Source organism: Vanellus vanellus, assembly GCF_965231255.1.
Source record: "Vanellus vanellus genome assembly, chromosome: 2".
NCBI classification, from domain to species: Eukaryota; Metazoa; Chordata; class Aves; order Charadriiformes; family Charadriidae; genus Vanellus; species Vanellus vanellus.
The window spans coordinates 142,252,592-142,324,680 of record NC_138906.1 but is presented as its reverse complement, the minus strand read 5'-3'; the positions used below and the strand labels follow the sequence as shown (position 1 = coordinate 142,324,680).

Genomic DNA, 72,089 nt, shown 5'->3' with positions numbered 1-72,089 from the left:
GCCACTGGGCAGAAGGACAGATGCTCCCCCTACCTCTCTTCGAAGAGAGAGGCAGGAGAGAGAGAGAGAGAGACTTACAAATTTAGAAGGAACTAAACTACTTTAATGAAATATTAATAATAAAATAAAAAGGAAAAAATGAAATATATACAAAACTGTATCAAGCTCCCAGGATGACAGTCATGTCACTGGCTGGCACTGGGAAAGTCCAAGACTGGACTTGGTGACGGACAGGAACTGGATTCTGGATCTGAATTCGGGATCAGGATCAAAGGCAGACAAACAGACAGAGTCCTCCTTGGGTGCCAGACACTGAAGAAAGAGGGCTGACCCTTCCCTTTGATCCTTCAGCTTTTAAACTGAGTGTGAGGCAGATGGGGTGGAATACCCGGTGGTCTGTCCTGTCTGCTCCTCCCTGCAGGTGGGACCCCTCTGTGCTTTTCCGCTTCCGACCCTCCAACAGGGCAAAACCAAAGTTTGCTGTAACACCCAAGGGCAGCTATAAGTATAAGCAAGAGCCTCTCTGTGTACCATGCCTTGTCATCAACTATTTATAAACATAGGTCTTGCAACTCTGAGAGTGAACTGTGTCTGTGCAATATGCTGTTAATTTCAGTAGTTAGAAGAGGCCTAGCTAAAAAGTTGCTGAGCAGAATTGGTCCTGTTTTACCTCAAACCAGGACAATCTGCATTCTCTTTAGTGAACCCAACTTGCTAATTTTTCAAATTTAACATGATAGCCAGTGCTATCTGTTTGAATATATGAAGCACTCCCTAAAGTAAAGTGGCAGGTAAATAGAACAAATTCTAATGACCATTAAAATCAACATCAAAGCAACCAGAAGTTGTCTTTGTTCCTTAAAATTTGGCTTAGTTTTGTCACTGCTGCTGGTATTATTTGATGGAAAAAATGGCATTACCCTCCACTTATTACAATAAATTATTTTTGTTATTTTAGATAAACTTACCTGAAATGTGGTACATGAATCATGCCATGAGACTAGATAAATCATGACTGTTGCACCAGAAAGTTTATTTAAATTTCTTTCTGCTTTGTAGGCTAAACCAAATCAAATAATAAAATTTGATATGCTGTGATTCCATATGGATGATCTGCAAATATAAATAGGTTTATGGTCAAGGATAATGGCAGTGTTAGGAAAAAGTTACTTTAACTTGTATTCTACAACACTTTAATATTTTTTTTAAATACTAGTCTGTTTGCAGACTGTTTGGTAGAGTGCACTTATGCCTTTGGAAGCACATACTCAATTTCTTCTGATATTCCCCATCCTTGCAATGTTCCTGAAGCACTAATTCTATGTGATGTCTGTGAAAGACCCAAAAGTCCTTAGAAATACTTCAGACATCAAGTCAAAATGTAGTTAATTTTTCTGAATAAAAATCACTATTTACTTTCTTCATGAAATTGTAAAGCACAGTCTTTGATTTAGGTAAGAGTATGGGTCTTCCCCCCCACCCCCCTGCCTTCAGAGTACCTGAGACAAAACATGTTATTTAAATCAGCTCTCTTCATCATAACGATTGGCTGAAATAACTAAAGAAATTCTCTTTTACTTGTTCTTTGCAGAGTAGAGTGTGAACCTTTGGTTGTCTGCTCCTCTTGTTTAGATGTAGCTCAGAAAACTGCTTTAAATCAAGCCATCCAGCAGCTTGGAGGCCTTGTTGTGAATGAATGGACAAAAGAGTGTACTCACCTTGTAATGGTATCAGTAAAAGTTACTGTTAAGGTATGTTGAGCTTTTGTGTATTGGTGGTGTTGCTCTGCAGCATTCCCATAAATGCAAATTAAATTTTATACCTGCTCAAGATTTTCCTCTACAAAGCTGTGAAGTCAACTCTTCCTTTTCCAAGTTTAGAAAGAGGTGTGTGTTGATGGGAGGTTGTAGGGAAAGCAAATGAAAAAAGCCAATTTTGAAGACTATTACTGATTTTCATCAGTTGCCTGGTGCACTTTCATAACTTTGATCAAGACAAGCTAGGTTGTTAGAAGCAAAACAATTCTGTTTTTCAGTAGCAAAATTCAGTATTGTTCTGTTTGTTTGTGTGATGTTTTCCACATCTATGAGCTTAAAAATCTAATGTCAGTTGAAACATATGCTAGCGGAACTTTTTCCATACAGTAAATATATATTTTCTGTCTTTTCAGACTATATGTGCTTTGGTTTGTGGTCGACCAATTATAAAACCAGAGTTTTTTGTTGAATTAATCAAAGCTATTCAGTCCAGGCAACAGTTGCCAAATCGTGAAAAGTAAGTATTCTGTTGTCAGTGTTACAGAATTAAATTTATGGGAGTTACATTATCAAATAACTACACATTTATCTGATCAAATTTGACAGAATGCGTGATTCACAATAACTTTTATTTGTGGAAGAATGCTTAATACGACACACATTTTAATAATCGGGCAATTTTCTTGCTGTGATCCCTGGAGTTATAAAATGAAGTCTTGGAATTGACTATATACTTTGAGATGTTACTAGCTCTAAATACAACCTTGTTGCTTCAAGCATACCAACAAAACATTTAAACTCTTTTGGGAGTTGATACATTAAAATACAGAAAATTAAATTTTTATAAAAGAAAGTATAGTAAGCTTATTTCATTGTGTAGACATATTTTCCCAGTACACAGTTAGTTACTGAGTTTACAGTAAACTTTGGTCAAAACAAAGTTAGCCTCACCATTGAATTCCTTGAAATAGCAGGGGTTTTTAATTAGTCTTACTTCATCTCTTAACAGATAATGTGCATTGGTCTTCACTGTATGAGAATAAAGTGCTCATTGTTTTCATGGTTAAATTAACTTGAAAAAGGAATTCTTACTTTGGAATAAATAAGTACTGCAGAATAGCCCTTTTGGTTATTTTCTCTATGTAGAAAAGTGTAGAACAATCCCATTATTGTATGTAAGAATTTGATCTGAGCCTGTATTACTACTATTTTTACCTTGAAAAGGGAGACAGGAGACTTGTTTTGTTTGGTGGTTGTTTGTTGGTTGTGGTTTTTTTTTGTTTTGTTTTGTTTTTTTGTGTGAACATGATTTATGCAGGTGAGAAATTTCCAGTGGGTATTCTTAAAAGGTAAACTGCATGGGTACTTGGGGGTTTTTTATTGCTTCTATTCTTTGCATGCTTTGGAAGATACTGTGAAATGAAATACATCATGAATGGAAATTGTAAGAAGACTTGGCGTTTGAAAAATAAAATGTTGAACTTTTAATGTCAGTTAGCAGGGAGAAAAATCTGTGAAATTACTTTAAATGCATTCAAGACATTATGATTTTTTTGGATGTATTGTTTTAACCAAGTGGAGGCTGGACACCAGACATTTGAGCTGGGGGAAATAAGTGGTGAAGAACAGAAGTTACTGTTGGTTTTACACACGTATGGATATACACGCATGCATATGTGTTAGGACATAGCAATTTAATTTATTTTCCTTAGTGTGTCTGATGATAGCCATTGGTAGAATAGTTTGAAGAATGAGGGCGGAGGGGAAAAGAGCAGCTAAACAAACCTCAGTGGTGCACACATAGTGATGGAGGCAAAGCTGCAGAGGAGTCACAATAAGCTGCACTTGCTACATGATAAAATATATTTCACAGAATGTGACAGTACTTTGTTAGAACAATACAGGTGCCGATCTGGAGCAATTGGTAGCAAATTCTCTTTAATTTCTAGATGCTGTTTTACATTTGCAGGGGTTTATGTAATATGTCAAATGAATCATCTGTGAGTGGTTTAAAGCTCATTTGGCCTTCAGTTTCAGAAGAAGGGGAATCTTTGTGAATTGTAACTTTTCCTTCTATGTATACTTCTCCATTGTTTTGTAAGGATGTGAGAAAACTAAACAAACTATTTAGAGTCTTCTCTGAAATATTGGACCTAAGGTTTTCTGGCAGGTTTTTTTTGTTGGTTTTTTTTTTTTTTTTTAGTACAGGTAATACAAGCCATCAAAAGCTAGCCATTGGTTGTGCAATCTGAAATTTGCTTGGTCTAATGTTATCTAGCTGTAAGGCCACCGTTACTGTCTGTTACAGTAACAAGTAAACAGTGACTTGGGCTCTTGAAACCAGTGTGCACATTGTCCATTCCTTTAATATAGAATTGATAGTACAATTGAGGTGTGAAGTGCTCCCTAAAATAGAACCAGAGGGATATGTTTTCCTTTTTGAAATATTTTTGCTATTAAGACCCTTAGAGGAATTGAGCTGACTAAATGTTAGTGACACTGGAAGTATATCCATTATGTAGCTTTCAAAGAGGGAGTTTTACATCAAGCTAAATGAGACAGTTGGTGTAATACACAGATCTATATTTAAAATAATAACAGTATTTTACATAGGTGGTATCTTTAACATATAGCTTGTGGGAAGATACTGAAAATTTACTTAGCAGCTGTTTGCATTCAGTTTCCAAAAATACTTTCAACTCTCGCAGGGAATCTCTACATTGTGCATTGTAGCTAGAGCTGATCTGAGCTGGTACATCTATGAGACACTAAACAACTTGGGGCAATACTAGTTTGGGTATGAAATAAGAAAGGTATATTGATGTGGTGATACAGGGTGACACTTTTAATTAAAACTTTATTACTACTGTAAATCTGATCCCCCAAAAAACTTAGGGAAATACAATCTTGAAGTTCAAAAAAAAATAAAACTTCTTTTTGTTTATACTGAGACTTCACAGAATTGTAAATCTGCAGTTCGTGTATGAATGTGGGGGTTTTTACTTGAGGCATTTTATGGTGAAGTATATTACCCCAGTCCTCTCTGATAACCTATGCAAAGAAGAACAATGACTGCAGATTTCACTAATGGCTGCATAAGCGCAGCCCTGTATGAAATAAGTCCAGTGTAAATAGTGCAGGGCTTTGAAAAAGTAGGAAAGTAACTGAGCTTTTAGCAGAAACTCATCAAGAATCAAAATCCATTGAAAGATTCAAGACTGTAGAGGGACTTTTCTGGATAACGGTGTTAGTGTTGAAAGCTTATGGGGAGAGGGTACAAAGAGCACTTCAGGATCCAATGAAAAACACTGTGTTGCCTTTTGAGCTTAGATCAGCATTGCATAAAAGTTTCAAAGGAAAATCAAAGGTTTCTCTGAGGAGGAGATGATCTGTTGAAATTCCCTGCTGAAATTGAAAAACAGAGGTTTGAAATATATATTTATATAGAAACTATAGTCCAGTTCCAAAGTAATGGGGACTGCTGTTTCTCCCTTTTTACTTGTCCTTTGGTCTTTAAAGATTACTATGTCACCTGTATTTATCTTAGGTAATAACTGCCTCTACGGTACACAGTATCAGAAGTCTTCTGGCCTGATAACTAAAATCTATTTCTTACAATTAGTAGACTTCATCATATCTATTTCAATGCAACCATATTTTTGTAAACAGACTTGAACTGGTTGTTGAAACTTACCAAATACTAATTTTTCAAAACTTGTTGGTTTCAGGCTGGTTAATTTCCATTGTGTACGTAAAGCTTCAGGAATTGATTGTGAAGAACATAAAAGAACAACAATTATTTAAAATTATCTGTAATTACATAGTACACTTTAGCCTATCGTAATTGAGTTACATATTTGGATGTAGTAGAATGTGAATATTCATAGTGTATGAAGAATTTTTATATGTTTGTGGATGGTGCATTTTTTTCAGAAACAAAATATTTCAGCATTTCATGGAGTGTGTTTCTTGGTTAGAATCTGCTAATCTTTGCATAAGTTATGAAAAAGAAATGAAAAACATATCTATGTGTATATATGTATACATGTTGTGGTTATATGTAATTTATTGTGCTGTTAAACCATATTTTGGGAGTGTGTTTCAGCATCTTTTCTTTCCCGCATAGCAGTATGAGAAGGATGTATAATCAGCAGTCAGAATAAAGATAAATAGAATCATAGAATTGTCTAGGTTAGAAGGGGCCCTTAAGATCGAGTCCAACCATTAACCTAACACTGCCAAAACCACCACTAGCTCATGTCTCTCAGCATCACATCTACCTGTCTTTTAAATACCTTCAGGGATGGTGACTCAGACACTTCCCTGGGTAGCCTGTTCCAATGCTTGGTAACACTTTTAGTGAAAAAATTTTTCCTAATACGCAATCTAAATCTCCCTTGGTGTACCTCGAGGCCATTTCCTCTTGTCCTATTGCTTGTTACTTGGGAGAAGAGACTGACCTCCACCTCGCTACAACCTCCTTTCAGGTAGTTGTAGAGAGTGATAAGGTCTCCCCTCAGCTTCCTTTTCTCCAGGCTAAACAACCCCAGTTCCCTCAGCTGCTCCTCATGAGACTTGTGCTCTAGACCCCTCACCAGCTTTGTTGCCCTTCTCTGGACACGCTCCAGAATCTCAATGTCTTTCTTGTAGTGAGGGGCCCAAAACTGAACACAGTATTTGAGGTGGAGCCTTACCAGTGCTGAGTACAGGAGGACAATCACTTCCCTAGTCCTGCTTACCATACTGTTCCTGATCCATGCCAGGATGCTGTTGGCCTTCTTGGCCACCTGAGCAAGTAGTTCTATGATCAGAGTATGTGTATAAACTGCTGTTTGGGTACAGATATAGTATAGTACGGTTAAAATTGACCTATAGTTTTCCTTCTTTCTAGTATGTGGCTTTACCTTGCTCCATCAGAACTGGTTTAGTAGTGAATATGTGTCTCAGATCCTGTAAATACTATCCTGAAATTATGAGTTAGATGTGTATCTTGACTCTAGAGGCTTTTCATGATGTGAGTATGCCATCGTTAATTGGAGCTGAGACCACAGGCCGTGACAAAAATGAGAGCTTCAGGGTAGAATTTGACTTCTGCCTAATCTGTTCTGCAGCTGAACTCCTGGTCACTTTTCTTGTATTGGACAAAACAGCTGAGAATCTGCAGGGTGAATCGGTTCAGTTCTGTATCCCACCAGCAGGAAAAATGTACTTGTATGTTCTGTCATATTGATAGACTCTCATCTAGTGTGGTGGTACACAGTTTCTTGATCCAGTAGAAGAGGAGGAGTGTCTGTCTCCACCTGAAGGGTAGAGGAAGCAAGATGCCTAATTTTGTGTGGAGTTTTACTATTAGCTAGACTAAGTGCAGAATGAGATTGCAATCTCATTCGTCAGTATTGTTAGTGGAGAAAGTGGATATGTATGCAGCAGATGCTTAAAGTGGTCAGATTGTACATGTTCCTAAAATGTTGTCCTCTTAGTTACTGAGGTAGAAAGTCTTGGTCTTAGCTTAGATGTGGAGAAATTAGAGGCTCTGTTTCTTCTTAACAATCTCTTGAAAAAATATATATATAAATAGTTTTAACAGAGCAATGCAGACCTCAGAGCTTTACTCTAAAACAGAAAAGACTGTGATTCAGTACTGATAGGTAAATCTGAATTTTGTAACTTTATTTTTCTGTTCTCGTAGCTTTTATCCTCCAGTTGATGAGCCTTCCATTGGCACTGAAAAACTGGATTTATCTGAGCATCACGAAAGGAAAAAAATATTCAGTGGAAAAACTTTTTTGTTCCTAACTGCTAAGCAGGTAATCAAGTTTTACATTGCAAAAATGTTGCAGGGGTGGCTAAGCACAGATTCCGTGAATTCACACTCATTCTGGGGTTCATCAGGAAAGAAGGATTTCTGTGTATTTATCTTCTTATGATACAATGGCCTAAGCAAGATGAAATACAGGAGGACAAACAGAACACATCACATGCACACTAGTAAACCAGAGATAGGCCTTATGCTGATAGTTCATTACACTGATACTTCTAAACTGACCGTATTTTAAGATGTTTTTTTATTTGTGTTCTCTTTTTAGCACAAGAAACTGGGTCCAGCAGTTATTCTTGGAGGAGGGGAAGCAAAGCTGATGACAGAAGGAAGAAAAGAAACATCTTTACTTGTTTCTCCTGGAGTTTGTGTTGTTGATGTGGGGTTGACAAACTCTCAGATCCCAGGATCAGACTCCATGAGAAACTGGACTGATTCCATTCTGACTGTCTTGCAAAGGTGCAGCATTGGTCTGTTGTACAGCGGTAGGGTAATTTCAGAGTTGCTGCGGAGATTTAGTCATGGTGTTTCCATACATACTTAAGCAGTAGGATGCTTATAAAGAGGGCATTTTCTTCCTTGCTTTAAATATTTAGCATAGTAACTAAAATTTCTTGAAGCAGGAAAGAAAAGACTTGGCAGTTCTGTGAGGATTTGATAGGAGTTGTTTTGTTGGGGTTGGTTTTTTTTTTTTTTTTTTTGGAAGATCCAATTCTACAAAAATTCATTTGAAATTACAGATAGCAAGTGTGGTTTTTTCTATTATTTAAAACAAGTTAAACATTAATATATTCTCAGAATAGGAAATAGATCTTTTTTTTTTTCAGCAAATATACATATTTATTTCATGGAAAACAGATGAGATGGCACCTTGAGGTCATGTGGGTTCATTGCTGTCTAATTATTTGCATACAGTGTTTCTGAAGAGCAGCTTCTGTTTAATGAAAAAGTTTTTGTTTTGGTGTCAGCTTTTGTTTGAGAGGGCAAACTGCATATTTTATAGATGTTAGGATTTTCATGATGACATTTGATTAAAACAATGAAAGAAAACAAAATCCCAATCTTTAACCTAATACGTAAACCTAGTTCCCCTGATTTTTTTCTGCTAAAGAGAGAAAGCTGCACTGAAGCTCTTCTTGTAGCTGTAGTACAGAAGAGGTGTTTGTGTGCCTGACTGACTTGTAAGAAGTGCTCGAATCTTTCAAGTCACTTTTTCATGAACACACATTTTTGAATCAGAGGTAGAGACAGTTGGTTAAATGTCCAGAAATCAGGTAGGGAGACATGCATTGGCCAGTTCGCTGGGACTAGATAGCGGCTACAGCAGCAGGAAACATGGTAGTTCACATGTATAGGACGTAGGTATAATGATAATGGATAATTATACTGACTCCCTGTATTGTGAAAAATCATAGCGTACACTGATGTTTTTTGAAAGGAGAAATGGAACATTTTGTACCATTTGCCTATTCATCTTTGAATCTGTATTGAGAAATGTATTTTAATTTTTTGTCTTTATTTGTATATCAACAGCAAGAATCTCAGGGCTATTCCCGAGGCAGAAATTGGATTGGCTGTTATCTTCATGTCCACAGAAAAATACTGCAACCCTCAAAAGCAGCCTGGTAACAAAGGTAATTGGAAGAAGGGCAGCAATAAGTTATTGCATTAAAGAGGCAGTATTTCTTTTCATACAGGGCCATCAACTGCTAACGTTCAAGTTCTTTTGTTTTGCAAGACCACTAAAATAGAATGACACTGTATGAAAAGTGTATGCAAGTCTAAAGAGGTAATTATTTTTTAATGGTCTTGCAATAAACTGCAATGAAAATTATATGACTCTTAGATGTAAATAAAAAAGTAGTAGATCTAAAATTAGCATAAAAAGCAATCACATAGTACATTGATCTTTAAAGGAAAGGTACACTAAAACAATCTTCAGAAGTTCGCATTTTTAGTGGCCACTGAATTAATATGTATGTTGTGTCTGAATTCTATGCTATTCTGTCTTTTATGAAGAGACTGGGGTAACAGGGAGGTAAAAGATGAGTGTTAGAAATTGAGAGAATGAGAATGGAATTAATTTGTAAAGGCTTGAGTTGGGTTTGGTTTTTTTTCTCCACAAAAAGGAATTTGCTTTAGGAAAATTCAACCACCCCCCACCCAGTTCAAAACCAAACATAATCTTGATGCAAGAAGTAAAAACAATGAGACATGGTTGCCACATTTGCTAAAGTAATAGTTTGGGAGTGGACATTCCAAGTCTCATCTTGAAACTTAACTTGTATTTGCTAATACAGTAATAATAAAAATCTTCGAGAGAGAGTTTTTGTCATGCCTCTTCCAAAATTGTTAGTCTATATTTTCTTTCTATAAAATTGTTGGTTATGTGTATAGTTTTAGGTTCTATTCTGTTCTACAAAGTGTTGTATCGGGTAGCAAATTCTACAATTTAAAAAAAATCAAACAAAACCCCCATAAATTTGTCTTTACATATAGGAACATCACCTACTCAAAAATGTATTTTGAAGAGAGAAAGATACATATGCAGTACTGACAGAGTGCTGAAAAATATTTTGGTTGACTGGTATTCCTGTATGAGTTACTTGTATTTGTTCTGTTGTCTACCCAGTTAGTTTAGAAAACAGTACAAAATAAATTAATTCTCAGATTAAACTTAAAGATACTGACCCTGCAGACATCTGAATGAATCAGAAAGGATGATTCTTGTTTCCCATCTGAACGATTTAATTGGATAAAAATTAAGTTTTCTGATTGAATTGTGTAAACAAACTGTATATCGGGCTTTTAAAGGTAGCTATGTTCCCTCTTAGCAAATACATTTGTAAACAAATGCTATTGTTTGGGAATTACAAAGAAACTTCCATGTATGTGTTGCAAATCAAAGGGATTGTAAACAAGACTTCATCCTCTGATCTTGTCTCAGAACAACGAATAGCAACATAAACAAAATGTAGTTGCTGAAGGAGGAAACGTAGTTGTGTCTATTGGTTATTCCTCTATAGGTTACAGTGGTAGGAAAAATTAATGAATGAATTCATAAAGAATGGGTTGTCTGAAATGATAGCATTGTCATATTCTCAATCAGAATGAGATGCAGGAATAATGTAAAGGGCTGAGAGGAGAGTAGTAATTAAGAAAAAAACTGTGTCTAGCAGCACGGTGAGATTTATGTTAAAATAGTAAATGTTAGTATCTTTTGGTTTGGAGAAAACATAAGTATATGAAGACAAGGACAAGTGAAAGGGCAAACAATATAAAAGCAGTTGTATATGCTCTTCTTTCTGCTTTACAGGAAATAATGCAATTAACTAAATAGAGCAGCAAAGATGTTTTAAGGCTATCCCCTGACTATGGGGATTATGAGACATTGGTTGTCGAAGACATTTATTCTAAGGCTTTTTTATACCAAGTGTTGGTTCTGTATTAGTAGAAATAATATAATAATCATGTTAGAGATCATCATAAAGCAGTAAATGTGAGGAATTTTGTTCTCTAACAGTTTTGCATAAAATATGTATAGCATGATTTATTAATTGCATTATGTCCATATTAATATACGATTTCCTATTATGCTTCATTTTTATTTAAGCAAAATTCCACGACTTAATTCAGTGGAATATTTAACTAAAACTGAATCCCAGGATGTGTTTCTGTAGAACTGTTTCTCTGATATTTTTTTTAATTAAGAAATCTGCTTATTTTTTTATTAAAATTGCTTTAAGACCATTTTACAAAAACCTGACCTGATCAGTTACTGATGTGTGATAACACACACAGAGAATCACAGATATGATACTAACCTTTTAATTCTTCTCTTGTGTTGCTCTTGCAGCTGTAACTGAAAGTACTTCTGCATCAGCTGTTGCAGGGCGAGCCATTTCTCAGAGTTTGGCTGTGGATGAAACCATAATGCCAACTGCTGCAGATGACAGCACAGTATACGTAGCTGATACAGAAATGGAAGAGCAGACATGGTAAAGTATTCATGGAAATAGTTTCTAAGCTAATACTTGCAAATAGAGCACCCTTTTGTGGGAGAGGAACTGTATCATCGCCGTGAACAGAGATATATGGTGTTAGAAGTAGCACTTACTAAATTGCTGTCACTTGTTTGCAGTGACATAATTTCTGCTTTTTAGTGGTAGATAACAGAAAACATCACATGGGATTTATATGACTCTTGGATACAAATGTAGATACTGCATATCTGATTTGACTGTCTTAACTATTACAAATTTTCAAGCCATTTCCCAATTATAAAAATATATTTATCATAGGCCTGCTGGCAGCAGATGGGGCTTAGCTCACTCAAAGAGGGAGAAAGGTTTTTGCCCCCAAATTAGGGCTTATTAACAGGGCTTTAAACTGGATTCGACAGGGGAAGGGGGCATTGTTGGGTTTGCCTGTGACCAGCCAAGGGGTGTTCTACCAAGGAAAGAGGAACGGGGTGTTGGTGAGGGCCTGCAGCCATTTGCTCTGAAATGTGCTGGCTATGCTGCAGCATGCTCAAAGTCTTACGTAGACAAGCCAGGAGCTCCTGGACCAACAGGAGCCAATGGGGAGGCATCATTAATACACAACATAGGAATGCTGCCTGGAGAGCAGCACAAAGTAATTACAGCTGCTCCAGCCAAGTCAGCTTCAAAGAAGACACGGCTGAAGTGCCTCTATGCAAATACACGCAGCATGGGGAACAAACAGGAGGAGCTAGAGATGTGTGCACACCTCCAAGGCTACGATCTCATTGGCATCGTAGAAACTTGGTGGGATGACTCCTGTGACTGGAGTGTTGGCATAGAAGGCTACAGGCTCTTCAGGAGAGGCAGGCAAGGGAAGCGAGGAGGCGGTGTTGCCTTATGTGTTAATGAGCAGCTGGAATGCATGGAGCTCAGCCTAGGGATGGATAAAGAGCCAACTGAGAGCCTATGGGTCAGGATCAAAGGGAAATTGGGAGCAGGGGATATTACAGTGGGGGTCTGCTACAGGCCACTGGACCAAGAAGACCGAGTGGATGAAGCCCTCAGATAGAAGCGGCATCACATTCACAGACCCTGGTTCTCATGAGTGACTTTAGCCACCCTGACATCTGTTGGAAGGGTAACACAGACAGACATAGGCAATCCAGGAGGTTCTTGGATTGCATTGAGGACAACTTCCTTCTCCAAGTGGTTGAGGAGCCTATGAGGAGAGGAGCTATGCTGGACCTTGTTCTTACCAACAAGGAGGGGCTGGTAGACAGTGTCAAACTCAAGGGTAGCCTGGGCTGTAGCAACCATGAAATGGTCGAGTTCAAAATCCTTGAGGCAGCGAGGAAAGTGCGCAGCAGGCTGACCACCCTGGACTTTGGGAGAGCTGACTTTGGCCTCTTGAAGAATCTGCTTGGTATGTTGCCATGGGATGAAGCGCTGGAGGGAAGAGGGGCCCAAGAAAGTTGGTTAATATTCAAGGACCGCCTCCTCCAAGCTCAGGAGCAATGCATCCCTACAAAGAGGAAGGCAGGCAGAAAAGTCAGGAGGCCTGCATGGATGAATAAGGAGTTCCTGGACATGTCCAAAAGGAAAAAGGAGGCCTATAGGGAGTGGAAATAGGGGCGGGTAGCCTGGGAGGAATAAAGAGGAATTGTTCAAGCAGCCAGGGATTGGGTTAGACAAGCTAAAGCCCAGATAGAACTAAATCTGGCCAGGGACATTAAGACAAACAAAAAAAAATCCTTCTTTAAGTGCGTCAGTGAGAAAAGCAAGACTAGGGAAAATGTGAGCCCTCTCCGGAAGGAAACGCAGGAACTGGTTACCCGGGACAGAGACAGAGCTGAGGTGCTCAATGACTTTTTTGCCTCAGTCTTCACTGGCAAGGACTGCAGCCGCACTGCCCATGACACAGAACGCAAAGGCGAGGATTGGGAAAATGGGGAACTGCCCACTGTAGGTGAAGATCAAGTGCGAGACCACCTGAGAAACCTCAAGGTGCATAAGTCCATGGGACCTGATGAGATACATCCGCGGGTCCTGAGGGAACTGGCAGATGAAGTCACAAAGCCACTAGTCATCATATTTGAGAAGTCGTGGCAGTCTGGCAAGGTTCCTGCCAACTGGAAAAGGGGAAACAACCTCTATTTTCAAAAAGGGAAATAAGGAAGACCAGGGGAACTACAGGCCAGTCAGTCTCACCTCTGTGCCTGGCAAGATCATGGAGCAGATCCTCCTGGAGACTCTGCTGAGACACACAGAAAACAAGGAGGTGATTGGTGACAGCCAGCATGGCTTCACCAAGGGCAAGTCATGCCTGTTAAATTTGGTGGCCTTCTACGAAGGGGTTGCAGCGGCAGTGGATAAGGGAAGATCAACTAATGTCATCTACCTGGACTTGTGCAAAGCGTTTGACACTGTCCCACACAATATCCTGGTTTCTGAATTGGAGAGACGTAGATTCAACAAATGGACCACTCGGTGGATAAAGAACTGGCTAGATGATCGCACTCAAAGAGTTGCAGTCAACAGCTCAATGTCCAAGTGGAGAGCAGTGATGAGTGGCGTTCCTCAGGGGTCTGCACTGGGACCTGTACTGTTCAACATCTTTGTCAGTGACATGGACAGTGGGGTTGAGTGCACCCTCAGCAAGTTTGCCAATGACACCAAGCTGTTTGGCGAGGTAGGCACGCTGGAGGGGAGCGATGCCATCCAGAGGGACCTGGACAGGCTGAGAGGTGGGCCCAAGCCAACTTCATGCAATTCAACAAGGCCAAGTGCAAGGTCCTACATCTGGGTCGGGGCAATCCCAAGCACAAATACAGGCTTGGCGGGGAATGGCTGGAGAGCAGCCCTGAGGAGAAGAACCTGGGTGTGCTGATTGACGAGAAGCTCAACATGAGCCAGAAATGTGTGATCACAGCCCAGAAGGCCAACCATATCCTTGGCTGCATCAGAAGAAGTGTGGCCAGCAGGTCAAAGGAGGTGATTCTGCCCCTCTACTCCACTCTCGTGAGACCCCCACCTGGAGTATTGCATCCAGCTCTGGAGTCCCCAACAGAAGAAGGACATGGACCTGCTGGAGTGTGTCCAGAGGAGAGCCACGAGGCTGATCCGAGGGCTGGAGCACCTCTCCTATGAGGAGAGGTTGAAAGAGTTGGGGCTGTTGAGCCTGGAGAAGAGAAGGCTCCGGGGAGATCTTATTGTGGCCTTCCAGTACCTAAAGGTGGCCTACAGGAGAGCTGGGGAAGGACTTTTTACTAGGGCATGTAGTGATAGGGTGAGGGCGAATGGCTTTAAACTGGAAGAGGGCAGGTTTAGATTGAACATTAGGAAGAAGTTTTTCACTTTGAGGGTGGTAAGGCACTGGAACAGGTTGCCCAGAGAGGTTGTTGAGGCCCCATCCCTGGAGGTGTTTAAGGCCAGGCTGGACATGGCCTTGGGCAACCTGGCCTAAGTGTGAGGCGTCCCTGCCTATGGCAGGGGTGTTGGAACTTGATGATCTTCAAGGTCCTTTCCAACCTAAACCATTCAATGATTCTATGATAGTGGATTTTACAGTTCTTTTTTAGCACACCGATGTTGTTTACAAGTGTGTTCAAAGTGCAGGTATAGCTTTTTTAAAAAGTATTCTACAGTGTATCTCTGTGGTAACTTCTTGTGTGTTCATTTAATATTTTTTCTCTCTAATGTAGTATGGAGATAGAGAATACTCCCCAGATGGATAGACGAGGGAAAATGGCTTTCCAGGATACAATTGCTGTGAAGAAAAACTCTACCACAATCGGCAGTATAAATGCAGGATCGTCAATACCTAGAGTGAACAGAACATCTGGGTTTAGTCAAAAAAGTCATCCTGTCTCACCATCTAAAATTTCAGAAGCTGGTAAATCTAGTGAGTGTGCTTCACGTCACCAATCTAACTCAATCACAAATTACTTCCAGGTAGCTAGAAAAAGGTATGTTGAAATGTTCTTGACATCACTTCCCTTACTGTTATGTTGGTGCTGTTTCTGGAAAATAATTTTAACTCAAAGGATGTACATTTAATTCAAAACATACTTAAAAAGATAATTTTTAGATCAGCTTTCTAGAATGGCAAGCTTTTCCTCAAAGGTACTTATGTTCAAATTTCACAATGCAGTCACTAAAACCCAAGGGAGCTGTTATGTTGTGTGTGCAGCTGGTCATGTTCAAAACTGCTTTTGTAATTTATGTCTTTTGTAATTGCCTTCTGTCTAAGGGAAAGAGCTGAAGGAGAAGAAACATCTGTACCCAAACTAGCAAAAGTGGAGGAAAGGTCATTGCCTGTTTCCAAGTGCACTGAACGCACAGCTTCATCAGTGTGGAACAGCGAAGCAGAACAGAATCAAAAGGAAGGTAACATCGTGGACCAAACCCCAAATTTTGCATTAAGAGACAGAGGTATAAAGTTTATGAGGGGAAGTGACAAACTAGTAAGTGATAAAACAGACACTAAAACTACTTCTAGTGAAAAGCGTGCTCCAAAGAAGAGAAAGGATTTAGACGATTTATCTGAAGATACCGAGGCACTAGAAATTGTGTTTGGAAGCAGAGACCTAGACTGGGAAGATGAAATGGCAGATCATGACCAGGAAGCTCAAGGAAATACACGAAAAAAAAAATGTTTGGAAGCCAAAGGAAGCAGCATTCAAGAAGTGAATGTAAAGCAGAGAGAGGAGAATAAAATACTGGTAAGTTATATTCTTCTCAAGTGCCTGATCTGGACATTTACAGCTGTGTTAGAAGGATGCAGATAGCTCCTTTAAGGATACCTGTATACAGAAAGCGGCTTTGTAAAGTTTGTTTGTTTAAATGTCTCAAATCACTCTGAACTAAAAATTGACATGATGTATTTATTACATGTGAACATTGCAGTGTTATAACTAAATGTCTTTCATTCTTTGGGACATTGTTTCTTTGTGAATTGAAAGCTGCTTGTTTTCTGAAAGTTTTCCTGTCTTTTTCCTTGAATACTGTAGGTAGAACATCAGAGTATATCATTGGTCCAAGAAAAACTTCTCATGTTGTATGTTGGTGTGTTAATTATAATGTTGATATTTATACTAAATAATACTCAGTTATATTATCTTTAATGAATTTTCTGAAGAAAGTTTTAGTTGACCTCTTCTGTTGAATATGCCAGTAGTGTCCAACATCTTTCAAGTCAGAATCTCTAGATATCATGTGAAAGATTACTAAAATTCCTATATGAGTCAATTCGGATCATTAATGTTCTCTTGGGGGACACACACCCCCAAAACTAACAAAAAACAACCAAACCCCAACTGCACCCCCCCCCCCAAACAAACAAAAAAACCAAAACACAGCTTGTGATTAGTTTTCTTGATTATTTCTCTGTTTTTGTTTTTGAGAATAAGGCAATTTTCCAAGAGAAATGAAGAAAACAATGGATTTTGATTTAACAGTAGCCACTTCATTTGGAAAAAAAAAAAAAAAAAAAAAAAAACCAACAAAACACAAAAGGAGGTTTGTAGAGGAAAACAGTATTGAGAGCTTTAGCAAAGTAGACTCTTAACAATGCACAGGGGAATAAGAGAGAAGGAACAGGTTTGATTTTTGTTTATTTAAAATATATATATTAAAGCTTACTGTCTAGTCAGTTCTTATACAGTGTAGGCAGTGTTTAAGTGCTGTAATTATAACGTTTGAATGTATGATTGAGTAACTGGAATTTGCAAGATACCATGGATCAGATGAGAATTAGTATTTGTGTGTGCATCCTTAGCTCAGACCAGTGTAACACTCTTCTCTTGATACTTTAGAATCATCTAGGCTGGAAGGGACCTTTAAGATTATCAAGTCCAACCGTCAAACTAACGTTGCCAAAACCACCACTAAACCATGTTTCTAAGCGCTACATCTACTTGTCTTTTAAATACCTCCAGGGATGGTGACTCCACTGCTTCCCTGGGAAACCTGTTCCAATGTTTGACAACCCTTTTGGTGAAGAAATTTTTCCTAATACCCAATCTAAAACTCCCCACGTGCAACTTGAGGCCATTTCCTCTTGTCCTATCACCTTTTACTTGAGAGAAGAGACTGACCCCCACCTCGCTACAACCTCCTTTCAGGTAGTTGTAGAGAGTGATAAGGTCTCCCCTCAGCCTCTGTTCCTCCAGGCTAAACAACCCCAGTTCCCTCAGCTGCTCCTCATAAGATTTGTGCTCTAGATCTCTCACCAGCTTCATTGCTTATTCCACTGTAAAGAGCAGAAAACAATTTATGTAATTAAAGTTGTACTTAATTTCAGTGTTACATTTTAAATAATTTTTAATCAAATAGAAAGAAGAGGAACTTGGATCGATTCTAACTTCAGAAATCAAAAGTGACATCAAGCTAGAGTCACCAGTCTTGGTAAGAAGTTTGAACAGTAAACTTGAAGAATCATGAAGAAAATGCATCAAAATTTTGCTTTTAAGACCATATAGTACTTGGATTCTGTTTCAGAGTAAAGGAGGTTCTGAAGATTGTACTCTTTAAAATAATCATGTGTAAATTTGAATAGTCCTGTCCAACTTCCTGACTGTGAAAAGATAGAGTGAACTGTAGTTCATCTGCATGCTTTTGTAATGGCGTTTGGATGGATACTTAAAATGACTGAAACTACAGCAACCTAATCTAATTGTATTAACCTTTCAATGCAGTTAACACTTGTACAGATGCTTTTGTTGTCTAGTCTCTAAGAAGTAAGCTAAGAACACAATCTCTTTGTCTGTTCTAAGGAGATCACAGCTAGAATGGAAGAGAGGGACCGCTGAGAAAATAGATGTAACATACACTGATTAACAATAGTAAATAGCATGCTAACTTTTTTATAGGTGAGATGAAGGAAGGACGGAGGGAAGAATTTCTGGGAATGGCAGTGAGGCAGAGGAAAAGGAGACTAGGCTAAATGAAACTGAAATGGAAAGATTCTGTAGGGATAAAGGAGAGTGTAGCCAGACAACAAGGGGTGGGATAAAACCTTTTCACATACGTACAGAAAACAGTGCAAGAAGAGGGAATGCTGTGCAGATACACCAAAGTGCAGATTACAGGACTTCAAATTTATACTTTTCTGTGAAACAGCTGTACTGCCTCTGGGCTGGAGCTGTCCATGAAAGTAGTTTAACATTACTTGTGAACTTGTCCTGCACCCAGACTTCCTTTTTCATCCATATAGATCCAGCCCCAAGCAGCAAAGTGTGCATGCAACCTTGCTGGCATATGAGCATTCTCATACACCAGAAAAAGTTGCTTTGTTGATCAGATCCAACTTGCAGCCCTAAAGTTGGCCTAAATGGTAAATTTGTAGCCTAGAATTGAGCTGAAGGCGTAACAACTGTCTTCCGTGGAGTTAACTGGAGTTTCCGTTAGAGTAAGAGGCAAGGTGGAGAGAGAAGTAATTCTTAGTCATTAGCTTAATTAAAAAAATTCTTGAAGTAAAATCATAGTGAAATGAGGTACATTGACTTTGTTATTATTACTGCAGTTCTTAACGATCCTCTCTTTTCAACAGATGTAAATATGAAAGAAATAAATTTACTGTGCTCCCAGCTCTATTGGTAGTATATAAGGAGGCTGAGAAGTACATTGATCTTCTTGGCTTTTAGCATTGCTGCTGCTTCCCCTCACCCTTTTGCAATCCTAACTTTCACATCAGCTGTGCTCATGATAATTTCTTTCTCTAAAGTTTATACTGTTAGATATGTTGTCTCTCTGTTTACACACTTGAAGTGCTCCTTCCTTTTTCTTCCCATACAAAAAGCGCAACGAACTGCAAGGTGACTCCAGCAATCTTCCTAGCAGACTTCTGTTGACTGAGTTTAGATCACTGGTTGTCAGCCATCCAAGACAGAACAGTCAGCTTACTGGAAATACCAGCTATGGAGGAAAGAAAAATTTCAAAACCTTCAAAAAGGTTAGTATGTATTTCAAATTGCCACAAGATGGCAGTATTAAAAAAGACTAAAAAGTATTGCCTTCAGATTATAAAAATATGTTATGAAAGATATTTTTTTTAATTGATAGTAATTGCAGAAAGAAACAATATAAAACCAATATCATACTGTTAATAAATATTTTGCTAATTGACTGAAGAAGTACCAGGCTGACAAAGGCATACCTTGTGCTAGACTATTTAAATACTTGTACTCTCTTTTCAAAGCTGTTACTTGGAATAAGTGGTTAAGTGATGCCTTCCATAACTTCTGGTTATACCTCCAAAAGCTAGCAATTCGACTTCTCCAAAAACCTACTTATAAAGCATTTGCTGGTTCTGAATATTGCATTTTATCTAATAAATTTTCAATTTCTAAATAGAACTAAATCTAGTATTTTACAAAAGTAAGATTATTGCTTGCTTGAGTCCTGAAGGTAATTTCAAGAAAATTCTTTGTGTTCAATGTAAAAATACCACTTCAGCTCATATTGAAAGCAAACAATCAAAAAAATAATATAGGATTACTAGAAATGCATTAATGCATTTCAGTAAAAGACTATGTAGAGAGTGAGTGTCACATAATGCAACTTCCAGCTTTCTGGGAGTATGCTCTCATTTTTAGATAATGTTTTAAATTTCTGATAGTGTTGTCTTTTCCACCATTTTGCAATAGATGCTTATGCATTCTGAGGATAAAATTGATTCTTTCAGTAAAAAACAGTTTATAATGTTTTCAAACTCCATTTAATGTACTATCAGATTTATTTAGCATACATAACTTGTCAGTTTTTTTGTTTGTTTGTCTCTTTCGGGAAAATGAGTTAATAGCTTTCTATAAATGCTTTTTTTCTCTTCAGTGTCTTTTAAATATAATCTCTGATAAATGTTATTCAGAGGAAGCCTGGCTGACTTTCTTCTGTGATATCTGAATAGACTTTCTGAATTTGTTAAAACAGACCTTGTACTTGCAGTGTGCTTGCCTTGTATTGTAATTGTAAGAACTTATTGTCTGGCAGGTAGCTTATCCAGGGGAAGGACAACTTCCATACATTATTGGAGGATCAGATTTGATTGCTCACCATGCTAAAAAGAATTCAGAACTAGAAGACTGGTTAAGGCAAGAAATGGAGGTAAGGAATTATTTCCTGAGGATGATCAAACAGCTTGACTTATGTAAGTGGTCATACCAACCTGTGGTCATTCTGAAATACTTCAGAATTTTATTTTTGAAATAAAACCTCAGCCAATTAGCTGTCTACACACGCTCATAGGAACATAGACATTAGAAAAGTTACTGAAAATCAGAGGACAGTGGTAAGGCTCATCTTCTTGCTGATTATTTGAATTAATTTTACATGCAACATTCATATAAGCAGGAATATTGATTTAAAGCAAAATCAATAACCTAAAAGAGAATTTCTTTGCTTATTAAAAAAAAATCAGCATTATGGAAACTTGTGATTTCTAAAAATGTGACTGGGAGCTAGGAAGAATTTCTATATGGTTAGTTGTGTTCAAATTGTTATACAGTACAATTGATATTCTGCTGTTAAACAACACAGAAAATCCCTGAGTAAAATTCTGTTGGAGTATACTGAAGAGATATAGTAAGAATAAATATAGTATTTTTTTCTATTGTAAAAATGTTCACCTTTGTATATAAAAGTTCTAAAAAATGCTATATTTTATCATAGCAGTTCTCTAGCACTTTCATTTTCCAAAAGTTTATTTAAAAATACTTGCTGATGAGTCACATTCTGTTTCCACAGCCTGATCGAGATGCTGTTACAGCAATAGTTTTTTATTATCTCTTTTTCTGATAATTCGTAGGTATAGATAACTGTAATAAAATTCCTTATACACACTGATGAGCAGATAAAAATTTCCATATTTCTATAATGATGCTTAAAAACCAAAAAACGTATTTCTGACCAAAATTGATATCTTGCACAAACTAATCCATTCCGTTAGCTGGTAGCAGTAGCCAAGTTTGAGTAGCGAAATATATTATCTCATGTGAATATGCACTGAGTAGAGTACGTAGAGAAAACTTATTTCTTCAGGAAAAACTGTGTTTGTGCAGGAATATATTATTCTTCTATATTGTTCATTAGCTTCATCCTTAATGTCAAATATTCAATATGCTTATTTTCTCAGGAACAGAACCGACATGCAAGAGAAGAATCGCTTGCTGATGATCTGTTTAGGTAAGATTTTTATGTTTGGACTTAAAAAATGTGTATTTTTTTGCATCACATCTTTTTTTTAGACAAATTCCAATTTTGTAAAAGACTACTTTGGCTATTTTTGTCAGAATTCCATGTATTCCCATGAACATAATATACCCAAAATGACTCGATAACTTCTCTCAGTATTTTAATGTCTTAAACTTTTTCAATTTCATTTAGACTTGCTAAAAGTTTTTAGCAATATTTTTGTTTGAGATGTTCTTACTATTTCCTGCCTCATATGCACAAGCTTGATTGTTCACAAAAGCTGGAAGAGATTCTGGTGTCAGGCTTTCCACCATTAGTGTTTGCTAGAGCCTAATGAAGTGTTTTGATCTTACAATTAAGTCAGTCATCAGAACTGTGAAGAAAAAGCGATGGGGTCTGCCACTTTTTCATTCTGGCCATGGCACTTGTCTGTCCCTGCGCTGAGTCTCTTGAGGGAGCTAAAGCAACAAAATACTAGTTCTGTGAAAAAGTGATTGGCAGGACTGCTTTCTCTATTTGGATCTTTGAAGTAATGATTCCCAGAATTTAAACCAAAAATTAAAAAAAAAAAACCCAAACCTTAGCAAGTCTTTCAGTATAGCCCCTCTGTGTTCCTTTTCTTTGAGACCTTAAGCTACTTTCAAACCCATTCACAGTGAAGGAGCTCCTACCTTTATTTTTTTTTTCCCCTTGTTAGAAACTCCCTCAATGCCTTACCCATCTTTTCAGTTTTCAGACTGAGGAGAGGAGGCATTTTTACACTGATCATTTTATGCTCTTGACAGTGTAGTAGGGTCTTTAATTCTGTCCTAATCAGTGCTTATGTCACAGGAGTTTGAGAGATTTCTTTGGAAGGTTCACTTTGGTTTGCCTTGGCTGTTTGCCATTGCTTTTTGCCATAATTCATTATATATGCCTCTAAAACACAGTGTTTCAGCAATTTTCTTTCAATAACCCTCAATTCAGTTGTCTACTGCTTTCCCTAATCTCTCTTTTGAAAGAGAGAATCATCCTATTCAGTTGATTTCCTGTCCAGTTACTTTCAACGGTAATCCTAATGTAATGATTTATAACCACTTTCTAATTAAAAAAAAAAAAAAGTTCTAAGTCAAGTTTGCCACTTTATCCAGTTTTTACATCTGCAATACAGCCTTTAAATATATGTTAGTTATGAAGACGTTTATAAAAAAAACATGGTGCAGCTTGATTGCTGTGGTGGAATCTAAATTGATTCAAAATATCTTGATTAATTTTAGCCTTTCAAAACACAGCAGTGGAAACTTGGATAATTCACATGCATTGATGCTTAGAAAGTTTTTACCTCAACTCCAATTTATTTAGGTTAGTTGTACTTAACGGAAGTTTCCACAGTCAAAAATATGAAAACACACAATTTAACATTCAGCAGTTTGTAACCTGCTTCTAATTTTGTCCTTAGTCCTGAGTAAAACTACCTGGCTTAACGCTAATGTTAACAGCTGAAATTTCCCATGAAAATGGCATTTGAAGATGCCATTAGAAAGTCATGCAGTACTCCAAGGTAAAGATAAACTAGAAAGAAAAGCTGAGTCCTCAACTGCTGCTGAGTACATACTGAGATAGAGGAGGAAGGGAAGGCACATCATACTATCTGCCAAGACTACAGATAAATGGATTATGTTCAGTAATAGCCCTTTGTATCCTTCACTCCCTGTTCCCAGCAAAGTCTTTTGTTTCTTTGTGCATTCAATCACGGTGGTGGAATCTCTGTAGTCCTTTTTTCATTTTGGGCTACAGGCACTGTACAGTTTCCTTTCTCTGATGATGTTGTTTGATTTCTTTCTGTCTGGAAAACATCATCCAGGCTTCATTTAACATGGAAAATGGCTGGAGGTGAGGTGGGGGAGATTACATAAAAAGATGTTCATGACTGTCAGTGTCAGCATCTCCACAGATAGTCGTAGACAGGGTTGAAGCTCTTGGTGTCCTGATTGCAGGTTTTCATCATGTATGATGCCCTTCTACTATCTGCTTATTTTCCGCCCCTCTTCTTCCCTCCCCTCTCCTTCAAAATGGAATTCAGTGTCCGGGACATACTTAAATGGTAGAACTAATGTGTTATGATGCTATAGCAATAAATTCAAAGAACTGGTTTGAGTTTTAATATCATAGAATCATAGAATGGTTTAGGTTGGAAGAGACCTTGAACATCATCTAGTTCCACCCCCCCCACCATGGGCAGGCACACCTCCCACTAGACCAGGTTGCTCAAAACCCCATCCAACCTGGCTTTGAACACTTCTAGGGATAGGGCTTCCACAACTTCCCTGGGCAACCTGTTCCAGTCCCTCACCACCATCAGAGTGAAAAATTTCTTCCTAATATTTATTCTAAATCTGCCCTCTTCCAGTGTGAAGTCACTCATCCTATCACTACATGCCCGTGTAGAAAGTCCCACTCCAGCTGTCTTATAGGGGCCCTTCAGATACTGGAAAGCTGCTATATATAAGGATCTCATTTTGTTTAGCAAAGATTTCATTGTTTTCTTAGTTTTTATGTGAAGAAACAAGCAACCACTGCTTGACTTCTCACCTGCCGTGCATTTGACTAAAACTAAAAATTGTGCATTTAGGTGGAAAAATGTGTATGGTGAGGAAGGATGTTTTTGTCCAAATCACTGTCAAATAAACGTGATACTGCATATCAGCATGTGTAAGAGCCGTTCAGAAACTCTTACTGCATTAACAGCTTGCTCTGTAATTAACAGTTAATAATAGAGCATTTCTTTCAAAGGGTACACATTTCATTTTTGCCAGTAGTCTGAGACGTATAGCAACAGAAGTGACTTCTAATACCTTTCTAGTTATGTGGTGATGTAATTTGGCTCACAAGTTGTCACATTTTCCTGTCTAAGCAAAAAAAATCTTGATGAATGAGAGCAGAATTAGTGCAAGCAAAACTGCCTGATCATTGAGTTGTGTCCATAAGTTATTCACGCATGAATACAAAACACATCAGAATTTCAAAGAAGTGACACAGGATTTTGGGAGATGAAGCACAAATAGAGAGGAAGAGAAGGCCAAGTGATAGCGGTGTCAAGCAGAGACAAACCACAAGCATATGGCAATAAATTGGGTAACTAGTATATCCAGAAAGTAGATCTAAATTACCAAAAATCAATCAGAAGCTGTATAAAGGGGAAGGTAAGGCAAGGAACTTCTTTTTGTGGGAGTAGGAAGCAGCAGAAGGGTTTTGTCTGAATGAGTTGTGGCCAAATGTTGGTACATTGCTGTGAATATACAGTACCTCTTTCCCCTCTCTCCCCTTTTTTTTTGTTGTTGGTGGGGTTTTTTGTGGTGGTTTGTTTTTTTTTGTTTGTTTGTTTGTTTTTTTTTCAGTAAGGAACTTAATTTTGGGACATTAAAGGCTCGGAGAAACTTGTTCATTCATCAGATTTAAATATTTTAAGTAGCTAGGAAGTCAGTGAAAATTTTAGTAGAGGTTATCTCTAGTTCATGCAAAGGTTCTAGCTTATGCATTCTTAAGTCAAATTGTAGCATCTCTAGTTAATTCTGGTAGTGCAGTTGGGGAAAGGACTGAACACTGACCAATCCTCTGTTATGAATGTATAATAAAACTATTTACATCACATTATTAACTTTGAATATCATTAAGATTTACTTATTTGTGACAAATTTTCTTTTTTGTTGCAGGTATGATCCTAATGTGAAAAGGAGAAGATAAATTGTGACCTGAATTTACAGTGATTCTCTAGCAAAATCTGCTTTCTGTCCCTTAGGTTTGCTGGTTACAGTGTATAATATATAACTACATATGGCCGTTTGAACTATCTATTATTGTAAGACTTGTTTTTAAGTCTCCCTTTTATTAAAGAAAAAGAAATGTTTCTTTCACTGCTCAGTACTGACGGATTGCACTTTTTCAAGACCTTAATGTTATTTGCTTAAGAGTAATGCTCAGTAAAATACCATAGATACATAGGATTTCATTTTAGGCTGTTTATTTCTAATGTTTGCTTATCAGTACTATTTGGGGGGGGGGGGGAAAGGAAGTTACAATCAGGCTTTTTTCTTTTCAGAAAGGCTTGTTAATATAATTTTTTTATATTGTCAACTTTGTCTTGAGGTGGAGGTTTTTGAAGACTTCATAAATAAGTATAGACCAAACTTGAAATTTGTATCTGAGTAAGCAAGAAGTATTTAATATTGATAAGGTCAAACTTCTTCCTATTTTTGAAGTCGGTGACATCAGATTATTTTCAGCCAGCCACCGATTTTGTGTGATGGCAGATTTGAAACAAATGTAAATTCAGTGATTTTTACCCTATTATGTCTTCAAATCTTCAATATTTGTTTGAACAGCCTACAGTTAGACTGGGAACATTGTTATAAACTCTGAAAAAAATACAAAAAAAATAATTGCAGCAGCAACAAGCATTTTAATTTTGGTTTCTTGGGAAGGGAGAGAGGCAAGTTCAGTTTCTTTTTCTGCATTTTTCCTTTCCTTTGCAAATAGAAGAGAGCTGTGTTTGTTTGTTCAAGAACAAAAGATGTTTAAGCCCAGAAGCTGCCTGATGAGAACCATCAGATTATGAGAGTCTGTGTATTTTCCTGTAGTATTAAATGAGAAATAACTTTGTATGTTCTCAGAAGAGTAAATTCTGATATAATGATGTCTCATGTTCTGTAATTGTTTTTATTTGTAATGAGACTCAAGTTAGAGGTGAAAAAGACTGAATTTGATAGTTTCCAGGAGTCAAGTGGGGCAAAAAAACTCACACCCCCAAAATAAGACTTCAAAAAAAAACAAACTAAAAAACTGGTTGGGTTGTGGGGGGAGTTTCCCTGGAAAATATAAAAAATAAAAGAAAAACTTGAAAGCTCTAGATCTAGTGGCAGAGAACCCAAATGAATCCCCTTGCTATTGGAAATAATGTCCATTATCCAGTTATGAAGCTGCAGGTCAAGAGAAACCAATGAGCTTTCCTCTGAAGGAGAGAACAGGAAGTTAAGCAGCCACCTTCAGCACATTTTCATGGATATTGTCTTAAGAACTGGGAATCTGTTGAGAAAGGCTTAAATGCAGCTGATATCCGATCATGATAGCCTTCTCTGTCGTTCATGATGTAGAGCAAATACCATTGGTACAGAAGAACTTGGAGCTGAAAAAAACAGCTTTTTTTTTTTTTCTCTTGCTTGATCATATTTTCATTTGCATTTTAAACAACTTGTTTGAGTGTCCATTTGTTAAAAGCTGCTTCCAAGCCAGAGGAAGTCTTACAGAGCTGTTGCACTCCAATTTGGGATTTTAAATTATTTGACCCACTTTTCCTCTCGTGCCTTTACCTTTTGCAATCACTATGTAAAACTCTGCCCTTCAAAATAATTCCATCATCTATGTCAACAGTGAAAGCTATGAAACAGCTACTTATACTTGGGTTGGGAGAGCTCATCTTAATGATCTGAGAATTTGGAATTTGAGGGATTCTCCTGAAAGCATGGCGAGAAAAGCCTTCCAGACTTTCTGCTCGGCTGGATGAAGCCATCACATACAGATGAAGATGGACTGTAGCTCCATTGCATCCAGTTTCAAGAGGTGGGATGGTAGGATTGCCTTCCTTGTGTGAGGAAGTAACCTGGTTGATGTAATTGAATTTAAGTACTTATTAACAAAACTATTTCCTCTGGCAAGTGCTCAGAACATGTAAGCAAGGTGAGCTGAGCTGTTTCAAGCCACTCCATTGTGTATCATATCTGGAGAACAACACTGTGAGATCTGTGTATATCAAGATACCAGATATGCTGAAGTCAACATGATTGCACGGTCTCAGAAAATATTTGGTCTTTAAAACCAAGCGTTTCCTCAGGTCTGTCATGGCATCTTCTTGATCACTTGGTCAGGGATGTCCAGAGTGATACACAAAGTGCGAGATAGATACCTCTCAGTTCAGCGATAGCCATGAAAATGTTTTGGTATTGTAACTTGCATCACAGGGCACATCAAATCTTGTCCACCAAATACCTTTAAAAAGACTGTGGTTCAGTGGTTGAACTACTTGCTGGAGAAGATGTACTGACTGCTGCTTGTTGCACTCTCAGGTGAGTTTTTGTACTGTCACAATGAGAATCTCCAGGTTTTCCTGTTGAAGACCCACTGGTCCAACGGGGCAGCTCTTGCAGATTGCTGATGATGACCTTTTTGATTGTTCTTACTAAATTCAGGCAAATAGCTTGGATAGCAGAATATCAGTGGACAAGATCCTTCAGAAAGGTTGTGTTTATAGTCGTGAAAAACAGAATTCGTTGTTTTACCTTAGAAATTCTGAGAAGATACAATGTACAGAGGGGCCTTCTACAAGAAAGTAAATGCTATGTCCTTTGCTGCTCAGACTGTAGTCTGCTGGGGTTCAGGATACCTTGGTGGCACATCTGAGACCACTCTGTTCACGTTGTATGACTTAGGGCTCTTCAAATCAGCTTCCCCAGACCATTGAATTTAGCAGCTTTGATACACTAACTAAAAATAAAAAAGTATTAGGACTGATGGACTCACCCGCCATGTGACTGGGGGAGCACCCATGGGAGATTTCTTTATAGATCTTTGAGATGTCTTCTGTGTATTGACACTTCCAACATAATCTTCAGATTTCTTTGCAGTCTTTCACAGGCAGCTGTGTGCTCTCGAGAGGGGAGGGGGGTGTGGTAGTAGTGTTGAGGAAAAAAAAAAAAAACCAAAGTTAGGATCAGCACTTGGCTAGAGATAGACACAGCATATGTTCCTGTTTTGGGTCCAACTTGAGGGTGCCTAATAGGTGATAGTTTGGTTTCCAATTCAGTTGCATCTGCTGTGTGGTTGATGAGAAGCCTGTAGATTATGAACCTGAGCCTTTCGCTATTGCAACATGAGGTTATGCTTGCATTAGAAAAGAAGCTTAGACTTCTAAACTTCTACCCCTTACCTGTGGCTTGAATTGTAATTCCAAATCCATGTAACAAATCCTATTCATAATACTGAAGCTTTCCTTCCATTTTAGCATAATTTTGTCAAGATTTTCAGCTCCAGACACGAGCAGAAACACGCTTGTTGGCTTACTGGTTTGGGCCTTCTGTTACTGAAGTTTCTGAGGTAGATGGTAAAGGATGTGATTACGTGATTCACATCTTGGGAGCCTGAACATCCAATAAATTACATCAGTATTTGCCTTACTCCTGGAACTACTACATCAACTTGACTTGAATTTTCCTTTATTTTATAAAACATACAGTTCTGGCCTAACCCAGCAGGATGGGGCCAGAAAATCAGAAGGGTAAAAGTGGGACAACTTAGGTGTTTGAGATAAAGAGAGTCTTGTAGGTACAGCAAAAGCTGTGAGCACAAGCAAGGGCTATTGGCTTTGCATTCTGCAGTTCAAAACTTTTGCTGCATGCTCCGTTTTCATTCTGTGCTGTTTGTGCCCTGTGGTTTCAACATTCAGTTCACCAGTTTTCTGAGAGAACTTTTGCGGTGGTGATTTTCTTTAGAAAGTTAAAAAAAGTTCAGGAACTCAGACATAACATCTAAGGTTTCTCTTATCTGCCTCAAACCACAATCTGCAAGCAGACCTACCTTTTTGACAAAATGATGCTCCTCACTTAAAAATACATCTAAGCGGAAATTTATCTTCATATCTCGTTTCTTGCATTTTTCTGTGTAACACAAAGTTTCTTTGAGGGTTTGTTGGGATTGCGTTTTTATAGCATGTGTTATCTTTGTTCACACAGCTCACAGGAAGGAGATGCACACAATACATAAGCTTAATATACTTTTTATTAGCAAGGCTTTTAAAATACACTCTTGCATTCAGCAGCTTAACTGAACACAGTTTAAAGCGGATTGAATTACTCCGTGCATCACTAAAATAGAGGAGGGGTGCTGTATCCCTGCAGGAAGATGCTTCGTTTTCAGTTTAAAAGTCACACATGTTTCAGCTGACTTCCAATCTTTCCTACACCAGTTGGGGAAGCTACTGCCTTTTTTTGGCAAGACTACCAAGATATTTTCACTGTGGAAGTTTGTTTTCTATTTCTGTCTGCTCACATCCGTGAGCTTGCCCCTTTTTCTCCCAGAAGAGGGGGGGCTGGTGCAGCAAGGCTGGCCTCCCCTGTGGCATCGCACCAGTTCCTACATGCAGTCAGCTTCTGTTTCCTTCATCCACCGACCTCCCCATCGACTTCCTCCAGAGTGCTAAGCCCCCTTCCTTGCCTCGGTTCCTGATGTGTCCCAGAGGCTCTACTCCACATGTTGACCATCAAGTATCAGTTCGTAACTGAGACAGTAGGTGAAGTCTCTGCTATAGACCTACCTCCAACCCCCTATTTCCACTCCATTTTGTACAGGTGATTTCTCAGTCCTTATTTTTACCCTGTCTTTCCCCCTCCCATAAAAGCAGCTTTTCTCTTGCTCTGTTCCATTCCCTGAATTTATCTCACTCACATTTGGCCATATCTGGTGTCTGATTCACACATTCTGATTGCATTGTTCTGGTGTCTCCTTAGAACTTAAGCCAAACGTGGCAAAACCTGAACTGTCTTCCTTACTGTTATTCCTCGCTCTCCCTCTAACAATGTTTTGATAACCATCGTAACCATATTTCAGTGAGATAGTTACAAAAATGCTAGACTAAATCACATCTCCCGAACTAGCACCTTTCCCTGCCACTTGCTTTAGCGTTCTAGCCATACTGCTCTGCCCCAGCTTTGACTATCAGAATCTCTCCCGTGCATTGGCTACAGCACCAGATCTATGCAAACCAACACCTTTTTCCCTCTTTCTAAACACTACAGCTCTTCGAATGCTTCTTCCTTCCCAATTTATAAATTTTTCCTTTGATTTAAGAGTTCCCGCACTTCTCCAAACAAAAATAATTTGCTTCTAGGCAAAACTGCTTTAATATTACTCCTTTAGTCTCCAGTCCATCATCAGTTTTCACACATGAAGATAAAACGAGCTTAGCATGCAAACCTCAGGTAGGTTTATCATCTAATCAAAGCTGAGGTTTTGCTCACAAGTCGCTTGCAGCTCAGAAGGAGAATATATTTCAGCTGACAGCAGATGTTCTGTACACATTTACATTTCTCATTTGAAAAAAAGGGCATGACCCAAGCATACTCCAGCAAAAGCAGAAAACTGAGGCATGACACACAGAAATGACATTTACATAGTATCTCCAAGTGCGGGTGTATCCTGTGTGTGAACAAACATGTAGGTAGATGAAGATAAAAGCCTTTATCTCATTTAGAACTGGAATTCCACAACCAGCATACCAGACCTAACAAGACAGGCAAGATGAGAGTATTCACTTTCCAAATTGTGCCAGGTAGATATAAGGCAGCAGGATCAGTTCTTGGGACAGGAATAACTCGGTATTCACATAGAAGCTGGTCCTAGAATCCAAACACATGAAAAACGAACCATTTCCCTCTCTTCAGAGTGTCCCCTGGAACTGTATGAAGTCTCTTTGATCACCTTGCCTCCGCCTTTATATTTGTGGACAACTATTTTTTCCTTATACACCTAGTTAAAAAAAGAACCTTAAAATGCCAGATTCCATAGTATTTTGTGAATATGTAACAAACCTAGGTGTTCATTTTCTTTATGCTGGCATGTGAGCCTATAGAGGGTGTCCAGGAACATGAAGCTGAATTTTCGAAAGTTTCCTGAAGCATGCACTGCAGGCAGCGTAGGCTGATTCTTACACGTTCCCAGGGATCTCAGAATAAAGAGATGGAGGAGGAAAGTGCAAATTAGATTATCTTAGTCTCCAGACTAAGCCATTTCAAAAGGATAGGAGAGATACAAGTATGAAGTATATTTTTTTTTTTCCTAGTTTTTATGACTACCGATGACCAGTAGGTTTTAAGAGTTGACTTAGTATGCCCTGTAAGGACAAAATTATCTTTGTTAGAAAACCAGGTAGCATGCAGGCAGGTGTAATGGGAACTCAATGAGCTGAAATGTTCTACTGTCTGCAAGGACAAACCCATCTTTAAAACAGTGCTTAGCTTCACTATAATCGCTAAATTATACTATAAATGCTTCCCCCCCCCCCCCCCCCCCAATCCTTGTTCCTCACACCAAATTCATCCTTGACCTCACAATTCCTTGTGTAATTCAAGCTTCAAAAATAAACTAAACTGCCTCAAGTGTACCATATTCCCCAAAATAAAATACAGTCTTTTTCAGGAAAAGAGCTGTTCATAATTCAATATCCTCATTTCAAATTTGTACCCCTAAGGTCACCAAAGCCTTCCTTTTGCTGTAAAGGAATGTTTCAGTTTCCATTGTTTCTGCTAAATAGAATCAGGTGTTACGGTCATTTCAGAGAAAGCACGACTTCTCTTTCAGGTTGGGCAAGGGGGAAAGGGGGAAGTAAATGTCCAAAAAGCTCTCACATCAGTTGAGGTACTGTGCTGCCATCTTGCCCTCACCTCAAAAAAATAATCCAAAATGATGACATTGTTGTTGTAAGGGTCTAAAATATTACCTAAATTAAAATGTAAGAGTATAAACCTCTTACCATTTTCTTGTTTTGTAACTTCTTCAAAAGGAAATCATTACTATATGGATGATAATAAAATTGAATGATCAGCTGCCTTTAAGGCATATGTGTGTTATCTTGCTGTTTAGAGCTGTTTGGGAGCTGGCACTGTTACAGCACAGGTTCCGCTATTACATGAAAATACCCGCTTGCTTTCTCAGAAGTAGAAAATATGGTCCTGGAGCAACCAAGTCTCATCTCTTGGCACTCCACCTTACTGAGCCACTCCTACAGCTTCTGGAGCAAATGCAATTGCTTCTAGTTCATATGTACGTGTTGCATTACAGTGTAACTTCAGTTAATAGCCAATTAAAAACATACGGCAACATGTTAGACTAACAGCTCCAGCCCAGAGCTCTAGTTACAGCGTGCAGACCTTGACACTAGAGGATGGGAGACCACCAGCCTATCAATGCTGCATGGAGTCACTTCAGCTCCTATAGATTTGCAGTTCATATTGTTCAGATTCTTTGCTGCTTTCCTCCCATCGTTCCTCTCTGGTCATTGCTTGCTATCAGTGAGGACTCACTAGAAGTTTGCAAATTTTACACCCTTTCTCTCTCAAGAGCAGTTGGCCTAAAAATGGCCTTTTCTTCCTTTCCACTGGACATGCAGGTCAGCACAGCCTCAAAGTTTGGGCCTTAATTTAATTTCCTCTAGCTTTGAATAAATTCTCTGGATTTCTGGCTCTAGTTTTCTTTTCACAGTTCTTGAGCTGTGAGAGAAGGAAGCTACAGCCATCTCTTTCTACAGAATTAGTATTTTTCATTATGCAAGCGTCACTATGAAATTAATCATTACAAAATAGGTGCCTACACTCACCAGGACAGAAGGAAAATGTAGTATGCCCCAACAATTCCCTAAGTGCTGAGGACTAGGGACCTACAGCTGTGGGACGCGCTTTGGTGTCCCATACTCAATGTATAGGCGCCGTTTCTGGGAGCTATGCCCTTTCCATGCGTTCCCCAGCAAGCCCAGGCTGGTAGCCCACGGCAATGCGTGCTCCTAAGAGAGAGAAGCATCTGATGTTACTGTCACCACTCTCTCTGGATCACTCGCAGAAAGGATTCTCTGCATTTACTCACTAGGGTAAAACTTAGCCTTACTCTTTTGTAGCAAATGTTTTAAGCAGAACTCAATCATCTACTGGAAACCCAAAAGAAAAGCTGTGCTGTTTCCTACTGCCCCATCAGGTGCCTTCATTAACAAGCACCTATTGTTAAATAATCCCATACGAGGCAGACTGTTAGGGAAATCTGCTACGACAAATCTTAGTCCCAGTTCAACAGCTGGATACTACTTAAAATGACCTTAGCAATAATTTATTTGGGAGACACATTCAGCATTAAGAACCAAACCCAAACGCAAGACACATTTTCGCACTATCCTATTAGAAAATACACAGTATGGGTTAACATACCTTTTCAAATTCTATAAACCCAAATTAAATTCCTTGAGCTAAAAATTACATTCTTCCTGTCTGTATTTTAGTAATAAAGCTTAAGTAGTAAGCATCCTTTTTAAACCCACGATGTTTAAAAACTTATCCTTCTCAGTGAAAAAAGAGCTGAAAGAAGCAAAGTCTCCCTTCTGGGAACTACTATAACATACATAAAGGAAATTCAAATGTGGTTGCTTTGGTTGCTTGTTTTTTTAAATCTGAGAAACAGTGTTTCCCCAAAAGACAACTATTCAGTGCCAACACCTAATCCACAATAAATGCAGTACATTTGATATAATGCTTTAGGTAAAACTATCCTAAAGCAAAGCTTGAATTTTTTCACCTCCTATTATCTCAAAATACCAAAGAGGAGAAAACCAGAAATTTCTCTCAAAATCACAAACCCAAAGGTGAGAAAGTTCAGCTACAACTGTAAACCCAGCAATTCCTAGAAGAAACAGGATGATCTTTTAGTAAAGTCTTGGTTGAAAAAAGTATTTTTATACAGCCTTTGTAAATATAACAACTGGGAAAGTTTCTCTGCCCAACTAAGAGGTCTCATGCAATTTTTTTTTTAATCTCAAAAATACTGGCAAGATTGATAAAAGAAAAAAAAAAAAAAAAAAAAAAAGGACTTAAACCTCAAGATGCTCCAATACTGCAGTGAGAGATACCTGTGTAATAACAGGACAAAACTTTCTGCTACAAATTTTGTCACTACAACACACACAGCTTGTAAGTAGCTGCAGCAGCTGAGGCTAGAGATACGGCTGGGGTTTTTCCACCTTTTTGCAAAATAACTTTTAAGTAAATTGCTTCTTTTGTTTTGTTGGCATTTTAAATGTTTCACATGGCAAATGAAAAAGCAGTAACATGCCAAGATATGTTGTATTCAGACATTTATATTGACACAAAACTGAAGGAATTTAATCACAGCGCAGATGTATTCCCAATATATTAACTGCAATAAAGTTCTGTAATCAAGTATTTAGCACTTATAACACTGATTCTCAGTTAAAATTATTAGGTATCACAGGTTTAGGATAGATTTATATATACACAGTTTCTGCCAAAGAAGGCAAATTATAGAATCTCAATTCAATTAGGAAAAAAATAAGCCTAGAACTTTGCATAATTAACACCAGCTCAAATACCAGTATAAAAAAGTATCTTAACTAGTATTGACAATGCATGGTTAAATCCAACCACGTAGGCAATGCAGAAATTAATATAAATGTCGCTTCATTTGTGTTTATTTTTATGCTATTAAGTTGGCTCTAAACTAAAATTTATTATTAGTAGTAGCATCCTTTCATAAATTACTTTGGACTTCCATTGAAAATACAGTCATTTTACTCTTTGCATGCTTTACCTTTCCAACTTCTATGTCCAAAGTCTGAGTAACTTACTCAGGTGCATAAAGGCCTGCAGTAGCCACAGAACCCCGTAATTCAGTAGGCACAGAAAACAGGCATTTATTGCATATAGGTATCTACAACTTACAAAAATTAGACAGCTAGGAAACCAGCAAGCACTAGCAGTTTCACGAGTTCTAAGCCTAATTTCCTTTTTAAAATCTGTTCAAGTTCTAATACGGAGATTTTAATCATGCAAATACAATACCTTAAACTAACATGACTTTCTTCAACACAAAAAAGCCCCAAACAAAAATTTAAATTAAATAACATCTATCCCACTGCATTGGACCTGAATTAAAATGTCTGGTAATAGATCAGTTAAAACCAAACACTTTTGTCTGTTGAAAGTTCTGGAAGATAACTTAAGTTTTCTAACTAGCTGTCGCTTACCTCACTGTGGTGAATAACCCACAGGTGTGTTTAGGTAAACTAACTACTCTAAAATCCAGCAAATGAAATCTAAGTCTCACATAATGGAGCAGAAAGGTGAAACTTCAATTCAGAGGTAGTATACGTCTTTATCTTTCATAACAAACTTTAAGATTTATAGGAACTACGGCATGTTTGTTTTGGGTTTGGTTTGTTTATTTTCTAGCCAGCTGTGAGATATAACCCTTTTTCAAGTTTCAGAAACTGCAGGCTAAAACAGTATTAGTGTTACGTGCTGCTCTAGAAAAAAAGCGAAATAACCAATACTTGGTCAAATGGGAGATGAGAAAAATCTATCACCCACCTTCATCAGTCAAGTGATCCCATTCAGTCTTCCTGAGCTGGGAAGCAAAAAAACCTTAAGTTTTATCAAGTACTTAATTTTTCAGTAGTACACTAGGTATTCATTATACGGACACTGTAATAAGAGCACTTACATCAGTACTTTATTGTTTATGTTAATGAGTATTCTCAGAAATGTACATTATCACTGTAGGGGAACATCTCATGTTAGTCTTTCTGCACTCACCCAACTCTAGGCATAGTGTGAAAACACATTAATGGATTGTGTCAAATCATGCGTTAAAGATTAAATGGGAATGCTTGTTCTTTTATTCCAATTATTAAGTAGGATAATTTATAGCTGTTGAGGAATACTTCTTGTTTACAGAAATCCTTCTTGTGGTAAAACCCACTTTACTAAGTGCTCATTCCAAGTATTACTGTTATTACTATGGTAAATAAATAAAATCTTTGTTTCAAGCAGAAGGCTCCAAATTTGCTTTGGGACCAAGAATCACTTTGTAGTAAGCAAGCTTTCTGCTTTTAGAAGTTATTTTAATTTCATGGTAAGAATATTTTGTCACATTTGACACTAAAATGTAAAGCCACTCTGGTAGGCATTGCTTTTCCCAGAGGAAGTCTGCTCGTTTAGCTGAGCAAGAGATGACAGGCCAGTCAATACAAGTTAGTCTCATTTTCTGCTTATCTGGAAGTAATTCCAGTTGAGTAGAGATCAGCTGTAATAGCAGATCCATTTTTTGTATTTTGAAAAGGTGAAATATTATAGTATCAGCATCCTTTACCAAGCAATACAAGCGCAGGTTACTTGTATACAACAGAAATGTGACTGCTATCAACTTTCGCTGTCAGTGAGTGTTCTGTTAGACTACGTCTGTAATTCTGTATGTGAAAATTTCTCAGGTCTCATTTATGGTACCCCATCACCTCCTCCATCCCCACTTTCAATCAATTCATGTTTCTTCTTTTGTCTTATTGCCAAGCATCGTGCAATGCCCAATGCACCTCCTTTTAAAAACCGTACAAAGTTGTCTCCCACCAGAGGGCCTAAAGCAAAGAGGTTAGCTTCTTTAGTGCATTCATAAGTGTATGGATCAATCTCTATAGGGTTCCCCTTGCATGTGATGGGCTGATTAGAATGATGACCTATGCTATGTCCTTGGTCCTTTAGAAAGAAAAGATTTGGGTGAGAACCTATCAGAACTAAGGCTACAGAAAACTTCAAAATTTTCTTCAGTCCAGAGGCACTCTGAAGAACACATTTCATTTCAGGCTTGAAGGAAAGTACGTTGTGTTCAGGGAAACTAGTGTAAGCAGAATGTAGATTAGAGTCCACAGTATGGGACTGAGTACACATCATATGATAGACCTTATGGTATTCAGGGTAAAGCTTTTTAGGTAACTGTTTGAAAATTAGACTTGTATCGGTAACTCTTCTACGAAACACATGGATTACTGGGATATTGTTGTTGTAGGCACACAATACTGCATCAGCTGCTGTAAGTCCAGCACCTACAATTAACACAGGGTCTGCCTTCCCACGTAACTTTCCTTTGCTGATAGCAGCTCCAAAGTCAGACATGGAATGAAGCACAAAAGGAAAGTCTTCTCCTTCAACTTGTAGTCGGCCAGGAGAATCAAAGGTTCCTGTGGCAAGAGCCACGTTCTCAGCAAAGAGGCAAAAGGGCACATGAGAACCATCTGTTGCTCGCTGATAACCTCTGACTTCCCAGTTTCTCTTAATCAGTGATTTCTGTCCATCTTCCATTTCCAAATGCTGTGTTGAAATATTTTCCTTTATTTGACTTCTATCTTCATCATCCTTTCCTCGGTAAAGCCTGGAGACTGATGTTATGTAAACGTTGTCTCTGAAATTCTTTTGAAGGCCCATGACTTTAACATAGTGTTTATAATAACAAGCTATTTCCTCTGGCATTACTCGATCACTCTTTATATTTCTGAAAGAAAATTGAATAGTTCCAGTTAATATTTAGACCTTACAGCAATTTCAATATCATATATGACATACCACATGACAGTCAAATTTAAGAGGATTGAATCTGCTCAGTATAACTGACGCTAAGTTCAATTAAGCATTCAATTTGTTTTATTTGTTCTTTTGATTCCTGACAGACAAGACAAGCTAACCTTTTTTTTTTTAATAGTTGTACATCTTTACAATGTAAAGTGGTATGGTGATTAACAAATTTAGCGTAACAAAACTCTACAGTATCATGGTAGGTCTCTGTGGAAGCGTTTTAAAAAGCCAGTTTAGCATCACAGCTGTCAGCAATACAATACTGGCTAAACTTGTACTCGGTGAGAATACACTTACTTAGGATATAAGTAAATATCATAGTAATTGTTAAGTGCTAATTTTGAAACTCTATGTTCGATATATTACTTGAGCCAAGTATTCTTCATTATACTTCGCAAAAGACCTCTCCCTTGGGTACAGGTAAGCTCAGTAAGTACCAAATTAAGTAGTTCCATATCACAGGAATGAAAAAAGTATGACACAGAACCTTAATGCAACTATGTAAACCAGATTATGATGTCCAAGTGTCCAATAAAAAACGTTATTGCACTGCAATCCTGATATTACATCTATGCTTTTCTCATGTTTATTGCATTCTCATTTATTTAAAAAAAAAAAGCTGAAAATGTAATTATTTTGAACAGGTGCACAAATTTTGCTGCTTCTTTCGAAGTAAGCTCTAGGAAGAAGGCAAAAGAAACAGTAGTGAACATCAGGATTGCCACTGAATTATGCTTAAAAGCATTTTTACAAGGAATTGGACTATTCACTTTCATAGATTAACAAGATAATAGCATATGTACTTCTAAATGTTCAGATCACTATGCTGAAACACCTGATGAGATATTTATTGAAGAGGATAATGCAACAGTATTACACCTGTTACAGTGAGACTGAGGAAACGATTTTACATGAGTAGAAGTTTTCCGTATCATTAGTACTTTAAATATGCTTGTTGAATTGTAGTATCACACGTCAGTATTTCTGTTTTTAGTATTGTTGAAAACTGTAATATAAACAAATTAGCTTCAGATAATAAGCAGCTTATGGGATTTCAGTTAATAAGGAGACAAGATTACTGTGGTTATCTAAGAATGCGATTAAAGAACAAAGGTACAGTTTCTTCACTATAAGTGTCCTGAAATGAGTAACAGTCTGCCCTTAAAGACATATGCCCAAGTAATTCCACTTCTTCTTTTGCCATACGTGGTACAAGAACAACTTCCTTTAATTTTGCTAGAATAAAGGCAGGAAAATTTTAGAAGACGCTTATGTAGAGTGTTCCCAGGTTCATCTGCTGACACAGATCTTTATGAACTAATTGTACAACTCAAGTAAAAACAGTGAGCTTATACGAGACAGTAATTTTTCTTCTCTAAATTTTTTTCAAGAAACTTACTATGAGAAAATATCACGCTGAATTATGCTTTTAAAATTAGAATTCATAGATAGCAACATTTCAGATGCTGCAGCTTTGCCTGTAAAAACAAATACTGATATATACAACTTCCTGAATTACAAGAAAGCTAGTGTGCACAGCAACTTAAGTTGCATCCATGTTGAAAGAGGAACTTCCAATACTTCCGTAGATTTTAAATTCCTCCCTCAATCTTCCCTGAACTCTGACCAAAACTGCTTACAGTAACAGTGCTTCTTTGTGAAATGCTGTTAAAGCACACCACTGCTAGTATTTATGCTTTGGATGCACTCACAGCAATTACTCTGGCTGACCATTGTCCATTTTTTCCATCTGAGTACACACAGCAGAATAATTTTCAGTGCCATTAGGCAATTTAATAAACAAAACAAGAAGTCTTCCTGTAAACAATGAAGTCTGAATGTCTTCCAGTTCTTCAAATAACATTATCTGGATTCTTATAGCAACTAGGTTTCCCAAATACATCTTTACCTGCGTTTGCTAGCTGCCCACTCCTTAAAGGTAAGGCCAGGCAATTCCATCCAGTCTCCAAAACTAATTGTCAGCATAGAGCCTTCCATGGACTATGGAGAAAAAAAAAACAACACAAGATGCATAACCAGATACATTTCAATTGGATATATTTATGTAAAACACAATTAAGTTCTTCTCATTGTACTCATGTAGAGCAATAAAATACCAGAACATAACATAATACAGGGACATTACGTGAAGTGTTGATGAACTATATTTATGTTACAGTTAGATGCCAATTTAATCAGCAACTACATGATCTAAAAAGCAGAAGGTGAAGAGACAAGTGAAAGGGAAACGAAAAGCAAGTTATTTAAAAGATAAAACAAGAATAAAAAAAAATGTGAAACCAACAGCACATGTACAAGGTAAGATTTAAGATTTTGTAAAAAAGCACCTGGACACAATGCAGACGAGAAAAAAAAGTCAGAAGGTACTCTTCATTACAATTCATTAAATTTAAACTAATAAAAAACCACTAAGACAGCAGCCATGATCACAAATTCCTACATGAAGAACAACTTTTTCCTTCCTTTCTCATGTCCTCAACATATTTGGGCTTTGGTAATTAAGCAGTTGAAACTGCAATTGCCATTACTATCTAAAACAGACTTACACAGAATGGTCAGGGTTAGAAGGGACCTCTGCAGATCATCTAGTCCAACCCCCAAATCATCTGGTCCAACCCCCAAAGAAAAGGTAGTAAGAAAACCCCAAAACCACAAAATTGTCAAGTTACCCTAGAAGTGGTATCAAATTTTTACTCACATGCCAAGCCCCACCAGGTGGTCCTTTACCAAGCACTATATGGGGAATATAATTATGTTGTTCTAGCTTCCAGTGCAAAACTGGTGGGTAGTCATACCCAAAGTCAGCATCAGGATGAAGCAAGGTATCAAAAAGCACTGCAACTGGGTTTGAAGAGCGTCCTTCGAGGCCTTCAGACAGGTACTCCAGATCCTAAAGTATGAAAGTAAGTTGTATGTTCAAGCAATTTTTACAGTTCATCATGCTATTCTGATGCGCAGAAGTTGAATTTCAACGGAAAAAACAATTAGTTCAAGTTGCATTTTAAATAGAGTTTAAGTATTTAAATGTAGAGATTCAATCAAAACTCTTCTCAGAAATAACTGCCATGATTCAGTTAATCTATAACTCTGAACAATACATTTCACTCATTTAAAAACTGCATGTCAGTAACACAGCTATGCTGGGGCAGGTCAGTATTTGAAATTCATTGTAGAAGAAATACAGGGACAAATATTCAAAGATCAGAACAACTCAGTAACTTCTATATATATAGATAGTGGATTGCTTTTAACAAAGAATTGCTAGTATTTGTAGGAGCCCCATTTCGATAAAGCAAAGTTGGAATCTAAAAACATTAAGTTTTAAAGATCAAGTAGAAAAAGCTCCTTTGACAGCTCTTAGGTAGTTCGAACACTAACTTTATTATATTTTGAAATAATGGAGGTATTATAAGTATTATTTAAAAAAAAATAATTAAAACTAGGCTTATTTACTAAGCAGTTAATGTTAAGAACAATTTCTAGAACTTTGTAAAACATTCATATTTCAGCATCTATTAACTAGCCATATCCTAAAAAACTCACAATGCAATGGCAAATATTTGAAGAGAGAATAGAGATTTGAAGAAAGATTTGGCCAATTTTTCCTGATAAAGACAGGACAGTTTAACTGGGAAAATATCAAGGGATCGGGGGAGGACAAAGTACATGAAACGTGTAGCCAAAAGCTTAGACAACTTACTCTCCTGCCAAAAAAGTAAACCTTGAGACTTAATATCAACATTACATGCAAACAGCACAGCACCAAAACAAAAAAAAAAAAAACCAAACAAAACCCCAAAGCCAAACAACCCCTACTTCCCCACTACAAACACATATGCATGTTTGTATTTCAAATAAATTAGTCACACAGGCAATACAGTTAGTGATAGCATTGTGAGTAATCCATCAGGAGTATAGTGAGGTGAGCAGAAAACAATGACAACATGGCAAACAGATGGACAAGTGGGCAGAAAAATAATGGAGAAAATTTAACTAATCAATCAGACAGAAAAACTGGATGTATACGAGGATAACAAATACAGCTCAAGAGCAAGTGTGAGCACAACACAAACACTGAAGGTGTTTCAGAAAAGAAAAATGAGTTGTGTTTATAGAGGATATATGTCCCTAATGTTAGCAAAAATAAAGTCTTAATGAGAATTGTACTATTTAGGAAGATTTGAACTTGAAGTACGTGTACTTGTAGTACATTAGCGACGTGTTCTTTGATCAGAGTGCCCAAACATTCTAGGACACAAGAGCTGGAACTCCTGCATCAGCTACTCACTGACCAAGTAGTACTTTAGACACTTTTGGCAAGTAGTAAAAACACAACAAAGGGCAGATTGTAAAACTGAAAAATACCACAAACAAAAAGCCTTCAAGAACCACAAAAAGCCTTCAAGAACCACAAAAAGCCTTCAAGAACCACAAAAACCATGACATGCCTCAGGGTTGGATCTAATGATCATGAGTTGATTCTATTTAAATTAACAGAATAACAAAATAACTTACTAATAAATTAGAAATAAGATTAGGTAAGTAGGCTGTTTTTTCACAATGCAATTTCCAGAAATTTTTTTTTTTAATAAGTTCTTAAAATGCATTGCTTTTCATCTGAAGTGCCCTACATATAATTTGTTACAAGCCTCTGGAGAAGGTATATACTGGCCTTTATTTTACAGGTAGGAGAAACAGAGGCCAAGAGATAAAGCTAGTTGGTTGAGGCCACACATTTACTGACCTTTACTGCGGTCTAGTTCTTTGTGGGGTGAGAATATTAAGCCTTCTCTTGTCTATGGCACTACTTAACCTAAGTTGCAAAAGCATTTTAAACAGGATCATTAAAGAAAGCCTACTGTTTTGTAATCCGGCTTGCAGTAGGAAAACAGCTAGACAAGATGGCAACCAAAGCTTACTTGATCAACAATGGAGATATGTCGAGCTTCTTCTAATTTCGTATGTAGAATGGGGTTTGGGTGTATAGCTTCAGGAGATAAATACGGCCTGTATCCAGACAGCAGGTAAGACAGACAAATTCCCGAAGGTCCATTTCCTATTAAAGAAAGAAGTTACTGCTTTAATGAAAATATCACTAATCTAAAGTTTGGAAGTCACTAAATAAGCAGGAATAAAATCATACTAAAGCAGTACAATGCAATACTGCCCTGATTCAAAGCAGCTTATGAACTTCACAGTAAAATAAATCCTACCATAGGAAATTTCTCCAAATAAACTGAGCAAAATCTTTTTCAGATAACAAGAAACACATGTATGACTGTTTACACCATGGAACAAAATGCAAATAAAGAAGTTTCATAACTTAGTATGTCAAATTCACTACTCCTGTGTGAAAACAGTCCCATGGATAAGATCTGGTCCGCCTGTCAATCACAGTGATATCTAAACATAATTGCCATCTTACAACTTTGCATTCCCATTTACACTGGGTACTGTAAAACACAGAACAGAAAGACAATCTAGAGCATATGCTCTTCAGGTCTGCCCTTAAAATAAAAGGAAGAAAGAGATAAGCAGAAAGCTGCAGACTGCAAATCAGGTGAGAAGTCACAGACACAGCGCAACAGCAATGTAAAAACTGAGTGAAGACAGATACCGTAGATAAGTGGTAAGGTACAAGAAAACCATGTAAGACTACATTCATCATTCAGCAACAATATCAATTCAAACATCTTTCTATATCCTTTTCTGTAGCATTTTATAATTAATATATGTGCATTATTGCAATTTAAATAGACTAACTTATTTTCAAAATGTTATTAAAGGTGTGAAATGAATGGGACCAAAACACTACCATAAGGTAATTATTTCTGTTTATTTGACTAGTATTAAACAAAGTAGGGGACCATATTTATAATATGCAAATACAGAAGTCACATATCTAAAGCTAGGGAAAGCACAAGTCAGAAAAGTACGTGCTATGATACAGAATTTAAACATGTGACTATGTACTGTTATTTCTATAGTTCCTCTTCCTCATTAACTGAATGAAAAGCACAGTGTTCTCCTAATGAGGCACTATTCAGTATTTTGTCTTTGTTTTCCATCTAGAGTGGCACCCATGATATTTACCACACACTATTCAAATTCTGGGCTAAAGTTACTAATTTATTCATGTTTTCATATAGCACTCATTGTTAGGATGTTAGCTCTTACCTCCTACCGTTTCAACTCTTGATCTCAAGAGTTCACCCATCATTTCCTGTTCCCCATCACCTTTGCACACGCTATTTCCATCACCTGTTAACAATCCCACTTCTCTAATGCCTGTCTCTTCTCCCTTATCTCATTTCCCAGTCCCTAAATCCCCCATCAGTTTGCTGTTCATTCCCAGTCTCTTCATACATGGGATCTCTTTTTCCCCTCCTCCACCAGGCTACACTCATCACTCCGGTCCCCAGTGACAGTATATCCCATACTTTATTACAATGCTGTGTGCATAGACCAGTCACAACCATGGGCTTCAAGAAAATCACATAGGCTCACTACAGATAAGTTCTTCAAGGCTGAGACTGTTAAGTTATACAAAATCTTCAAGAAGCATGTTTTCTCTGAAGGCCTAGAACCTGAATAAATATGTGAGACTGCACAGTGACACCTACCAAACAATCCAGTTTTTGCACCTGAATAAGGAGTCAAAAATAAAGGCATTACAGTGCCTATGTACTGTAAGGACCATAAAGCACTGGTAAAAGACTGCCTAGGAATGCCACGGATTTCCATCATTGGAATCTTCAAGACAGCTAAATCAAAAAGTCTGTAATAAAAGGTTTAAATATTGGTGATCCTGCCTATTATTTCCCAAACCACTTCAATTCCTATTTTGCCATTTACAAAAAAGACCATAAAGAATCTTTCAGTGAAAACGCTCTTCCTCACAGTGTTCTACCCTCCCACAAACAGATGAGCATGAGATAGCTGGGTACACTTCAGCCCAGGAATGTAAAGCTCACAACAGATGCAAGCCCCTCCTGTCACCCCCTTCCCACATGAGATGGGCGTGAGAGAGGACCTTAGCAATACATTGAAACCATCCATAACAAAAGCATATGAAGTTGTGAAAACACTCTAATCATGCCTATAGTTCACAAGCATTCCCACAACCGAGTAAATTCTTAGCTATTTTTAGAATTATATCTTGTGCACAGTAAAGAATTTTGTTTCTTTTTACAAGCGCATAGCTAGATATTTTTTTTTTCCCTACTGGGGTGTAAAGGAAGCTAGTCCACAATGGAAAGACAAAAATGTGTGCCATATCCCAGGATGCCATGATACAGATTATTCCTGCCAGATAAGACTAAAAAGAACCAAATGGATAACAAAAGTTGCCAAAACAAAGGCTGGCAAGGGCCAAGGAAACTACTGAGGATGGGATTATGTTAAGGCTGTTGTCCGAACAGCAGATTCATTACCTGTGCAACAGACCAACTCTCACACACTCAGGAGAGACGCTGATTATTTTTTTCAGAGTTGTGCAAGGCTGGGTGCTCGGTGGTTTTCCACAAATCAAGCACACCAGAAATCATCACCACAGTATCTTTTATACACACGAATTACGTAATTATACACTCCCAGTTGCAATGATTGGTTAGCAATTAGCATATAATTATAGTATCTTCTTTGTAATTTCTCACACTATTGCACCTGCACAGAGGAAGGGTCCTCACCTGGGCGAGGGTCTTCCTGACCTATGGGCGGGTATTTTAGTACTATAAGGAAGGTAGTTCAGCTAGGGAAATCTAAAGGGACTTGGCTTTCTTTGACAAGTTGGCCATATACATAAAACAACTTAATTAAGTCTGTATGTCTTTGATCTGGACCCTGACATTCCAGCAAGTGTACCAGAAACACTTAAGGCCAGTTTCTTTGATTTTGATCTTTTGGCTTTTAACTTAGTAATTCTTTATTGTTTTCCAAACTAGCTCAGCCTGCAAAAACCATGGTTAATTTTAACTCAGCAACAAGTACCCAATAATTGACATCAAGATGAATTACTGAGCTCCCCTGGGACCATCCAGAGAGCTGATCCCAGTTCCTATTCTTTGAGCAGACTGAATCCAAGAGAAAGAAATTCTCTTGTGGACATGCTCTCACGAACACACAAGATGAAGGTTCAGCTGCATGGTCTGCAATTAGACTTGCTATGATTTTCTCAGAAAATCCGGGGGCGGGGGGGGGGGGGGGGGGGGAGAAAAACAACAAAGTTTTTGAAATGAGGATATTGCTCTTTATTTACACACAAGGCCTCCAATAACAGCTCTGATCGCAACTGAGAGATATTACTATTACACAAACTTTAGATCCACAATCAATATACCCCCAAACCCCACAACCCTGTTCATTTAAGGAACAGTTAATATTTTGGATATTTGGATAGCAGTAGAAGCTTCTCCTCACCAACAGTGAACTACAGTGCAATCATCTTTACATTATGTGTCTAAATTTAAAGCAAATAATCAACTTCAAACCTCATAACAGTCTTGTTATTTGGATGAAAATTTAAAACACTGCGTTTGCACAGTAATGCTCAAACTACTCAAACTAGTGCAGAAGATGAAACTATTTAGCACAGAATATCCTCTTGACTTAGAGCTCCAGCATGAAATTCTTCAATCCCAACTCATTCAAATGGAATGTATCCGTTTCCTCCCAATTTCCTGACGACAGGTATAGCACAGAAGTTACTTAGTATTATCACAGTAGCTTAGTACTCTACACAGAACTGCAGTATAATATGCAGCACAAGCTTAGAATCAAATCTTAAATTGGGCATCATACAGGGAAAAAGGGGATAGTGAAGTTAAAGAAAGGGGAATATAAGTTATCGCTCCATCATTAAGTTAAATGTGCCATCTTTTTCTTTCAGATTAACAAAATAGTGCAATGAGAGAATGATGGCACTACGAAGCTAAAAGTATGTTTAACTCCAGCTATACAGGAATCACATGGAGAAGATTAAAACAGTAGAAAGTGTGTGTGTGTCTGTGTGTGTATGGGGGGATGACAACTGTTTTTGTATTCTTCTACCACATAATTAAATCATTTTAGATCCATTTTAAGGCTCTTCAGACAGCCAATGAATTAGTGATAATAGGTTGCCAATGGAGAAGATCAGCTTGTGAAGTGTCTCAAATGTATCTGTGAAAAAGCATCTGGGCAACGTATGTGTTTTTCAAGGAGACATAGTCAAGGCAGCTGTGTTTGGTGTTAGCACATAGAAAGGCACTCTAGACGAAATAAGTATTAAGCACAGGTATTTGCATAATGTATATTTTCAAAACTAAACAGTGAAAACTGAGTCATTCAGCATATGGCAAACCTATACTAAGGTTGACAAAATGCCAGGAAACTGTTGCTCTTCAACTATGATGCAGAACTCAGCAAGTGATTCACGTCTGTCACATCCACGTAAGTCTATTACATGAGAACTATTTTAAGCTATCATGAAGAGAGCTTTGAGAACAGGCACTGTACAAACACCAGTCTTTCAAAGTTGTGGAGATTTACTGTGAACACATTACATTCAAACATCATTCTCCAGAACCTCTGCTTGTCTGCAGGTACAGTTAAAGCTGTTGGTTCGCTGTGGTCCCAACAGCTTTGGACTAGATTACTGAAAACCCCCTTTACTCCAGATCTTTTCTTTATCCCCTCCTCAAGTCATGGCAGTAAGGAGCTGGTGACCAGCTGTTGCTGAGAAACCTCGGCCCAATACAAATTGCTCTGGCACTCTCAATTAAGCTGTGTACCTAAGGAGTCTGCTCCCTCTGCCATCCTGTCATTCAGCAAGATTTTACAAGTACAAGCCTTTAACTATTTAATTAAGACTACAATTTATTGTTTTAAACTGGTTGAATTGACTTGGTTTCATTTTGGAAAAGATGGGACAATACTCAGACATTATTGATGGATGCAACAACAACAAAAAAGGCAATTAATGAGAGGTTAGCATCCAACCAACATACAGCACATATTTTACATTGTGCTTTTCACTGTCCCATCTGACATCACAAACTTCTACTGGTGCACCATCAACAACCTCCATGCAACCTGAAGTAGACATACCACATTAATCCAACCCTATGTGATGAGACCAACATTAGAATCAAAACAGTTCTTCCGTTAAGACTCATGTATCTGCTGCCAAATAACATGTCTCATTTTGTTAAAACACCATCTGAATTCAAATTTACTCAAACAGGAAGTCCCTTAATATAATTTCATGGTACTGTTAATCATACCAACAGTATTACTCTAATAAACATTTCACTGTAAGGATGCTAAGCATTAGTTATTTCATGATAAAAGACTTAATGCAGCAGGCATTGGCAGTCACAGAGAATCTTAAAAAGTGAAAAAGCTCACCTATTATTACTACAGGCAGAGTAAGGAGGGAGTCCCCAGGCAGAACAGTTTCTTCTATTAAAGGCATTCTTTTAATCTTCCTCCCAAGGCTGTCACCAAAATACTGGACGAAGGAATTCAAAAGCTGTCCTTCGGTTTCAGGGCCGCTGTAACTTCTAATTAAGAAGGATGGATGGGAGAAAACTAAAATGAAACAGCTGAACTGTTGTCAGAACAGTCTCTTCAAAAATAACGTTGGGTTTGATGCTTTACTTTAAGAGCTATGGAATTGGCAAAACCGAGACTAAAACTGATATACTTCATCCAATCTACAAAATTTTACTCTTTGGCACAGCTTTTCTAACAGAAGATTTTTAAAAAGTCTCTTTTCTCCTGGAGAGTCTACAGAAGGATAACAGAAAGGCACAGATGGCTCTGCAGAGATGCAGATTTCTAATTTCGTTTTATACAAAGCCAAAGTATAACCAACAAGCATTATTTTGATCCCCTGCACAGCGGAACTCATTCCTCATTATCCTTATCAAAAGAGGAGAGATACATACTGCCTAGACAATTAACAACATTAAGGCCAGCCAAGGGCTGAAGGAGCAGCTACGGTACAACAGCAGTGGTTCGTATCCCTTCCAACCTACTGAGCAGCACAGTGGACTTTGCCTCAACAAATCTCTCTTTGGGTAGAAGTAAGGCTGGTTAAAGCCGGCAGTGGTGTGAAGATGGAGAAAAGCATGATCCCTGTATGCCCCAGACACAGCCCATTTTACCAGTATTAAAAGAAAACTTCTCGTAATGGGAATTGCCATGCAGTCGGGTCAGCTACTGCGCAGCAGACTTTCACCCCTTGTCATTTTCCTGGATTTCTCAGTTCTTTCTCTGCAACATCTACCCTTTCATAACTCTTTACCGTCTGAATGTGCTTCTAGACTATAAAGACTTGTTTTATATTGTTTGATGTTTAATTAATTAGGAGCCCTTTCTGAAGCCTCTCCAGATCACTGAAGAAGCACGCACTATCCATTTAGCCAGAAAGACAGGGGCAAATTAAAAATAGTCTGTTATTGGCAGTTATTTTATTAAGTCTTCAAAATAAAGACATAACAACTTTTTAAGTAAAAATGCCCCAATTAACAGATCTAAACATTCTTCTTTACAAACACGATTTTAATTATTAACTTAATAAAGAAAAGTACTCTTATTTATTTCCTAAAAATCTGCATATCTTAAAGCTATTCTAGTATTTCAGGAAATATTTTCTACGCAGGACCAAAAGCATAAGACACTGATCCAATTCCCATAGCCTTCAAGAAGCCATGTACGCTATGTGCCACCTCAACTCCCACAGTACTGAAGCTTCTGCTATGTATTTCAGAAGCCTTTCCTCAATGGGCAAGAATGAAATAAACTAGAGACAGAGCTGTACACTAATAGCAGCACTGGCACACACTGTAATACATCTCGCTGATGGTTATTTCCTTGTTAAAAAGGGTTGGGAGTTATTCTAAGGTTGTATTTATTTCAGAAATCAAGTACTTGATATCTGTGTTTCCTGCACTACAACAAAAAAAGTTCACAAATTACATGCTTACTGTTTGATTACAGCTGCACATTAGCTCTTAGTGATCTTGGAGATGCATAACATACAAACAGCATGAGTTACATGAAGATGGGTAGAAGACAGAGAGAGGATATCCAATTATCATACTGCTTTTTTCACCTCTGCTTTTAGATAAGCACAGGTAGACTATATTATTTTCTAGCCTTTGCTCAAAGGTAACGAAGGCAATACAACCCCTACACTTTGCAAAAGACAGGCTTAAAGGGAGCATGCATGTTTTACTGGGGTTTTAATATACTTGCTGTGCTAGATAGAAGATAAAAACTGAAAGAAACATTTCGAAACCTCTTTTATGGGATATATGCACAGTGCTGTAGGCTACAAAAGAATCTTCAACAATAAAAATGTTGCTTCTGTGCAGCTTTGATAGTGTATCACAAACTACCCAACTGGTTTAGAGCAGAATCTAATTTTGCATGGAAACATCCACATACAACATGCAGTTTCTCAGCTATTCTGCAAATGAAGCAGACGAAGGGCTGTTGTCAGGAGGATGTTTTTTCCTTTGCAAGAACATCATACCTGAACTCAGTAAGACCTTAAGTTAGGGGCCACCATCTTCCTAACCTCTGAACAACACTGAAAGCCACCAAGTACCAAAAGTTTTCATCTTGACAAAAACTCATCGTAGACACCTTTGCAGGGGTGGGGATTTGGTAAAAATATTTATGGCTCTAGTCCTGCAGAGATGCAAGTGGGCACAAAGATGAGTCAGTTGCAAAGCAAGTGCTTAGTTTACCTTCTGCTGGTCATATCAAACAACCTTGAGAATTACATTATGTCGAACACCTAGATTCTAAACATGTTCCTCTTTTTTTTGTCTGGCTTTTCAGTTAATTACTTTTATTTTTAATTGATGTGAAAAACCCATTAAGAGAAAACACACAGCATATACATAAACGTTTTTCTCCCTTTGAAAAATAAAATAATAATCCTTTCATAATAACAGCCTTAATTTACTGCAAGTTATTAAAATAAAAGGCGCCTATTTCAGGTAGCAGTTTTGAAAGATCCTAGAATTCCCTACATACTTTTAGCAAAAAAAAAAAAAAATAGAGTAAGCTGACTGTGGTGGGTGGTTAACAGAAAACTCGTTATATAAAAGGAATTTATATTTGGTCTCAAATTGCCACTTTAGGAAGCAAATTTAAAATCTGACACCGTCAGATTGTTGGGGTTTGGGTTGTTTTGTTTTGGTTTTTTTTTCGTTTGTTTGTTTGTTGTTTTTTTTTTAAAGTAACGGAGGAGAGCGATGCCCCCCAGGACCGGAATCCCCGCTGGGGCACCGAAGCCAAACGGAGCATCGGCGGGCGCCGGGTTCCCTCCAGCCCACGGTCCTCCTCGCCTCCGCGCTGCCCAAGGTCACAGCCCGCCTCCCCCGGGGCCGCCACCTCCATCCCCTCACCGCCGGCCCCGCCATGCGCCCGCCGCCCGCCCGCCGCCGCACCGGAGGGGGCGTGCGGGGCCGGGCAGCGCCGCGGCCCGCCCGCCGCCACGCAGCAGCCCCGCAGAGGCCGCAGCACCGGGGCGGCGGCCGCGGCGGCTCTCCCCGACGCGCCGGTCTTCCCCGGCACCACCACCCCGCGACCCCCTCACCCCGCTCCGCCGGCGGCCCGGCTCCGGCGCCGGGAAGGGGAGAGGAGAGGAGGGGAGGTGGCGGCCGGCGGGCAGCCGCCCTGACCCACCATCCCGCGGCTCTCCCCCGCCGCCTCACCTGAAGTGACCGGCCAAGGAGCAGCGGCAGCACCACACGGGCATGGGGTGCGCCGGCGGGCTCAGGGCACCGGCGGGGCCCAGCGATGAGGCTGCGGGGGGACGCCGCGCCGCAGCTCCCGCTCCTCCTCCTGTCGCCGCCGCCGCCACACTGGGGCCCGCGAGGCGCCGTCCCTCCTCCCCGCTCACATGCGGCAGTGGATCACACGCGGGAGGAGGAGCCGCCGCCAGCACCGGGAGGGAGGGACAGGCGGGGAGAAGAGGGAGGGGAGGGCGCCGCTTCCTCCTCCCAGCCCTGTCGCGTCCCCGTGCGCTGAGGCAGGGGGCAGCGCCGCGCCCGCTCCCCTCAGGAGGATGAGGTGTGCGCCCCCTCCCGCCTACCCGGGGAAGCGGGGAGGGGAACCCCGGCCTGGCACCGGCGCGGAGGAAGGTGGAGCAGCGGCGGGGAGGCGGCAGGAGGGGCCGCCCGAGCCTACAACCGCGGTCCCCCTTCCCCCCCCACCCCCCCGCGCACAACCACCCCCGAGAAGGGCGAGGGCCGCTGCTTGCCCTCCCCGCCGGCGCGGGGCCTCCCCGCACAGGCCGCGCCGCCCTCCCGCCGCCAGCGAAGGCGACACCTGCAGCCTCGCCTCGCCTCGGCCGGCGGCGGGGGGCTCCGGTTCCCCGAGGTGAATTGCAGCAGGCTGCGGTGCCGGCGGTGATCGGCCATCCACCCCCCCCCCGCCCGCCCGGGGTTCCCGGCGGTGCCTTGTCAGGTTTCAGGTGTGAAGCACGCATGAGGAAATTGGACAGATATCTGACGAGATTAAAAAGTTTCAAAGCACTTTTTGACTAATACCCACCTATTCGGAAATAATACTTCATACGTGTTATGTTGGGTACTTTAAATTGTGATTTTACAGGTGTGCTGGTTTGGGAGGAATCATTTCTTGTCTAGTCTGTCCCTCCTCACAGAGCGGCTGAGGTTGGCAGGACCTCTGGAGATCATCTGGCCCAACCCCCCTGCTCAAGCAAGGCCACCTACAGCTGGTTGCCCAGGACTGTGTCCGGTTGGGTTTTGAATATCTCCAAGGACAGAGGCTCCACAGCCTCCCTGGGCAGCCGGCTTGGGTGTTTGACCACACTCACAATGAAAAGGTGTTTCCTTATGTTCAAGTGGAATTTTCTCTGTTTCAGTTTGTGCCCGTTGCCTCTCATCCTGTCCCAGGGAACTCCTGAGAATAGCCTGGCTCTGTCTTTTTATTGGCCAAGAAGGCCAACGGCATCCTGGCTTGTATCAGGAACAGCGTAGCCAGTAGGACCAGGGAGGTGATTTTACCCCTGTGCTCGGCACTGGTGAGGCTGCATCTTGAGTACTGTGTTCAGTTTTGGGCCCCTCACCACAAGTGAGGTGACATTGAGGTGCTGGAGCGTGTCCAGAGAAGGGCAACGAAGCTGGTGAGGGGTCTGGAGGACAAGTCTTATGAGGAGCAGCTGAGGGAACTGGGGTTGTTTAGCCTGGAGAAAAGGAGGCTGAAGGGAGACCTTATCGCTCTCTACAACTACCTGAAAGGAGGTTGCAGAGAGGTGGGAGTTGACCTGTTCTGTCAAGTAACAAGTGATAGAACAAGAGGAAATGGCTTCAAGTTGCACCAAGGGAAGTTTAGATTGGATATTAGGAAGAATTTTTTTACTGAAAGGGTCATGAGGCATTGGAACGCCTTACCCAGGACAGTGGTGGAGTCCTCGTCCCTGGAGGTATGTAAGGGTCGTGTAGATATAGTGCTCAGGGACACGGTTTAGTGGTGGGCTTGTCAGTGTTAGGTTAATGATTGGACTAGATGATCTTACAGGTCTTTTCCGGTCTAGGAGATTCTGTGATCCTGTGATTCTTCATTCCGTCTTCTGCATTCCTTCCCATCAGGTATTTAGGCATGTGGATAAAATCCACTTGAGCCTTCTCTTCCACAGGCTGAACAGTCGCAGCTCTGTCAGCTTCTGCTGATAGTAGTCAGTCTGCTATCTGAGACACCCACATCTTGCCCTGATTTTCTCTCCCTAAGTCGATTAGACTTGGCAATAAGGGAGAATGTCAATAAAATATGACTGTTTATTTATTAAACAATTATATAGCCTTTCATACAGACTTGACAATTTGAAATGTCTTTGTGAATCTGTTCCATAAATCCACAATACAAAGATCTTACAAGACTGTAGAGTTACTGTATCTGACGTGGCTGTTGGTAGCTGACAGTCCAGCTCACCTCGAGGCTGCGCGTTCAACAGACTGTCATGACTGTAGTCAGCAAATAATTACTGTTTAAGAGCATCAGTCTGGTTCCCAGTAAAAAGGATGGCTTTCTATTTGTTAGGTATGTGCACTATAAGAACCTAAGGCAGAACAACACAGGAGCTGAGTTGTACCACTGAGGAAATACAGAATATTGATATAAAATCTCTATTTAGAAAGGATGAAACGCAAGTTAAACACAATGATCTTCAGGTAAACCCAGCATGGGGTGAAACATGTCTTTAGACCAGAATCAACAAACTGAAATTGCTTTTAGTTTGTTCTTTTCTTACCTCAAAAAATTTTAAATGGAGACTATCCCGAAAAATACTGCCTTCGGTTAAGGAAAGTACATGTATGTTGACCAGATATGTTGACCGTCCTACTTGGATATTCCTACCATTTTATCAAAATCATGTTCTCCTTCAAGGCGAGTTACAGAAAAATACAACAGAAACTGAAAGGCAATGTTAATTTTTTTTCACAGAATATTTTGCTCATATATTCAGGGCTCAGCTTCTTCCCAGATACAAAAGTCCAGGTCTGTGGGACCTCATGCTTCAAGGAAACTAGGTATGGCCAAGCAAAATTTTTCCAGGTTTCACTAACTATTTGATGGCAGACGCCGGTAACGATGACTTTGAAATCAACACATTAAGGACATTCAGCTTGAAGTACCAGCTTTAAGCTGGTCACAGCCTCCTCTTTATTCTCCCCCATCAGCAAATCTGGTTGCCTAGAATATAACACAGAACCTCAGCTATGCTGGTACTATTATTAGTTTGTGCCCTTATCTTTGTGGACATAACCTTTAGTAGAAGAGAAAACCAACCACACCTATGGTCAGGACTTGTCTTTCCCCAGTGCGCTTTTTCATTTAAAACTGAAAAAGTTATACTGGATCTTGAGTTTGTGATACAAAGGAGGAAGTTGGAAAGATAGTATTTTATAAACCTAACAAACACTTCTGAGGCTTCTCTCGAAATAGTATTCTGCATAGATGGCCTAAATTATAATTAATTATGTGCTTCTCCCAGAAATAAATTTCTATGTTCCCTTGAAATTCTATGTTAGTCAGAGTTTTTCAAATGCCTTAGTTTTTTGTTGGGGATTTATTTCAAATCCATGTGTCAGGATAAAACATATTGTCTTCAGATGTACCTTTGTCATATTGAAAACAGATTTAACACTAAAGACGCAACAAGAGAGAGGGGAATATAACACACCAAGCCATAGAAAATGTTTCCTCCTATATGCAAACGCTAATCACATTTTAAAGGGCTTTATATTTCCTGTTCTGGTCATTTCTGTTAACAGGTTCGGGCAGTTACTCACTGCTAGGTATATTCCTATTCTTTGCATTTTAAACCATGCTAACCATTCAACTAATTTGAATTTCCTCTATTTCCCTAACACTCTTTATACTATTTTAGGTAATGAAATCGCATTTGTTTAAGAAATATTTTTTTTTAAAAACTCAATCGAATTTTAAAAATTTTTCTTCCGCAAATGCTCAGTACATTATTGTCTCAGCCAATGATGCTGGGAAATAGGTGAAAAATAGGTTTTGTGAATCACAAAGGTCTTTTTTACATTTGTAGCATAATCTTTCTCCTGATCAACTGACTGATAACTGAATATTTTCTAGTACCAGCTTGACACTGCAGAATTCTTGAAAATCCCGTGGACATGTAAGGTGGGAGCATCAGAGGAGGTGATTGCTGTCTCAAGCCATGACCCACAGCATGGAAAAAGGGGCTGTGTCCTCTTCTGTAGAAGCAGCACAGTCAGTGAGTAACTGAAGAACAGCAACAACGGCGTGCTGAATACAACCTGCGCGTTGTAATCCAGCATGGGAAACAAGGAAAAGGACTGCAACTTTTTGGTAAGATTCCCGTGCCTCCACCCACTGCAATATGAGAGTAAAGTACAAAATAAGCAGAAAATAGACCGGCAGGGCTTCAAATGTCACTACAGGACTATGATCAACTCCAGATCAATAATGTATTGTCTCAGTGCTGGAGCTGAGCCAGGACAGATGTCTCATCAATAGCAAACTTGTTCACTGTAACATTAGTTGACTCTGAAAGATGTATGAACTGCAAGGCCCGGTAAGCGACAGTGTAGTGAAAGTTTTCCTCACGTGAGCAAACAGAAAGTTTGCCACAAGCCTGTGGCACTCAGCCTGAAGTACGAGGTGCTGAAGAAAGGCCAGGAGACATTAGGAAGGTTATTTACTCTTAATACTGTTAAGCAAGACGGCAACCAGGACATCTATCTGCAAAATAACTTTCTGCCTGGCCAAGGAAAAAAATTATAAAGATGGGGGAATCTCAGTTGAGAAGTTCTGTTGCAGATATAACAAATCCTGCCAAAAAAGCAAGATACTTGCCAAGAGGGAAAAAGAAAAGCCGCTTATGGAACAAGGCATAAAGGAGCAGGTCTGGCAGGTTCCTGAGATCTTTTCATTGCCAGTTGAATAAAAGTCTTTCAAATGGTTCTCTTCAGATGTTTCAAAGTACTAATGAAATAATACTTGCTTGGAGAATAAAGATGCAGTAATTTTTGTGTCAAAGAGTTATCTTAATAGTATAGAAGGATTGACAGGAGGGTCTTTACTAGCTTTCTGCCCTTCAGAGAGAGACATGCCTGAATATCTCTAAAGAGGTCTACATAGTATTCTGTGACAGTAGGATATGAGAAGAATTCTGCCAATGCAAGGTCAAAACTCCCAGCCAGTTGTAAACTGCGTAGCTGTGGCAACGTCATTAGCACTTGGAAGGAACTGGTGTTTCTTAATGCTGTGCTGGACTGCTTCAACTGATGGATAAAGTCAGATTGGAGAAAGCCGGAAAGATCACGATGTGACAGATGGGTAGAGGTATAAATGATCTCTGGAAAACTGTACACATGGAAGGGACAAAGCACCTGGAGTTTGCTGATGGTGCCAGTCAGACATATAGGATAGGAGTTTATAGGTCCAACCCTCCATGGGAGCAGTTAAAGCGTTGTTCTGTGTGTTTGAAAACAAGTCAATCATGATTGTCTTTTGCAAGGTAGAGGAAGAGAATTCTAAATAGGCATTAGATGCTGGCAAGGTAGTTGGGGGTTCGTGCTACCTGACTTTAGAAGAAATAGGAGGAGTGATGCTAAACCTGTAAAAAACATTCCTATTACAAATAACTAGAGAAAAGGATGAGCAAAAATTTAGAGAGAGCACTTCATTGTGAAGGTAACTCCAGATTTTCCAATTACAGATGGTACAACTTTCTCAGTCACCTTTTGCACTTTACTGAATGGCAGCTATCACTTTCTTCTCATGGCCACTGCTGAAATGCACGGGGGGAGCTGGCTGCAGTTCGACTGAATCGGGTGGGGAGGAGTGGGACCACTCCAGCCTGCCAGATCACCCACAATCAGACTCTGCGCTAATTATCATGGAAAGCTGTATACTCTTTATCATCTTTGAGCATTCAAAGGTTTTTGTTGTTCTGACACAATGGGAAGTATACCTCAAGTGTGTTAGAAAGATGATATTGCCGGGGGAAAGAATAGCTAACCAGGATCTAGTTACCAGTAAGTGAGCCTGGGAAGGGGCTCGGTGCCAGAAAGGAGGATGTAAAGGAGCAAGCAGCCTCCAGTGTTTAAAAAACTCGTGAGAAGCGCTAGGGCCAGAAGTTACAGACTCTGGGAAATGGAGGATTTGGTGGTTTGTGGAAGTCAGCATGTTGCAAGACATGAAGCAAACTTTATGACATATTCCTGAGTAAGGCAAAAGGCGTCAGTTCAAAATTGCCGTAGATTTGTTTGCAAGAATAAGTATGTGTGTAGGAAGATCTCGGTGAGGACGTACCCTATGGCATATACTAGACCTGTTGTGTAAACTTAATCAATCTAATCCCTGAGGCAACTGTTTCAGCCGTAGGACAAGTGAATCTTTTGTACAGTTTGTGTTTAACTTTGGATTTGTGAACTGCTCTGGTGTTGGTGTACAAAATTATCCACAGCAAAGTAATACGAGTAAGTGTCCAGGGAAGTAAAGATTGAGTTCTGCTATGTCTTTAATGGTGCATACAATTATCTGGCTACAGTCTGTAATGAATATGAGGTTTTATTTAGAGAATTTTCTCTTTCTGAGCAAAATTGTTACCTCCTCTCTAATTAGAATAAGAAACACACTGTAGATAAAATATGCAAATGGTATTTTTGGAAATATAATTGGAAGTTCCGTTTCCTTTTGCAGTTCTACAGTTTGCTACTGTGACCTTTGAAGGAGCTGTTAGCACTATCTGCCTGTGTAAAAACAACAAGCATTTATGAAAAATACACTTGGAAGATATATGAAAATTATTTCAAATTGCTCTATGAAAAGATACTGTCAGTTTGTTGCATAATGTTGCATCTCTATTTTATTTATTTGAGCAGGACTGACTGTATGTTCAGAATCTAAAAGATAATAAATTATTAGTTCACGCAAATCTACCTTTGTTCTTATGAATATCAGCTTTGTTTGTCCTCGCTATTTCTTATCCAAGTTATTTTGCCTAGATATATTTCATTTATGTTTTTTAAGAGTTCTAACATAAAACTGGGCCTGGTTGGCTAAAAAAGAATTCATAGCAAATATTTGATATATGGGTGATTCTACTAATAGAAGCATACAGTTGCTGGTAAGCAGTCAGAAAGCTCTGAAGCTTTCCTAGATGTAGTTGTAACTTCAGTTGTCTTTGGTAATAAACATGAGATACTTACTGTCTGCAAGAAAAAAATCAGAGATATGCCAGTGCGTACATACACAGATGAACATCTGCCCTTCCAATTCTAGGTTATTTTTGTATTATGTTAAGGAAAAATAACGATTGACAAAACATTTTGCACAGAGATGTGAAGCATGCTGTGTCTGATCTGAAATACAAAATGCTGCAGTGCAGGAGCAGATTCAAAACCAACAGCAGAGCAGAGTGAAAGTGGTTGTGGATTCCTGTCACTTGAAACTTTGACCGGTGACTTCCTTTTAATCAATTTGCTGTCAAACAGTTTTACGTGTTTATAACTATGCCGAAATTGCAAACCATGTCACCATGCTTTTAGGCCAGTGAAGCATGGTGAAGCCGGCCTCTTATGGTATCATCCCACTGCAGTAGTGTTCTTCACATAGGTATTATAGAGAATATATATTTGCTCCTCGTTTGATAGATAACCCTTCATCTCTGTATTTTTGCACAGTATGTCCTACTTTTGTTCCAAGAGCAACATGATACCGAATGGCCATTCTGCAAAAACTAGATAGTCCATGAAAACCTGAAATATTTAATCGACTTGACCCTCAGTATTGTAAACTGCCCGCCGTGAACCAACCAAAGCCCCATGCTGGGGTAGTGTCTTTGTGCCGATCTGTGGAGGGACCGGGATGGATGGAGCTCAGTACCCGACCTGATCAAAATGAGAACATAGTTCGAGCCTGTGGCAAAACTCCTGTAAAGATATCCTCCACATACAACCAGTAGATCTTATCTTCTTTATTAAAAATGTCTTGTTCTGTAAATAATAGCATCTAAGCTTCCTGCTAATATTGATGTTAACAACTAATAATGCTACTTTATATCATATATAACTACCCAGATGCACATTCATTTTTGGGGAAGCAATCCTGCAATTTTTAATTAGGAAAGGCTTCCTATTACCTCAGAGTTTTTCCTATATAAAGACTTTAGGACATACATTTTTATTTATAAATAAGTATTTTTTAAGAGAGTAGAACTTTCCCCTCCGCTCCATCCCCCCGGTACTGCCAGATCTTTCTCTGTGCTCATTATTTTACCCAAGTTCAGTGCCTGGAGACAAATTATTATATAGGCTGCATCTAATTCTCTATCCCCCCAAGATCTGGAAAATGTGCCTCAATCATACTTTGTCAAAAGCAACTCTTTAATTATAGATTAATTTCAACTCTGTATATTTTGTAGGTCTGGTTCATAATTTCTTAAACACTTGGGGCTAGCTCTATTGTGTTGCTTTAATTTCTTTTAGATATAACTCCATGATGCAAACAGCATTTTGATAGAAATGGAAGAACATACAGCTTGTTCCTGACAGCATCCAGTGCCCAATTCATGCTGCCTTCTCAGAGTTGGCGGTACAGAGTGTGCAGGGGACTAAGGCTTGTCCTCGGAGATGTTGGAAAAAGAGGAACATAATTTTAAAGATGTCAAAATTGCAATTGAATTCATTGTGAATTTTATGTTTCTCAGTTCTTCTGTTATGAAACACAGATTGTTCCCAGTCACTCCCAAACCTGCCCATTATGAAAGTCAGGTTGCACATCTCAGGGACGGTGACAAATCCACGGGGAAGCTTTGTGTACTCGTACCAATGTTTGAAAAGGGCAAGGAGAGGACTGTGTGCAGAGCAAACTGGTCAAGGCTGGCATATATGAAGGCACGTGAGATTTGACGAATCATATAAAGAATGGTAACAATGGTTTTCAAAACAAGGACAAACCCCAGGAGCTGAAACAGCTGAAATTCTCCAGTTACAATATGTTACAGTGTATTATACTCCAACCTACTTTTTTTTTTTTTTTCTGTGGCTTCTGCATTCCTCTCTCCTTTAATCTATCAAAATCCAGCTGTGACAAGCATCCTATTGCTTTCGCTGCTTCACACATTTCTTTGAATCACACTTTCATTGTGTTCCCCAAGCGGGAAGTGAAGAAGAGAGTGGGAGAGAAACATCAAAAAAGGGTGTCAAGTGGTGGAAGATGGAGCATTCAGGAATAGCTCTTAAAGGTGTTTAATTAAAAAGGAAAACAGAAGCTTTCAGTCATTGAACTGGGCAATGTAATTACTTGTAGGGTCTTAGAATCTCAGCTGTTTTTTCTTTCCTGTTTTTCCTATTATCTGCTGTGGCTATTTGTAGCATTTTATTTCTGATTACATTCTTCGGAGAGCGATGCGTGCTTGTGTGTTTGGGTGGGCACTGCTGCCCTGGAGCCTTGTTTCTGATTAGGCCTTTCAGCTTGTGCTGTAAACCAAATTCAGTAAGTGAGAATGAAAAGAAAAAGAAGACTAGATGGTCAAAATATTTTGGTGAAAAGTAAAGTTACTGCCAATTTGGCATCTCACTGATCCTTGTAACCACTTACAAGCCAACCTCACTTTTAATGTAGTTGAGACATCCGTGCTTTTTTGTTTCTCTTGCAAGATGATAAAAAAGTTAGTCTCTGTCCATATTCTGACACTCTCATTTCCCAAAGCTGAACGATAACAATCAAAAGTGAAAATGCTAGGGGTTTTGTGCTCTATTGCCAGTGACTTGCAGCTTTGCCATGAAATGGGAGATGCAATTGCTGAAAATTGAGGGAAGTTACTTTCCACAGAACCCAGCGCCCACCGTATACTTATTTCAAGCCTTCTGCCTTTCCTTCCATTAGGTACCAAAGGAAACCACAAGAAAAGCCATACAAAAGGTTTTCTCCCTTTAAATGTTAGATTTCTAATTTTTAAGAGCACAGTACCCATTAAAGGTTTGGCTGTAGCTGCACCTCTATAGCAACAACGCTTCAACTACGCTTTGCAGTTGTATATGAATGTGCTGTATCAATTTAAGTCATGGTATTTTAATTGTCACATCTGTTAACTGCTTTATGTCTGTAAAAGTCATAAGACTGCAAGGATCTTGGAATTTAAATAGTGCAATAAGAGGTGTGGCCAGTCTGTGATGGGATAAGTGGGTAGAAAGCAGAGGCTGCAGGTTACAGGAGAGGGAACCAAAAAGGAGTTCACATTGTCTATGTGCGTGTGTCTGTGCTTTAGCTACAAATAAGTGTCCTAAAAAAAAATATGACAAAATCCAGTCCAAGAAGCAAACCAGCCAATTAACAAGTATTGCAGAAAGCTTTAGAAACAACAGGATTTTCTGTTATGTAGCAACTATATTATCAAGCCTCCCATAAGCCTGCCTAATCATAACTTTCCTCGCTCTTTTGTAACTCAGTCTTTTGTTTTGTGTCCTGTTATTTTTCAGATCACAGGAATGGTCTGCACCTTGCACTTGGTTTTACATGTGCTTGAGGATAGAATGTGATTTGACTTGGGTGGTGACTTGGCAAAATTTTTGGATGCATTTGCCAGTAATAACTGTACTCACAGCTTGTTTGTTTTTCTTTAGCAAGTATGTAGTGCACTCGGTGGGCATTTTTAAGGACCAATTTGAGAAAACATGTAGCTGAAGGCACATAAATAAATAAGTACTGACTGTATGTTTTCCTATCCGAGAATAAATGGATTATTCCACAATCCACTGAGGTACAGTTTATCTTTTTTTTTTTTTTTTAAAGTTTCTTTGTCTCTCTGTTTGATTTCCTTGTACATGGGGTAAAGGATTACTTGTCTGAATGTGCGATTATTCCTCTCTCATTGCTGCAAATAACAGCAGCAGTTTGCATAAGATGTGCTGTATTTAGTGGATTCCAATGCAGTTGTTTCTCTTTACCTCCATTTACAGAAAATGCAGAATGTATTACAACTTCAGGGACACATTTTGAAAGTAAATGCAGACCTCTTAGTGTGAAATGCTAAGGGCCACAATTTCTTTCATGCTCCTTAGGAGCTGTAATTTAAAGCAAATTTTGGATCCAAATATTGTCAGGTTCCCTCCTTAGACTTATATAGCAACATTTTCCATAACAATTTCTAAAAGAGGAGGCCTACATTTTTATTTTGTTTTAAGTCACGAGTACATCTGATGTGTTTTGGTATAGATAAGTTTTTGATTTTTTTTTTTTTTAAATTGCATTAATGCCTTCAGATTTCAAAGCAGCATTATACAGCCTGTTAAAACCAAGCAAATTACCTGGCCCCATAGTGTTATATGTTCTTTTACCAAAGGGCATTTTATATCAAAGGTGAGGAGTAGCAAATGCAGCTAAACTAGAGAATCCATAAGACAAAAGAAAAATGGAATAGTAGGAAATAATTGCTAAACTCACATGCTTTTGAAACAGGAGACTGACCATGACACAGACCACCTGCAATAGCTGTGGTAAATTGCAAAAAGAAAGCCTGGAAAAAGCTGCTCATTAGAAACTTTAAGGTCAGTATTATATAAGGATATTCATTCCTTGAAAAGCATTCCAATCTGTCAAAATTAGCAGTTTCACCACTGAAAATCTGTATTTTTTTCAGCAGGCTGTACAGCAAAATTAAACATTTGGCCACCTCCTACTCATATTTTGGGACTGAAACCTGTGATTTCAATGGTGTAGTTTTTATGGCTTTAGGGATTCTTCAACTGTGGGAGTGCAGACAACTTTGGAAGAAGTGGAAGAGAGGTAAGAAACCCCACCCCAAACAGGCTATCTGATTTTTGCATGAAATCAGCATGAGTAATACAGTGATGGTGAAATTAGATAAAATCAAAATCATCAAAATGAACCATGAAGCATTACCTGCGCCCAGCAGTAAGACCTGCTTCACCTTAGCAGCTGTGTCTGAAGGAAACCAATAGAAATTAGTTTGATAGAAAAAGTAGGGAAATAAATCTAATGGATATTTAATAATAATGCTTTAAAAATGCTTATGACAAATGTTATCTATTTTTCTAGTGCTTACAGGCTGAACTTCATCACTCTGTCCTTCGTTTTGTCACTCGAGTACTGAATTCTACAGACTTTGAGGGAGAAATCATGTTTTCTTCTTTGTTTCTACAGCATCAAGTACTATTATCCCTTAGTCTGGATTGTAAGCATGGGGAATACTACAATACAAAGACGTATTTATGATTATATTTTAAATGAATAAGCAGCATTCAGTACCAGATAAAAACAGATGCTGTTATATCCTCCAGACTGTGTTTATCTCAGTATTCAAATATAGTTTGCTGGTGACCGGATGTACTGATTTGCATCTTCAAATAATATATTTTGGATGAACGCATGATGGAAATAAAGTCAAGTAGCTCCTCAGTGGGATTGCATGAAAATCTATTGGGACAAGTTAGTGTGAACAATTGGCACAGAAGCAAAGGCTCTTAATTTTGCGTGCCCTTAAGTGGCTTAGTGTTTCTGCTACAACTTTCTTTAGGGCTCAGCCTCAGTAACACACATAGGTCTCTGCATTTGCTTAGAAAGCCCATACTATATCACTGAAACAACAGATGAAAGTCTCACTGATAGTGGCTTCATTCAACCTTGCTGAAAATGTTAAGTCTAGTAACAATAAAGGCTTAACTGTTCTTGGTGCCGGCCAACTGGCCTTTGCATGTTACAGCAAACAATTGCAAGCTTTTAGCGTTTCAGTACACATAAAACAGAACTACTTGGGAATGTAGGGTCTGAACACACACCCCTGATGCACCCACCCTGAGGAATGGCAGAAATACACACTGTTGTAATCAATATTGGTCACCTCACCTTCGGAAAACTCCCTGTTATATGCACTGCAATTGTGCTTTCACACATTCAGATGAAACTGAAGAGATGGTTTAAAATGTTCTGAAACTCCGGGGACTCTTAGACAGAATTTAGGCTTGCCCATTTTGCACTGGCCTGGCAGAGTAAGGAAAGTACGAGACTCTCTGCAGCTCCGGTAACCCACCTGGGACTGGAATCAGGAATGATTTCCAGCTGCTGCCCACAGAGCCCGGTCAGGTGCAGCCTGCATCAATGGACCTGGAGCCAGTGAGGTTTGCTTGCCACGTCTGTATCAGGCAGTTTAATGAAAAACATCACCTTTCCTATTGAGTGTTGCCTTATGCAGCTCTTCTGGGGAGCAAAGATGTGGGTCAACGAGCAAAGGATTTTTAGCAAATTGTGATGTAAATACTGTAGAGTTTGCTTATTTGCACTTGTCGTCATTTTGGGTCCCTGACCTGCTCATGCTTGTAAATTCTACATTTAAAAGCTGATATAAAATAGATCAGAGACAGGAGAAGGAAAAAAGCAATGCTTTACCTGTTTTGAATTTTATCTTTGTGATTTTTTTTTTCTGAGTTTGCATCACTAGCTACAATTAAAATTATTAATCTTGACAATTCTTAGTATGAAAAGCATATTTATTTTTTGGTTGCATTTAGTTGCTTGATTGTATGGTTATGATAGGATTATATGGTACTTGTATTTTTATTTTCCAAAAGTTATGGACTAACTTATTTTCACACTTGAGCTGTGTTCTTTATAAAAAAAGTAGTTTCCACTCAGCCTCAGCTGTTCATGAGTTTGGTTTAAATCCCTGAAGATACTTACGACATTCTTTTAATTTTAGATGTCAGATATACCCTCCTCCTCCTTTCTACTTTAAAACTTTTTTTATTTCTCCAATCCCTTCCTCCCACCCTTCTTCCCTCAGACCACCAGTATATGAAGATTTGTGTTCAGGTCACTTCTATTAAACTCTTACCTTTCCTACAGGACTTCGTCTTCCCTCTCGTTCGTGCTAATACCTTTCCTTTATTTGCTTTCATTCATTGTGATTTATCTAGCATACAGTTTAGAAATACTTAACTGAGAGCAACAAAACTTCATCACATGAGGAAATTCTCTCTTTATTTTAGCAGAATATAACTGTGTACATAATTTCAACTACATTCAAAAACTACAGGACTCTCTTCATTTGTGCTTAGGCTCTTCGTGGGAAGTTTAAAATCAATCCTTGGAGATCCACCAGCCAAAATTTTGCCTTTTCTACTGTGGCGTTACTGATGGCAGCAATGGGTTATCGTGCTCAGTATGAAATGACGACAGAAAGGTCTCATCACAGGCACTGGCAGATGATGACAGAGCTTTTTGAATGGAAGATCACCACAGCTTTTAATACAGGAAAAGCAATGTATTTCCATAATCTTCCTCTCGGAAATTGCTGAGCTATAGTCTATGTATCTTGTTCTGGCATTCGCTTACAAAATCTACTGACTTCATAATTTCTTGGCATGGCTTACGGACTGAAGCCCTGTGGCTTTGGCCATTTACTATTTCCACAGTGCCTGATAGCAGCCCGCTGGAAGACAGAGTGCTGTGCTCACAGTACCCCTGATGTTTTCAGAGTAGCAATTCTGAAGTTATTTTAACAAGCTTTCAGTTGTGATACACGGATAACATTATGCCAGCAGGTAGCTTGCGTGGTTGCCCTTAGAATAATTTTTGAGTGTGCGGTAACATTCTCTTTTTTGGAACATGTGGCTCTTTTTGCTCCAAGTTATACGAATTGTCTGCTGCATATTTAGGGAACCAGTTTAGGGTCTTTGGAGTTTTTTATTTGGTTTTATTTCTGTGATTTTGCTTTGAGAAAGCCAAGAGGGCTCCTGTTACTAGCTTGTGTTGCATTTCTGATTAAAAGCTTTCCATTATGTGAGAGAAAAAAGTATTGCAGATGCCCAGGCTAGATACATCTAATCTCCTAGGAAAAATCACTCCATAGCTGTATCCCGAAGAGAAAGAATGCTTTGCTGAGGCTGGGATCACATGCTGTGTACTGCCAGTGTCCTAATCCAAGGCAAACTGAAATGTTTCATAGCCTCCATGAAAGACATCACAGTGCTTGGGGCGATGGGGCATCCAGCCAATACCTCTAGAACCACTTTTTCTACGACAATCTCTTTTTGTGTCAGAATAGCAGCATTTCCACTTTTAGAGGGATATGGCAATATTTTCAGAGATGTCCTTGTTGGCCACTTTATTTGTGAAAGATGAGCTGCAGGCAAACAGTAAGTCCGCCAACAGTATTCCCTTAAACGGCACCTATTTGTAGCGTTTGGGACGCATCCTGAACAGCTCAGCTGCCTTGTCACATCAAATGATTAGAAGGCATTTTGACATCATTTGGCCTCTGACCTTAAATTTCACTCTCAATAAGCAGAAACCAAAACATATCCCACAAAACACTGAGAAAATAGAAACTGCGACTGTGTCATTCCAAAATGAATCCCTATCGCTGCGGATGAGACATTTCCCCGCTTTCACACAATAGATGCTTTTATTTATTACTATCAAGACTGGAGCCAAACTGAACAATCTCTCTTTGTATACAGATACTTCTTTTAATTTGTTAGTGGGTTGATCCTTTTAAAATTGCTAATTAGCTGAGCTGTTATTAATGGAACTCAAATAACTGGAAAACCTCATAGTCTTATGATCACAGGGCTTTTCAACGGACTGGTCTACAAGTAGCACTCATTCACCTCTTAAGTAAAGAGATGTTTAACCTGGAAAGAAAAAAGTAAAGTAATACATACTGTTCAAAATGACAATAAAATGAAGTGTTCTCAATATTGGATTTTAAACCTTCCCATTCTTGCTGATTAAAGGCTCCGTTAGTTTCTTTAGCAAAAAAATTACATTCATTGCAAAATTAACAGATAATTTTTAACCAGAAGAGACTTTTTTAATTTCCAAGTTTCTCAGGACATACTGAAGCATCTTACTTGCAATGGGGGCCCTACTACAGAGTGAACATCCTGTCTGTGTTTTTTGTACTCTATTACACAAGTAAATCCTTTGGTTCCTTAGTGTCAGTCAGCATATCTTTGCTTTCAGTGTGTAGCCATTGCTATTAAACCTGGTTTAATTTTTTTTTTATTATCTGTAGTAATTTACAAATAAATGGTAGCATACTTTGCTCCAATTACTAGTCCTTTTTATGTTAAATCTCTTTTCTCTTTGGAGGCTTATGCTAAAAAACTACTTTCCTCCTCCTTTTATTTCCCTCTCCCTCCTCCGAAGAAACAAACCAAACCATTCACCCTACTTCAGTTGCTGACGGGCAATGTGGGGAGCTGGGAGTTGTGAGAAGTCTTTCTTGCCCATAAGTCAATTTATTGTTTCATACAAGTCAGCTGAGTTCAGCTTAAATTCCCAAATCTGCAGTTGGTAGTAGCTGGTGTTTACCACTTTTTTTCCCTCGAATCCAGACCTTCTCTTGGTACAAACAGTTGGAATCTGGTTGTTTTCTAGAAATGCCATCGGCTGAGAAGAGCTGTCAAATTGGAACAGAGGGCAATGGGAAAAATACGGCATGCAAGTGCAGCAGAGCAGTAAATTATAGCTTCATAACAAAGCTAACTACCGCTAGGAAATAACTGAATCTGTTTAATTCAATCAGATGACGAGTGTACATGATAAAAAGTATGTGCTTAAAGTGATGAAAGTCACCGTGGCTAGACAGATCCTGTGAACAATACTGCCAAAACTTCATTTATTTGTGTAAAACTGAGGGATGTTATGAAAACTGTGTCCATATCAGATTTGCCGCTCTAAGCAATTACATTTTTGTAAGGATTCTCAGTCTTATCAGCCTTATCGGCCTCTGAGCCTTACTTTTTCTTATGCTTACAAAATATGTCATTGTTGAAGTTACTACAATATTACTTTATCGATTCTCAGGTTTAGTGCTTTGCCAAATACCTGGAAAAAAAAAAACCAAAACCCCAAAACCAAAACCATGCATGTGACATAAGACTGTCACTGTAGAAAAATAAAATGGTATATCCAGGTAGGCAGGTGGAAATTTGTGTGTGCTTGCTCTGCTCATAATCCATGGTGGCCAGATTTTAAGTCTGCTCTGGTGCAAAAGCAGGACAGCTGTAGAAATGAAACGCTATGTCTAAGTACTACTCTCCAGAAGACATTATTAGCAGAAGTACAACACTCCTTTAATGAAAAAGTTACACACGGCCAGGTAGGAAGAAAATAATGATGAACTGTGTGTACCCATCAACAGAGCCTAATCATAAGTTATATTTTAAATAAGAAATATAATCTAATTGGTGGATGCATCATTGCACAATCTGCTCAGGATCAGAAAAAAGAATGGGATGGTGACTGCGTAAATGGCAATACCTAAATCTACTGTTGGTACAAATGGTTTCAGATTTTAGTCCACGAGTCTTATTTATGTAAGACTCCTGTTCATACCAATAGATTTGTCAAAATGAAGGTAGCAAAAAGTATGACTTAGAAGTCTGTTCTGCAAGTATCACTAAAAACTAATTTTAGAACAGAAAATCATGATTTTTGAGGTCGGGGCCATATTCCACTGAGGCCTCTTTTTTTTACTGTATTTGCAGTGGTTTCCACTGCAAATCTCAGAACTGGTTTAATGTTCCTTTCATCAGGTGCCACGTTATGACGTGACCGTTTCAACAGACTCTACTTGCCAAAAAGCAACAGCCTTCATCCCTTTTTTGATAAAACCCAGAGGGAATTCATTATTGTGGCTCGTTTACCTAAGAGAGAGCAGCACAGTTGTCTTATTACAGACATGCATTTCAACGAGCAAGGTGAGATTCTCTTGTACATTAATTGCTTTAATGTGTGTTAATCAAGAAGGAGCTCATATATAAACAGATTTTAGCTAATAATGAGAACTAAATTTTGTCGTGTTGTCTCACCTGAACCAATGAGATTGTATTTCAGTTTAAAGACATAAACGATCATAAAAAATAAATGTTACACGGTAAAACGTTTATTATATTGGCAGAACTATTAAGTTTTCAATTTTATTTCTATAAATATTAAATTAAAAGACTGTTCAACTTGTGGATGTTCAGCATTAAGAACATAACTTTGAAATATTAAAAAGTGAAAATACTGATATTTTCTTTGCTGCCTTTTCTTTTTCGAGAACCCCTATAGTGAAATCTTTGTTAAAAATTGTCTGAATTTGAATACAAAATTTACCAAAATAATTCTTTTTTAAATTGACATCATACATTTGCAATCAGACTTTCCATTACTGCAATAAGCTGATACAATTCCTGAATTCCAAAATTAATTTTGCATACAAGATTTTGGAATTTTAATACAGCATTTTTTAAACTTGGTTGCTAAATGGACACATTTCAGTTTACAAATGAACTCAGTTGACACTTCATTCTTGAGAAGGAAAGCTGCTACCTGGGTAATTCATTAATATGATTACATGAACAGAGAATGAAAAACATAAGCAGAAAGTCCAACAGAAATGCTTATGAAAAAAACCCTTTTGAGTTTTCCGAAGGCCATATCTGTTCCCCACAGACTTGCAAAGAATTGGCTAAATGTAATTAGGTTTTCTTCAAACCTCCAGAAAATGGCTCTGGCCGTTCTGCTTGTTAAAGGTGGTGCAATAAAATCATGACTTCTACCTGTTTGATTTGACGCTGGATTCCCTAGACGAGCAGAGGACTTTCTGAAGCCTGTGGTGGTCTTTTGCAGCACTGGGGGACACCAGTAAGGGCTACCTATGGACACCTTCTAAACTGAAAATAAGTCCACAGAGATTTAAAGCAGGAGTTTGCCTTTAGCAGAGCTTTTTTTTTGGTGCATTTCCATGGCAATATAGATTTTTTTTTTTTGTGCTTTAACTTTCTAGAATTTGGGGAAGCATAACATGTTTCAAGAGATGAGATTTTTTGAGTTTCTTTGGAAGTTTCAGAAATGTTCAGCACAAAGGCTGTTTAATATTAAAAAGGGGAGAGATTTAGAATGGAGGTTTCAGAGGCACTTAAAGGACTTTTCCTTTTCTCTGGGCCCTATATTTGCTTAGACGTGTCTGAGGACACCACACGTAGGCTATGGTTTTGTATGTGCTTTGTTGTGGCATCGTGTAGTTTTGCAAGTGGCGTCTAAATGACCTATGGATATGTATATTCACATAGTACACCATTCCAAAACAGTCTTATTGAAGCAATTTAAAAATTACTGAAATCTGAAATTCACATAAGATGTATCAGTAGAGAAGTAGGCTACAAAGCAAGAAATAGTAGCGTTACTTTAGGAAACTAGATGTTTTTCTGTAACGTGCTAGTGTCTTTAGCAATTGTCGAGCCTCTTGACAAAAGCTGTGCAGTTTATATTAACCCACTGGTGTAGTTAGCTCAGTACTCTGTGGGGATGTTTGAGACTTACTAATAAGCACAGAGAGAATGACTGTGCACGCGGTAGGGTTTCAGCAGGCCCCTCTCTTGATGACGGTCCATGCCCTGAGGGAATAAAACTCAGGCTCAGTAGTCATAAAGGCTGCTGAGACTTCATAAGGTGAGGCTGTTATTAAAGTTCATCGTTTTATATGAACAACAATACTTAAAACATCTCAAAGCCACAAAGTTTAGGTTTTGGGGGGGTTTAGAGTGAGGTAGACATTGCAGTTGCTTGTAGGTGGTGTGAAAATTGGAGAGGTGAAAGAAAAGGACTCGTGACATCAAGGCTGAGGTATTCTGTATGGTTTGAATGTGTTTGTTGGTTTTTAGTGTTTTGTTTTTTTTTTTTTTTACAGGAGAACTGTAAACTTTAGAAAAGTAATTGGGGTGCTAGAGAGTGAGCAAGCATGGGTGTGGTAAAGTGTATAAAAACATTGAAATATAAATGAGAAATGAAAATGAGCTCCTGGAAGTTCAAAGCAATATTTGGGAAGGAACAAGATCAAAGACAAGGGTTACTGTACCTGAAACAGAGAAAAGACACCCTACAGGGCAGTTGAGGGGAATGATTTTGTGGAGGAAAACTAATGCAGAAAATCTTGTGATCACACTGTGTTCTCACTGATCAGTTCTGTGCCTTTTTCAGGACCTGCTCCCTCCCTGCTGCTCAGACAGTGTTGGAGAGCTCAGGACTGACTCAATACCCTGAGGAAGAAAGCAAAATACTCTTTCAAATACAATAGGTAATGCGCATCTCAAAGCTTTTGTTTTGAGCTCTGTTCCTTTATGCAGTGGAGCACTGAGACAGACATTCTTGATCCTTTTGACTAATCCTCTTTTTTATAACACCGGCAACGCTGTGAAATTGATTCTCTCTTCCCTATCGAGTACAGCTGTACCTGGGTGGAAGATGATGCTCGGTACAGATACATGCTTATGCTGGAATTCAGATGTCTGGTTGTTATGACTGTCCTTTAAAGAAGGTTGAAGAATGACTGTATGAATAAAACTCTGATGGATCCAAGCTGCATGTTTGAAAATATGTGTGAAGATTGTCCCACGCATCTCTTTAAATAAGCATCTTATTCAAGGAAATAGATACTTGGGGAACAGGTCTCCGTTACTCCTTAAAAGCAATACAGTAGTCAGTGAAAGAAGTTTGACACGATAGTGTTTGTTTTGCCTTCAGCAGATCAGGCATTTAATAAGTAAACTAATCTGGATATGTGAAACAGTTATCAGGTCCAGAA

General features: G+C 38.8%; 2 protein-coding genes across 3 annotated transcripts in view; one reads left to right on the top strand and one right to left on the bottom strand.

Moving 5' to 3' along the window:
* The window catches only part of NBN (nibrin), a 29,479-nt gene extending 3,717 nt beyond the window's left edge, over nucleotides 1–25,762 (top strand). Inside the window, exons 4-16 of one of the 2 annotated variants that reach the window (XR_014268872.1) lie at nucleotides 1,592–1,751; nucleotides 2,171–2,274; nucleotides 7,447–7,564; nucleotides 7,844–8,034; nucleotides 9,109–9,209; nucleotides 11,432–11,573; nucleotides 15,260–15,523; nucleotides 15,808–16,279; nucleotides 17,892–17,963; nucleotides 19,357–19,509; nucleotides 20,551–20,660; nucleotides 21,688–21,737; nucleotides 25,439–25,762. Coding sequence is in view for 1 of the 2 variants with exons in the window: in XM_082479431.1 (XP_082335557.1) it covers nucleotides 1,592–1,751; nucleotides 2,171–2,274; nucleotides 7,447–7,564; nucleotides 7,844–8,034; nucleotides 9,109–9,209; nucleotides 11,432–11,573; nucleotides 15,260–15,523; nucleotides 15,808–16,279; nucleotides 17,892–17,963; nucleotides 19,357–19,509; nucleotides 20,547–20,660; nucleotides 21,688–21,737; nucleotides 25,439–25,469 (1,972 nt within the window). In the remaining variant the exon portion in view is untranslated. Of the gene's footprint in view, nucleotides 1–1,591; nucleotides 1,752–2,170; nucleotides 2,275–7,446; nucleotides 7,565–7,843; nucleotides 8,035–9,108; nucleotides 9,210–11,431; nucleotides 11,574–15,259; nucleotides 15,524–15,807; nucleotides 16,280–17,891; nucleotides 17,964–19,356; nucleotides 19,510–20,546; nucleotides 20,661–21,687; nucleotides 21,738–25,438 lie in introns of both variants that reach the window. The other variant, XM_082479431.1, reaches the window with a different exon arrangement.
* Nucleotides 25,763–36,820: 11,058 nt separating this feature from the next.
* On the bottom strand, nucleotides 36,821–51,725 carry OSGIN2 (oxidative stress induced growth inhibitor family member 2; the record flags this gene model as incomplete). Its single annotated transcript, XM_082479051.1, has 6 exons — nucleotides 36,821–37,868; nucleotides 39,858–39,949; nucleotides 40,668–40,859; nucleotides 42,889–43,025; nucleotides 48,356–48,510; nucleotides 51,682–51,725. The coding sequence occupies 6 exons, from the start codon at nucleotides 51,723–51,725 to the stop codon at nucleotides 36,821–36,823; spliced, it is 1,668 nt and encodes a 555-aa protein (XP_082335177.1).
* Between the last annotated feature and the right edge of the window lie 20,364 nt (nucleotides 51,726–72,089).